This window comes from Dermacentor andersoni, unplaced genomic scaffold (assembly GCF_023375885.2).
Source record: "Dermacentor andersoni unplaced genomic scaffold, qqDerAnde1_hic_scaffold ctg00000039.1, whole genome shotgun sequence".
Lineage (NCBI taxonomy): Eukaryota > Metazoa > Arthropoda > Arachnida > Ixodida > Ixodidae > Dermacentor > Dermacentor andersoni.
Window position 1 is genome coordinate 26,356,495 of NW_027314752.1, and position 72,089 is coordinate 26,428,583.

The 72,089-nt window shown below is 46.9% G+C and overlaps 1 protein-coding gene across 1 annotated transcript; it reads right to left on the reverse strand.

The window, feature by feature from the left end:
- Window positions 1-22,771: 22,771 nt before the first annotated feature.
- LOC140214338 (uncharacterized) lies at window positions 22,772-44,156 on the reverse strand. The gene is made up of 7 exons (XM_072285698.1): window positions 44,015-44,156; window positions 43,168-43,619; window positions 41,970-42,327; window positions 37,625-37,684; window positions 34,978-35,354; window positions 33,779-34,136; window positions 22,772-22,950 (listed from the first exon to the last, which is right to left on the reverse strand). Exons 1-7 carry the CDS (start codon window positions 44,154-44,156, stop codon window positions 22,772-22,774), a joined length of 1,926 nt encoding a protein of 641 aa, XP_072141799.1.
- Window positions 44,157-72,089: the final 27,933 nt, after the last annotated feature.

A 72,089-nucleotide genomic window follows, 5' to 3' on the forward strand; every position in this document is an offset into this window, starting at 1 on the left:
TTATTTGTGGCTTAGAAGTATGGTTCATTGGGCTAGGTGGTTAGACACATCAATCGGGATCATAGCGCTATAGGACAGGGACTAGAGTGAGACAACAGGATAAGCGCTCATGCTATTGCCTCCGTCTTCTCCGTGTCCTATAGCGCAATGATCCCCATGGATTAATGTGGCATCAGCCAGACGATGTACAAATTTATAACTTGCAGAATATACAATTCAGCGGAACCTATCAGTGATGGCAATATGACAGCATGCTATGAAGCCACAGGAACATTAGCATTCCTGAGCCGATTGCCATTTCTATTTTTTTCAGAAGGTACTTGAAAGCCCTCTTTAGGACTAGTGTGTAGGTCAGCAGAAAAGCTAAGTGCTTTTGCCTGTGCATGGAACAGGAGTTTAAGCAGTGCCGCTTGCAATATTGATGCATCTGAGAACCTATGCGGCTGCAATCACAAGCTCAATGGTCTTGGTAAGCCGACAATTCTAGATGCATTGCAAAAAGTGTGGCGAAACTCGCATGTAATTTTAGGTCTTGTTGCCCTCGTTTATGGAGCAAATCGCAATGGTTGCTCTTCGGTGTGGCTTTGGTTGGCGGGGTGCAAAGCGTGGAGTAGGCGTGCTTAGCTCGTAGATCAGAAAGGGCATGCATAGAGGAGCTACTGCCCTACAAGTTGCAGATGCTTCCTGTTCAGGAAAAGCTCGTCTTCACTGTAGAGTGCAGCTCTTAGGCGCTTCTTCTGCGGCGAGTGTCGGCGTTGGCGTAACTGAGCTAATGACCGCAGCGAAGGATGAAAGAGCGAATACGGACTGCAGTAGGGAACGAAATGTGAGGAGGAAGGCTGTGGAAGAGGGTATGGCGAAAGCATGAGAAGAAAAGTGTAGTGTAGCAATGATGGCTGCGAGTCGGTGCCAGAGTAGTGCGCGTCGTCTAGGAGGTCTGCCGGCGGCTGCTGCTGTAAGTAGCAAGCACGCGTAACACACACGCTGGCTCCCGCAATCTCTAAATTAGCGAGGCATTCACGCCATACGACACTCTTTTTGCCGTGGGCTGCGCAAGACTGATTGTCTGTGCCAGCCAATATATTGCGAAATGAAAACACGTATAGAGGTGTGCTCCAATTCTGCATTAGGGAGTATTCAGATCGTTGGGGAATTGGTTTCTTCCTTAATGCATTGCACTTTTTGTTTTCAATGGGCCATGCTGGAATGATCCAGAAGAAGCTTAAAAAAAATAAGCCAATAGATGGTAATGCCAGTAGTTGTGCTGCGATAAGTTATGTTGTTGGGTTGAATGGTCGCTTCCCACTAAAAAAGACCCAGGTATGTTTCTCAGCAGAACATTTATTTTTTTGCTTTATTACCTTATGTTTATATTTTACTTGATATGCTGGTGCCTGATACTCGTTTCCATTGCTACGCAATGTCAAAATAAATGAAGCGGAAATTGCGAAAAAAAAGTGATACATTTTAGTAGCACGAGCACCGAGTGACACTCTTGTTTCTTGCGCAGCAATTGCGGTCACCTCCTGTGATGACCGGGAACGAAATTGAATTTAGAGAAATAGAAAAACATGGTACAGCACAAAATTCATGGGTTCAATTATAGATAAGATATTAAAGCATAAGTTTAGAAACAAGTTGAGTTACTGAAATGTCTGGACCACGCCAAAGTATGCACAAGTTGCCGCATTTACTCCCGTCATGGTTCTATCGATGCCTCCAAAACCAATGCCGGCCCATATGGCTTCCATGACTACCAGCGCACCTAGCCAAACCAGCTATCCGCAGTGGCATCCTCCTCGTCCCATTTGCTACTACTGCGGCTATCGGGGCCACATAGCACGTTTTTCCCGCAAGTGCCAGCAAGACGAGCGTCGCGGATATGACGTATACGAACAGGATGACTTTTCGCCCAATGCTACTTTCCATCGTCTACGGAGCCTCCATGACCAATGCCATCCTTATGCTCTACCGCGCGGCCGCTCTCCATCACCTACTGTAGCATCCAAGACGACTCCGGCGTACCATCTTGCGAGACGCCACTTGCCATCACCCCTTCGCCACTCGTCGTCCCCACTTGGACCTGCTTCTGAATTCGCCGAGCGTCGTCCGGCTTTTGGAGGAAAACCTGCATCGAACGAATGGACATAAATTCCTCCATCGCGTCCGTGCAACATGATATTGGTTGTAGTAGGTGTACAAGTAGAAGCTTTGATAGACACTGGTGCTAGTGTTTCAGTTATTCACCGTGAATTGTGTTCGCGACTTCGGAAAGTTACGACCCCCTATGATGGACCTACACTACTCGCCGCTCAAGGGGCCACCTTTCGACCTACCGCCATGTGCATTGCTCGTATATCCATCGATGGACTTCTGCAATACGTACAATTTGCAGTGCTAAGTTCGTGTGCCCAGCAGCACATATGGGGATGGGATTTTCTTTCTATGGCCTCCGCCTTCATCTGCTGCGGGCAACGCGTTCTCCACATGCCCGACACGACCGATTCAGTTCATGCAGATGATGCTCCACTTCACTTGCTTGCTGCAGAAGATACCGCCCTACCTCCTCGTCATCAAACCATTGTTACTATCATGTCTGATGTCATTGACTGCAGCGACGTGCTCGTATTACCATTTGCAAGTGGTCTCGCAAGAGGGATAGCCTTTGCATCAGGACTGGTTCGGTTTTATCATGGCCCTGCACTTCTCTACGTTACAAACATGACATCCGAAAATATTCTCATCCCTAAAGGCACTACATTGGCTTGCGCCACTGAATTGGAGTCAATCTCTGTTGTTTCCTTTAAAAGCTTTTACTCCAGATTTAGCTGCCACATATAATGCGAATAAAGTGAGACTGCACTGAAAGGTAAAGGTTTTAATGATTTAAATGTAGATGAAAAATAAGTGGTTAATTACTTGGGCATGGAATGGATACAGATACAGTAAAATGTTCCCACATACATATCGCGGCATCTGCCCCTGGTGTGGCGACACACGCCCTAAACTCTTTCACATATCCTGGGGGTGCGGGGGCAAACCTCAACACTTAAAGACACCTAGCACGTCATTTGAGCGGTGGGAGGTACAGCTTACCGGTGATTCCCTGGCGGGACAAGAAGCTCTCGTCAAGCAAGTACGTCGAGCAGCCATGGCCAGTGGAGTCCTGGAATGAGGACACCGCCCACTGCACCTCAAAAGCCACCACCTTGGTGGTTCAAATAAATGTTTTTCTGTCTCTCTCTCTTGGACATAGTAACTATCTTGCCTAAAAAGCGCACATAAAATTAGGTGTGAATGCTTGGCTTTTTGAGCTAGTGTGCTAAACCACTTCTAGAAACATAAAAATCAGTGTGGTTTAAACAGTGGTGGATTAACTGCAGAGTCCATCAAGAATTCATTTAACCCTCTTATTTACATCGCTGGTCATTTTTTCACTGTACTGCTGAAAGCACCATTGCTGCAATACTCTGTGCTGACACCAGTAGTAGTGGTACCACATCACATTATCTGTTTAGGTGGCGTGCTCTGCATGCTTTACCGATTTTGTTAGCGGAAATCCGCATATTTTACCTGGTTTCTTTATGCTATATGGGCAAAGGACGATTGCTGAGTCACCTATTTTGCGGCAATACTTCTTAGTGTATGTGAGTGAAGACTTGCTAAAGCTGAATGCTGATACTGCCATATGATGTAATTCATAGCTTATTCTCATTCGTTCAGGAGATGACCTTTGCATTTGTGCGCCTATATTTGCAGGAACACTGAAGTAGCTGTGCCATGCAGAGCCAGTCCCAGAAAGAAGGCATGAAAGTGTTTTCAAGGTGATGCTTCAAGCTGTACAAAAGAGAACTACAGTCGCCGGTATTAAGGGGCCATCTCCTTTGATGAATCTAAAAAGTCTAGACTTTGTGTGGGGCTTGCCTCCAGACTATATGCATTGTGTTTTAGAAGGTGTAATCAAACAGCTGACTGAGTTGTGGCTTTTATCTGTAGGATGTGCCTACTACATTGGTAGCGAGCTGAAATTGCTGGATGCGAGGTTGTGTAGCATCAAGCCACCAATAACATTCGAGCGAACACCGCGACCCCTCTCGGAGCGTTCTTTTTAGAAGGCTCTTGAATGGCGGCATTGGCTTTTATTTTACAATATTCCATGCCTTTAAGGTGTGCTTGCACAATGTTTCCTGGTCCATTTTTCTCTGATTCGAAAGCGGTTTTTTATTGCTTAAAGATATTGTTACTGCAAGTGGCATAAATGAGGGAGAAGAACTGTTGCTGAGATTTGTTGCTCGCATGTCAAGACTATATGGAGAATCTTCAATGACATTTAACGTCCACCAACTGCTACACTTGCCGAAGGCAACACGCATGTTTGGTCCACTTTGGGCAACATCGACATTTCCCTTTGAAGATGGCAATGGCTTTGTATTGCGTCTTATTTCTGCGGTGAACTTTGTGCCAATGCAGGTAGCTAAGAGGGGCATTATGCGAGAGATCTATCGTAACTTGGAAAGAACAGTGACCATGTCTGCTCCCATAGGATCTGCGAAAGCGAAGATGGAAATAGAGTACAAGGCATGCTTTCAGACATGCGTTCTTGGTGTGCCCCAGCCATTTTCAGGGATGTCAGGAAACTCTGCAGGAATTGTTTATTTCTAAATTTGAGAGAGTGCCTGAAGATTCAAGGTACTTATGAGCAGAGGTTGGCACAGTAGTCGTACATGCTGCAGAATATTTAGTTCCGCGGAAAACCTCGTATATTATGTCAGCATGTAGGATGGCAGGTACGTATATGTCTTGGGAATTTATGCGGACACAAGCTCCATATATTTTCATTGTCAGCACATGCTCATTGGTGCTTATGCTTTTGATCTACCTCACCATATGCCAACACCCACCACCCTCAGAAAATCACTGCATCTACAGCAGTGATGACTTGCAGGCACAGTGTGTATTCTTCACTGTAGGCAGCTCATCCTACATCTGTAATGTTTGGAACTCTGTAGCGAAGTTTTGATTCCACCTGTAGATCTACAAGGCCTACAGGGACTGACTACTGATCTTATAAATGAATCTTTCCTGGTGAAATGGCGAGTTTACGAAATGTGTAAAGATAGCTGAAAGTATTCATGCCTGCAGTAGGTAATCATATGAACTCTCTTGATGTGCATCAACACTAGCAATGTTTGAACTGAGAGAGCAGTGCGGATTTCATTCTGCATAATTTACACCATAGTCTCTTGTATAGTTTCTGTGCCCTCTCGCATTTCAATCCAAGCCTGCAGTGCTCTCTCTGTCGAAGCACCTATGCGGAAAAGTCGCACTGGCAGTGTATGCACTTCTGGAAGTCTTAAAATGAGACAAAACCTGTTTGCCTTAGTAGAACTGTGGCTTGGGACAAATGATATTGTAATAAAGCAGTGACTGCTGTCTGTGTAGTAAAGCACGGGCGTATCCCTCGCAGTAAAGTACACATTAGCTTGTCATAGCAAATTTGTTGTTTTGCATTCAAGAGACCCTTACTTCGCTGTAGAATTTCAGTGGCTTGCTTTTATACAACGAATTAGCTGCATTGGCCGACAGCCCCAGATGTGTGGCACATGCAAAAAAATGTATCAGTTGATGTTCTTATATTGCACATTGTCAACAAGTCGCAAGGTTAATGTGCTTGCGTTTCAACGTGTAATAGAGTCGTCGTCGACTGTGTACCAGGTTTAAAAGCTTAGATTTCTAATTATTCTTGCTGTTAGATGCCATTTTGCGAGCAATGCAATTCGATGCGGCATCATAAGCTTTGGTGCGTGATATTGGCAAAAATGGTGGTGAAGTGCTGCGACAGCATTAAGTCTTAAGTAGTCAGGCCCCAGTGATCACGAGAAGTTGTTCAAGACAACTGTGACTAAGTTTTTACCCTCTATGCTTACTAAGTTTGCCTTGGAGGTCGTAGCGAAGACTGACATTGCCAGAATCTTTGCACAGAAGCTCCTGTCATGAATGGTCTAGAAGCTGTAGATGCAAATGACAGCAGTACTTTTGTTTGTGTCGCACTTTATATTGACTTTTTGCTAGACTAGCTTGTACAACTGCTTCCATGTGAAACTAAAGCACAAGGAACCATCTTATGATAAATGAGGACAATCTCTTACATTTGTTTCTGCACACATGTTTTCTGCAGCAGGTGCAATTTTTATTTGTGGCGATCTGTTTGTTCTTGCCAGTGTGGGCATTACAGGCACGTATATTTAGTGAAGTGAAGCTGCGCAAAAAAAAAAATGCGAGCTATTAGGTGCCTGCTGTACTTCGAGCTTTTATTGCTGAGTGGAATAATCAAAGCATATATTTCTTTTTGACATGGTTGAAAGGTTAACATCGTGACATATGAAAATTTAAAATTGCCTTTATTTTTCCCACGTAACAAAAATCGGGAGAGCACCGCAGACTTAAAGCTGCAAAAGTGTTTTCAGCTTTTGTAAGGAATGTTCTCTGCTGATGATGCACGCATGTTGGCCCCTTATCTGTCAGGGGTTCTGTTTTCTGTCATTGTGGGTGAAAAACAATTTGTTTATTTTGCCTGTCAGTGGCAAGCAGGCAGGCTGTCATGGCTATTGGATAGCGCTATGTGCAGTGCTCAATTGCGCAGTTCTTTAGCACGGCCAAGGTTTGGCCGCACTTTCTAGTTCTAAGGAATCTTTTCTATTTCACCATACAGCCATGGATTACATGAAAACTGTCCCCAGTATACTATGGATGTTGGTGACTCTACAGACAGGCATGTCCTCCTTTTGGCATCTGCACATCCATGTTCCTGTAGGAATCGAATTGCAATGGTTCTGTGCCAAGTCTTGTAGACTGCTCCTGAGAAGGGAGCTGCTTTGTTACGTGCATGTGTTCTGGTCATAAAATTCAGTTTTTCTACCTTATTGAAAGCTTTGAATTGCGGCTTGTTGGTCTGGCCGAAAGCTGAAGTAAAGTGAGGGTATAATTAATTTTTTCCCCTTTCCTGATCACTGATGTGGCGTTTTTTATTTATTTGTATTTTGCATCTGGTCATAAAGATGCTTCGAAACGGATAAACAGTCATGTCGGCGGACATTGTTTGCAATGTGTCTATAGTACAACACTTTGCAGAAAACCATTGGACTGTTTATTTTATTGTGTATTTTTCACTGTTATTGTGGGCGAGTAATGACATGTGAAAGCTGTCGTTAGTGAAGTGTGTCTGTCATGGTATGCTTTGCACAAACTGTTGTAATGCTGTTTTTTCCCAGTGCCTTGCACTGCTGCATTGCTACTTCGTTTCTATGCGGCATTGCACGGTGTGTCCTGAGCTTTTGCAGAATAGCTAGTTTTCCATTGCTGTTTTTTGTTTATTGTATCACTTACTTCTAGCGGTACTTTTATAAAACGAGAATCGATCAATATGTGATTGTTCATATAATTTATTAACCGATATTCCACAAGTTGTGTTTCTTTTTTTGCCCCTGTATAACGAAAGGCTCTTTTCATGCATTGCATTACCTAGATATTTACAGTGCTCACGGATTGAAACATGACACTGTGAGACCGCGGCCGCCAGTAGATGCAGCGCTGCTCGTCGAAGCAAGGTGTTGCATTGTGGTACGTCGCGAAAGAGAGAGTGTTTTGAGCGTATGCTTACTGCTTCTGGCTGCCTATTAATGTAACTGCGGTTCTCTGCAGCGCCAGAGGAGCGCTGCAAGCCTGGTGCACTGGAGCGTGCTTGCCTGCCGACGGCTTCACGACATTATTTGCTCACGCAATCTTTTTATATGTGCCCTTCTTATGCGGCGTACGTGTTGTCCATGTAAGGCACATTTACGTTCATCTCAATAGAACGAACGTCTGCACGAAGGAATAGCAAACTTTATTCCAGAATGCAACCTTCTAGAAAAAAAAAGAATGACATTTGATATTCCTTCATGCAGACATTCATTTTATTAAGAATAACATAATTGTGCCTTACGTGCACAAAATCACTGCCGTATTGGAAGGGCATGTGTAACAAGAGCATGCGAGCAGACAGTCACCAAATTGGCGGCACGCTATAGTGCGCCAGGCATGCAGCCAGTGCTGTGCTGCGAGGAACCCCAGTCTCATTCATTGGCAGCTGGAAGCAGTAAACCTATGCACAAAACGCTCTCACCCTCGCGGTATGCCACACTGCAACACCCTGCTCCCACGCGGCATTGCATATACCGGCGGCCACGCGCTTAGTGTTGCGTTTCAACCTTAGAGCAGCATACATCATGCTTGCCATGTAATAGGGTGTGCAGCCCTCATCAAGCCTTTGTTGCTTTTTGTCTGTGTCCTCGTCAGTGCCTGTTGCTGAAATCACTTTGGAACTTCGAATGGTCGGATAAAAGAAACTTGATGTAAGCATTTCGACAAGAGGACTTTATCGGGGTGGCAAATGTAGCAGCCTATGTTCCAGCACTTTTGACGTAGGTGCAGCAATTTGTAGGAGCGGTGTGCCTCTATTATTATGCGAATTTGTGGTAAGGCGGGCGGGCGCATGCATCCCCATAAGGTTCACTAATGGCTGCTCGGTAGCGATTCCATCAAGTGTGCCATGCCTTTCATTGTGAGCTGTCTAGAATGGCAAGCAGAGCCGGCTTTTATGCCACCACATGTAACAAATGGGACCATGGCAGATCAGAAAACTGGTTGTGGGAATGCCATGAAGGTTATTACTGGTTGTATGAGATTATGAATCACTTATGATGCACGCAACGACTGCAGCCATTCCCTCCTCTTAGGACATGTGGAATAATGCCATAGGCTGTTAATCAAAACAGAGTTGAAAGGCATCTGGAGGCAATTGAGCAGAGGGAGATGCCATGGTCACGGTTCGTTGAAGCCAACCAGCCCTGAAGCTGAGAGCATTTCGCAAGTGCAGCTGCACAAGCCAGTTGTGCTAACATTTTATACATGTACAAATTTGCATACAGCTTTGTTCGTCCTTGGCAATAATGTAGCTGATTGGCGCATTTCTACTAAGGTGCTTTCCCTAGCATGCAGTGCGATTGAATAATATATACAGAAGAAACGCGTAAATAAGAGAGTTCGTACACATGGTGGCAGTTCATAGGGCCGATTGGGCTGTCCTGGTTGGGGTCATGTTGGGGTGAATGGTACATACGGTTCTTTAGAGGTCAAGGCTGAGAGTAGTGCTGGGGATGGGCAGTGTGTTGCATCGATTCAAGAAGTACATGCCGGTGTTAGTTACCTATCTGAAGGTTGTCAGCTGCAGGCCTGCAGGAGGACATAGCCATGGGAAGACCAAGCCTGTGGCCATACATGAAACGTGCAATCTTGCCCACTGACAGTGTTATGTAGAATATGCATCTGTTTTTACAGTGTGAGGGATCTTGGAATCCGGGCCGAGGTGCACCAGGCAGGTGTATGCTGAGGGCAAGGGTCCAGCAAGGGCTGATGTTGAGGACCGTGTCGTCCATTGGTGCTCTGATGGCACTGGCATAGTACAGCAAAAGCTGGTGCCTGCACGATCAGTTGTAGCTGATTCATGCTATTTCACAAGCTTAGGTGCAGGTACAATGCGAAGGGCAGGTGGAGGTCGCTCGTGCGAGAAGCCGTCGAGAGTGGTGTCTTAGTGTGGTAATCTCGGTGTATCTGCAGCATCAATGTCTCATGAGGGATTCCGATAGCTGTCATTGCCTAATTTATCAAGAGCTGGTTTACTTGCTTCTGGAGACATTTTGTATTATCTGCGGTGTTTCTTTGCATAGTGCTTGGTCTGACTGATGTGGATTTTAAATAGGCTATGATACTCATTTTTGAGGTGTTATTAAGAAAATTGCTTTGTCACCTCTAGGCAACTGTTTTGTCAATGTATCTTGTCACCTCATGGCAGTTGTTTAGCCCATGCTTTGTTGATGCACATCTGTGCATAATTTTTATTCACCAATAAAAAGTGAAATTTTCTGAACATATTGTCTTTATTAAAATGAAGCGTGCGAGACACGGACAAATGAGGAAAGACAAACACAGTGCTGTGTCATTCTTCACTTGTCCCTGTCTCTTGTGGTGTTTTTATTTTGAACGTGTACTACCAACATGCCCAAGTCTACCCTTGGTATTTTCTTTTAGCTCTCTGCAAGCCCGTAGCATAGTTGTAAACCTGTCGAGACGAGAGTACCGGTACAACCTTCGGCTGGACGGGCAAGGAACGAAGTGCCTGGTGCTGTTTACTGACACAGTATAGACACGAATTCCCGGAACCACTATAGTGGTGTCTTTTATTAGATGGGTAAGGCGCATTAGTGTTGTCAGTGGTGTTTGTGGCATCCCGTGGATTAAATGGAACGACGTACTAGGTTTTACTTTCCATGATCGGATTTATAAGTTCAGTCTCTTGGGTGGCACCACGCACCTTCCGGACCTTGTATCCTTTTCGGGGATGCTACCCAATATAGACTGAATATTTGGTTTGAGCTGATTCTAACTTGCAGGTGCAAGTTAGAATTAGCTAGCCAAATGCGGGTATTTGGATATAGCAGGGAGAGGCCTTCTTCCTGCAGTGGACGTCAAAATAGGCTGATGATGACGAGAATGAACATATATGCAAAGAATCCACTGTAAGAGCGCAGTCTACTTCCTGTAAGATATTTCACCTAAAGTGTTTAACAAACTGTACAGTTACATGATATTTGTTGTAGGCCATTGTGAATTAGCAGACTATTGGGATAAGCTTCATGTAAGATCAACAGATTTTCAAGTGAGACCATATGTTTTATGAGCTGGTTCAACACGAACGACTACAGACTGTGCTAGCAGAACAGGGATGAACGGGGATTTAAGGATAAATGTGCTAAACTTGCAGCAAGTAGTCTAAAAGAATCGGTAGGACAATTGGTGAAGCATCCTTCATCAACGTGTGACAAGGGAGATGAAAAAAAATGAAAAATAATATTTTTCATGAAGAAACAAAAGCAGCTTGAAGTGATCACGGAAATGAAAGCTGAATCTAAACTAAAAAGAGGGGCAGTTGAATAAGCTGCCAGTACCAAGTGTTTGTGAAATATTTTTGTTCAAACCCTATTGCAAACCCCAGTGCCACTGGGACCCAGTGCGCCGAATTATGGGCCCAGTGCAGCGCGCTGGATGCTGGGGCGCTGGGAAGGCGCAGCGTGCTGGGAGGCACTGGCTACTCGCGCGAAAAACAGCTCTAGCGCGTTAAATATGCGGTGCCTGGATGCCGTATATATTTTTTTGAATACAGAAAGCAACAAGGAGCGTTTTAGTACAATAAAAAAAGAAAAAAAACGTAAAACTGCTTCGACCGGCCGACCTACAGATCCCAAGCCCGGCACCTTACCGTTACGCCACGCCAGCAGACAGAAACATAAGGATAATTTGCCACGTGAAAGCCGAGAAGCAGATTGTTTCGCAAAGCTACGTCTTGTACAGGCATGGTTGATGCGCTATCGCCCGGAAACAAACTCACGCCTGTACCGCAAAGAAAAAGTTTCTGTCCGTATTCAGCAGTATGCTTGGAAGTGCCACAACATCGATTTTCACTTGCGATTGCTATTTTACCTGCGAAAAAAAGTCCTAAATGAACCGCCGACCCGCGACTGTGTATGGGCTGTTACTGCCGATTTTGATAGCCGTTTCTTGTTCTTCACACAAAGGATATGCAACGTTTCCTTAGTTCAGTGATGCCTTTCAGTCAACACGCCTGTCTAGTCATATATCTTCGTCAGAGAAGCGCAGGCTAGTGCTGGGAGCCTTCGGCGATAGCACATATACCTGTGTTTATGACGCGTCACATCAGCGGTCGTCGCTTCTTGTGCTGGCACTGTATAGATGAAAAAATTATTTATTTGAGAACACCGATGCGAAACCTTAAAATAGAGTGATTTATCCTTGTTATAGTTCTTGATTCCTGAGCCTAGACGCGCCGATAGCGTGAGGACGGTCTCGGCCGATGCACTAGGCCTAAGCTTCGGTGGGGACCGATCTCGGAGCGGGTAGCTGGCGAAAGCTAAACTGTGCGTATTTCAGCCTCAGAGCTTTCTTTAGGACAATAAGGAAAGCGGAAGCGCATGAATCACTTCAGCTTTGTTATCGGTGCGATAATATCAGTCAGCGATAGGCTTCGAACTCGGGGTCCGTTCGCGCGCGTCTGAACGACTTCTGCATTTCATGTCCACTCCACAACACTGAGACAACGGCGACAACTCTCAGTCATGCGTTACGTGCGAACTACTAAAAAACGCGGCGTCGTCTGCGTTTACGTGGTTTCGTGCAAGGATTTTGCTATCCGCCCCGTCGAAAGGGAAATAAAAAAAGAACGAAAGTGATTTTCAGTTTGAAATGTTCATGAATATAAATCAGGGCAGCTCACGCACATTTATTCCAAGCTGTGACACGAAATAGGGTTTATAACCCCAAGATATAGCGTTATTTAGGACAAGAGACTAGTATCAAGCGATAAAATTGTATAAAGCATTTAATATTAAGCAGCGCTCGTCCATGCGTACTGGAACCAGCGCGGCACAAACACAACCAGCGCAGTTTCCAGTGCGAACCAGCGAACTGCAGCGAGAACCAGCGCCTGTACAGCACAAACCAGTGCGCCCCAGCGTGATGGAAGTGGAACCAGCGTCTCTTCCAGTGTGACCCAGTTCTTATCCAGCGTTCTCACTGGTGTCCCAGTGAGTCCCAGCGAGTGCCAGCGTACGCAGTGCCACCCAGCGCCAAAAGCGAGCTGGTTTCAAACTGGAAGACGCTGGGAGACGCTGGTTTTTGCAATAGGGAAGACTATCAGGTACAACAAAAGTTCTTGCAGTTAACAAGGAGAAAGACTGATGCAAAGTGAGGCTTGATGCAAATGAGGTGTGCAATGGAATGATTCTAATTTAGCAGAACCACAAATGAATAGAGACACGAGTTTCTTGATAAACACATGGAGGGGGTCGCTTATGCGACCCCCTCCATGTTTATAGTTAATAGTTTATAGTTCTTCAGTAAACATGTCTTGCTTTAGGCTGCCTATAATTTCACTATCTCGATTTAGACAACAATTTATTATTTGGGAAATCTTGCCACCTTTGGATTCCTTCAATATGATGAATATTGCTTTCAATTGCACTTGGCTCTCAATGAGAACTACACACTAATATTTATACATGTATCTGGCATGTGCTGTTCCTTCTTTCTTGACTGCAATGGCACTACATGTATAAAATAATGTGAACAAGCCATTTATGTCTGCGCAGACTTCTTGAAACTTTTAGGTTTTGTTTATATATTGGACCTGTTTGATACTTGAAGGTGGTTTTTTTTTAATATTTGTATCCGATACAATAATAAAGTATTGCTCTTTGTACACTATTATTTAAAATGAAAAGCATGAAGCCAAAGGGAAAGCCCATACAATGTATTGCACATGCTGCAGCGACAGAGCTGAAGCCATGTAGTGTTTGAGGCATGCCTGCCTAATAGCAATCCTGTTTATATATGCTGCTGTATTCAAACATGAGACGTTTTTTTTTTATGCATCAGCGTCCTAAAGTACTGTGGGGCAAAGCTGTTGCTACATTAAGCACTGATTGACATTGAAGCAGCACTTGTAACATCTATATCAAATTTATTAGGAAGCATGAACTGCTGAAATTCGGCAGGCAATCCGATCAGGCAAGTTGGTAAAGTGCCATGGTATCAGGTAGCATGAAATTGATGAGTACACAGGGTAAATGTAGATGCAAGCGAGCACTGACTTCAACCAATTTTAATGCACAATACAAAAATGCTGAAATCTTGTTCACATTACTGATGATCTCTAAACAATTTCTGATATACAACACTGCTACAACTACCAGCAAAAAGAGTTTGTCACAACCTTTGCCTAAACACTGAACACATTTAACACTATGCATTATTGTTTTGGTGCACTTTGTTGGTGGCATTGACATGGTCACCAGGCTGCTTCAATATTATCACTTGATAATAATGAAGCAGCTTGCACAGGTTGCTAAAATTTACCAGATGATATAATTGTGGGCTGAATGCATAGATAACAGCCTTTATCATGGAAAAAAGTAAGTCAGCTAGCTGTTACAGCATTTGCCAGTGTACGTGGCATATGGCATATTTTTCAGGCTCACATAAGCATCTTGGGGCTATAGAGCATATTTTCACCGGCTGGCTGTGTCTTATATGTTCACCTTGCAGTTTAAACATTTTGTGACAGTCGCATTGCATGGGTGTGCTCCATGTCTACCAAGAATCAATTGATGCACTGACTCAAAGCTAGACTTAAACACACAATGTCTGCAGGAACATTGAACCTTCTGCCTGAAGATAGCTCGGTGCACCCACAGCAACGATATAAGAACTGTATCCAATTGCTGTATATTCTAATGAAAATTTGTTAGCTGTTTATATAATTGCAATGCTGGTAAAATTTTTGTTAGCTCACTTCAGAATGAAAGGCGTGCAATGGAAGTCTGTTCATGCAGCATTTAGCGTACGTGCATGCAGAGCTGCCGCATACGCTATAGTAATGATCGGCGATAGAGTATATAGCCCGGCTAAGTACATTCCCGTTTGTAATCCCGCTTGTAATCGAATTGGACCGTACGCAACATACGGTGGTGCGTATAAATTGGGAAAGCTCTTCGTTTTCCTAGCGGACGTATGTTTGGTGCATGAGTTATACATCACAAAACTGCACAATCGCTCGCGCTCAGGGAGGTCGCGTTTCGACCATGATTCTGCTTGTGAACTGTGCGCCGCAGTTTTCGCAGCACTGCATTCAGATGGTGCGTTCATACACTAGATTCGCTGTAAGACGTTGACAGCCGTTTACGCCAGTTCTGGACAGTTTCTTCACTAAATGATGTCTTGCCAATATACCGCTCCTTGCCGTCACGGGAATGTTTTAATCCTTTACTGAAAACGTGTTTCTTTAGCTGCCAAAGCTAGGCACGCGCCGCCGCGGCCTTATTGCACTGTATATACTGCGCAGTGACGTTGTCAGAGCGGGTGGTTCGGAAAGACGCGCACACGGAGAAAACAATTAGGTGAGAAGCGACGCCACAATGCATATGTGCATGGTGTATTGCTCGGCAGCTACAAAAATAGAGAACGAGATCTTAATCACCCGCTGAGCTTATGCGTTGATGACAAGTGACCGAAAAAATTCAGTTTGTAGCGCAGCCTTCATTCTGCTTCTAACTGGCGCAAGTTTGCAGTGTCGCTTATATATACTATATATACTTAATATACTCAAGCGGTAACTGTGCTGAAATAGCGGCAATTAGTTTCTGTTCTCCTCGACACTCTTAAGGTAGCGCCACTCATGTTACTGCAACCGTAATTACCATATGAGGTGAAGAAATCCTTCACCTATGTACTGCGGAAAGCCACTCGGTTGCGAGTTGCCTCACGCATCTGCCGATGTCTGCTGCACAAAGAGTAAATAAAAGTAAAAGCGCTAAACAAAGACTGATCGGTTTTGGTTACTGCAGGTTTTTCACGAGGTTTTACACGTTCAACTCAGTTAAGAGGCTGCGCGGACGTTTTCGTTTCGGACGGTCATGATGAACGTAGAAATCTATCTAACCTTTAAGCGCCCTATTGGTGTACGAAAGCTACATGTAAAGTATGTCCAATACAGGACAAGACTCTTACTGGCATTGGAAGGTTGCCTGTAAGAGTTTTTACATGACTTTTAAGAGCCCTGTTTGTATTTGGAGGGTACATATAGACAATCTTGACTGACCTTTAAGAATCTTATTGGTATTGGGAGAGTGCCTGTAGGAATTCCTGACTGAACGTTAAGACTCCTATTGGTATTGGGAGAGTGCCTGTAGGAGTCCCTGACTGACCTTCAAGAATCCTGTTTGTATTGGGAGAGTGCCTGTAGGAATACCTGACTGACATTTAAGAATCCTATTGGTATTGGGAGAGTGCCTACAAGTCCATCAAGATAGCCCTGGCGGATTTTTTGACCGCGACTAGTGAAAGCAGAGAAAATAATTTATACCACCGGACGAAGTCCACCGGACGAAATTCACTATTTTGTTGCAGGGAAACACGCCATGATTAAAATTATTCTCAAAACAGCTTATTTGTATTTTGTATCCTTTCTCTCAAATCCACGTCGCAAAACAGGTAACGTAAATCATAATAAAAGCTTCAAAGACGCACGACAAAACACCTTTTTATTTAACACACAACGCAACAACAAGAGTAGGTAAAATTTCTTCGGCCTATTTTAGGCTATTGACTTGCACTCTGTAATGGAAACGTGAAAGTACAGTGAAGAGTGTAGTGAAAAAAGAGCGCAGAGTCCGCGGAAAGAAATTATCCTGTTTGTTGCAGGAAAACACGCAAAGACAAAAAAAGATATTGTCAAAAAAGCTTATTTGTATTGTGTATCCTTTCCCTCAAATCCACGTCGCAAAAAAAGATAACGTAATCTTAATAAATTCAACAAGCATGCACGACACAACATCTTTTTATTTAATACCGGGCGCAACTTCAAGAGTAGGTAGAATTTCTGAAGCCTATTTTGGATGGTTCACTTGATCGCTGCGGTGCACACGTGAAAGCACAAATAAGAGTGTATTGAAAAAGAGCGCAGTGTCCGCGGAACGAAATTCTGTTTTTCGTTGCAGGAAAACAAGCCAAGACAAAAAAAAATTACAAAAGAGCTCGTTTGTATTGTGTATACTTTCTCTCGAATTCACGTCGCAAAACAAATAATATAATCATAATAAACGAATCAATGATGCACTACACATTTTTCTTTTAACACCGAACGCAACTACAAGAGTCAGTAGAATTTCTTAAGCCTATTGTGGGCTATTCACTTGCACTCTGTGGTGGAAACGGGAAAGCATAGAAGAGTGTATTGGAAGAAGAGCATAGAGACCGAAGGACAAAATTATCTTTTTTGTAGCAGAAGAACGCGCCAACGAAAAAAATATTTTCGAAACAGCTCATTTGTGTCGTGTATCTTTTCTATCAAATACACGTCGCAAAACAAGTAACGTAATCATAACAAGCGCATCAAGGACGCACGACAAAAGCATCTTTTTATTTAACGCCGAACAAAACTAGAGTAGTTAGAATTTCTTAAACCTTTTTGTAGTGGTTCACTGCCTCTCTTTAGGGGACATGAGAAAGCGCAGAGTAGAGTGTTCAGAAAAAAGAGCGCAGTGTCCGCGGAACATAATTCTATTTCTTGTTGCAGGAAAACGCGCCAAGACAAAAAAAAGATATTCTCAAAAAACCTCATTTGTATTGTGTATCTTTTCCCTCGAATCCACGTCGCAAAAGAAGATAACGTAATCATAATAAACGCAACAAGGACGCACGACACATCTTTTTATTTAATACCGTCGTGGTGGTGGAAAAACTTTATTAATTATTGAGCGGGAAGAGGGGAGTAAGGAAAATGGTGGGCTGGGAGAGAAGCGGTTTGGTGGGACCCTATTCCAGGACACCAGTGACCCTGGCTACTCTCTCCGCCTGGTCAAAAAGGCCCCTTTGGGCCCCCAGCCCCGGCCAGGCAAGGAGGATCTTTCACGACTCCCTATTGTAGGCAAACATCTCAGGCGCGTTCGCTTCTCGTGGTCTTTTTGTACATTCGCACGTCACATGTGGCAGTGACTGCCACGCACCGCACCATGGTCAAGCGCTGGCATGTAGTGTGGGATTTATGTGGTGTGCTCTTCCCAACTGGGGATAGGTGTGTGTCTTTATTCTTCTATATGCGCGGGCTTCTTGTACCCCCAGTTGCCGAAGCGGGGGGGGGGGGGGGGGGGCAGGGCGCTCTCTCTTGTGACGTTGGTGTTCGAGGATATATCGGGCTGTAAGTGGACTATCTTGGAATGGGCTGTGGTTCGCCGCTTGGTTTGTGAGTTCTGGAGCTAGGGAGTGTGCCCTCTCATTGCCAGAGATGCCCTCGTGTCCTCGGCACCATATGATTGCATGTTCTTCTTGGAGCGCGTCGCCTAAGATTCTCAGCGCGATTCATGGCAATCTGCGTTGCACGTACAGTCTGCATGCTGCTTGAGAGTCGGGGATAAGCAGTGCCGAGTGCCCGGCACTGTCGCTGTGTTTGATTGCCATCGCGATTGCTGAAGCTTCAGCAGTGGCTGTGCATGTTGTGTTTATTGAGGCCGTTATTTCGGCTCCTTTCCGCTGTGTGTTGCGAACTGCTACAATGACGTGTCCTCTAGCAGTCCGAGCGGCGTCCGTGTATTGCACTTCTCGATTATTCCCAAAGCTTTTGATAGGTTGCTTGGCTCGGGCCTGTCTTCGGCCTTTGTGGTATTCGGGATTCATGTTCTTTGGTATCGGTGTGGCTTGTATTTGCTTCCTGATGTGGCCTGGTATCTGGTGGATTTGGTCACTGCAATATTGCGGTTTCACCGAATATCTTAGTTCAGTCAGTAGTTGTTGGCTGGCTTGTGTGAGACACAGGCGCTCTGTCTGATTTATCATAACCGCTGCCTTGAGCTCTTCAAAGGTGTTGTAAACTCCTGTGTCGTGTAGTCTTTCATATCCGGTGTTCACCGGTAATCCTAGCGCCACCTTGTACGCGCACCGTATGATCTGGTCCACCATCTTGATTTCTGTGCGATTTAGGTTTTGATAGGGAAGAGCATATGTTATCCGGCTGACGACAAAAGCTTCAACGAGTTGTATCGTTTCGTTTTCGTATAGGCCTCTCCCTTTCTTTGTGATTCTTCCTATTAGAATTGCTATTTGCTTCGTTGTCGCTTTCAGGGTCGCGATAGTGTGATCCGCTCGCCTGTTGCTTTGGATCCAGAGGTCCAAGACACGAAACTTGGTCTTTTCTGGAAGCATTCGGTTCTCTAGTTGGAGGTGTAGGTTTGGCCTAATACGGTAGTTTAGTCCATGGACTCTGACGCATTCTGATTTTCTGGTGCACAGGTCATGCCGTCTTCTGCCACGAAGTGTTGAACGGTGTTGATGGCTTCTTGTAAGGTGCTTTCTTTGTGGCCTAACGATCCTTTGTGTATCTATAAGGCGATATCAACAGCATAGAGCGCGAATTTGAGATCTTGGATTTGATGCCACCTTCTTTCCAAATTGTTCGTGCCAATGTTAAACAATAATGGTGAGAGTATAGCTCCCTGTGGAGTTCCTTTGTTGGGGAGATTGAGCTTGGGTGATCCCATGTATTCTAAACCTATCGTGGCAGTCCTACTAGTTAAGAAAGATTTGACGTAGTAAAAAATTCTCTTTCCGCATCCCATTTTTTCTAGTTCCTCCATGATGAGCTTATGGGACATAGTGTCGAAGGCGCTCTTTACGTCCATCGCCACCACTATGTTTTCTTCACCAGTCACCACGCTGTTTATTACTTCGTCTCTTAGCCTAAGGAAAACATGCTGTGTTGAAAGATGTTTGCGGAAAACATACATGTACACCGATAGGAGGCTGTGACTTTCGATATAATTGGTCAACCTATGAGTATCACTTTTTCCAACAGCTTCCCGAGACATGTCGTTAGTGAGATTGGTCTCAAGTTCTGAATAGTTTTCTGTTTTCCCGGTTTAGGGATAAGGACTATGGTGGCTTCCTTCCACTGCTGTGGAATGGTACCAGTTTCCGCTATACCCTTGTTGAACTAGTCGACCAGTCGTCCGAGTTGCTCATTACTGAGGTTGCGCAGCATTGCATTGGTGATGCCGTCCGCTCCGGGTGCTGTGTTTCGTCTGATGTCCTGCGCCGCTGCATACAATTCGGCAACCGTAACCGGCTCATCTAGAGGTTTGTTTGTCGGCCCTTTGTAGCTGAGAGATTCGACACTATCGCCCCCTGTTTTAATGTATTTTTCCCTGAGCACTTGGATCAGTTTATCGGTGTCACATTTGTATTCGCCTACTAGGGTGCGTATCGTTCTCGCTGTTGCCGTCTTTGTAGTGTCCGGGTCTATCATGCTACGTAAGATAGCCCATGTCTTAGCGGTGGATAGCGTCCCTCTCATTGAATCGCAAAATTGAAGCCAATTTTCCGCTTGCAGCTTTATGGCATACTCATTTGCTTGTTCTGTTAGCGTTGCTATTCTTGCCCTAAAGTTTCTATTCAGTCTTTGAGTTTTCCAGCGCTTGGTTAAGCTGCGCCGGTCCTCCCACAGGTGCAGCAGATGTGGGTCGACTGCAGGTGTTTTCGGGTTATTAGATATGTTTCGTGTTGTGGTTTCGAGCGCGAAATTGAGCTTCTTTGCCTAGTCCTCAGCTGTGTTGGGGTGTGTTGTGGACGTTGGATATTTCCTGTACGCCGTCCAGTTTGTGATTCTGGCCCTTTTTGGTGGAAGTTTGAGCCGGCGAGTGGTCATTGAATAGCTAATAATATAGTGGTCACTTCCCAGATTTTCGTCTAAATTTCTCCATTGCCCATCCGCTATGTTTAGCGTGAAGGTTAGGTCGGGGTAGGTGTCCCCGCACATGCGATTTCCAAATCTAGTGGGTGTTAGTGGGAGAGTTACTAGTTCTGGATCATATTTGTCTGTAAGTTCTACCAGGGTTCTGCTTTTAGGGGTATCTAGTCGGTATCCCCAATGGGTGTGGGGAGTGTTGAAGTCGCCTAGGAGTACAAATTTGTCTTTTCCTCCCAGGTGGCCTAATGCGTCGACGTTTTTTGGGAGGGCTCTATACGTTGCAAATAAAGGTATTTGCTCTCCATTTCTTCGATGTGTGTATTTCAATGATATGGTGCTCGGTTGCGCATTGAGCGATATAGTGTGAGCTCCCCGCTATTCCTTTATGCACTAATGTAGCAACCCGCGGGTACCGCTGATTCGTAACTGTGTATTAATCCCTTATCTTGACTGTACCTTTCCTACTTCTTGGAGGCATATAATATCAGCTTTGCTGATGACCGAATCAATGTAAGTCTGTAGCGCTGCCGCTCTTCTTTGGAAACAGCGGCAGTTCCAATGCCATATCTCATCGGTGTCTACGATTCTGAGCGATTTACTGGCCATTGTTGATCACGCTTTCGACGTCCGTCGAGTCCGAGATTATGGCATTCTTGGCTTTTCTAGCCGACGGTGCGCTGGGGTTGCTATTCGCTCTTTCACGCAGCGGTCTTTGTAGGGCTAGCGTTTCTTCTACGTATCCTTTAAGTCCCTGCAAATCAGCGTGTAGTTGTTCTTGGAAGTTTTGCATGCCGTGCATATGTTGCAGTAGGAGTTGTATTGTTTCGTCCGTAGTGGGTGTCGCTTTCATGTGTTCTTGTTGTGCCACATATGTGTGTTTTGCTTGTTCCGCCTCAGCTGTGAGTTGGCTTGTTAGTGCGGCGATCTCCAGCCTAAGTTTTTCTATGCTTCGCTTGAGTTGCCTATCTTCTAATACACTTTTTGGTATTCTGGGTTCGATGTTATGGGAGCCGTGGTACGAACCATCCCCGCCCAGCTCACCTTGTTGGTGGGTTCCTTCTTCCTTGTTGGAGTGGATGATCTTTGCGTGGACCCTGTAAGAATGGGCTGGCGGTGGGAAGTGGGGTGGTCTGAAGAGTCAGAGTCCTTATGTCGCCTTCGTCGCTCTCTTTATCGGGATCGATGTCCTCGTGGCGACACCGCTGGTAGGTCTTCTTGTCGCTTTAATGGTGGCCATCCGTCGTCGTCCGTTTCATCCGTGTCGTACTACCGTGGCATTGGTACAGATTCCTTGATAGGAGTTTTGAGTAGTCTGGAGGAAGATTTTCTATGCATTTTGTTGTTCTGCCGTAGCTGTTTGTACCGTTTCTTGCAGTCCTTCAAACCGGCAAGATGGGATGGCCTTTCCACAAGTGGAGCAGGTGGGTTTACATTCGTGCTTTGTCTCTGCCTCTTTAGTGCCACATTTGCTGCATACTGAGGTATGGGGTTGAGTTCACACGTTCGTCCTGTGGCCTGTTTGTATGCAGGCGTTGCAGAATTGTACGGTGTTCTTGAATGGGTAACAGGGCATTTCTGCTCCCATGTAGTAGACAAAGCGTGGTATCATGGGGCCATAGAAAGTAATGACCGCTGTCTTTGTTTCCCCAAGCATGCGCGCTCGTAGTATCTCCACTCCTTGCGTTCTGACGCGCAGGTTGGCTTGGAGTGTTTCCGGACTCGTGTGCGGTACAAATCCGTGCACTACACCTTTCTTTGTGTCTTCTCCGGCCGTCACGTAAGCGTTCACTGCGAGTTGTTTGCCGTTGATAACGAGCGTCGTTATCTTCCTGACTATATCTGCTACCTCTTGTTTGGGGGTAGATATGATAAAGATGTTTGATCCTGGCTTTATCCGTAAAAGGAAGTGTTCCCCTCTCACCTTCCTTTGTGTAGCCATGATGACCACTTCGGAAATCCGCGGAGCCGTCAAGACTTTAATTGGTAGCCCTTGGTGTGGTCGACTATTATTTTGAAGTCTTCTTTTGGTAACGGAAGTAGTCTGCTGACTCCTAGCTTTTTCTTGGTCGGCGGCTTCTTGGTTGGGCCGAGGTGCTGGCTCGGCGAATCATGGGCACCCCCTGCTACCATGGTTTTCCTTCCAACTATAGCGAGAGCCTTATTCTGGCGAACAGTTAACACTGTTTGCCAGTCTCCTTGTCCTCCTCCTGCCTGACGCGTGTGACGGGCATATCGGTGTCTTGTAGGATGATACTATCCCCTTCGTCGGTGTCTTGGTACCCCATTTGTTCCCGGTCCAGGTCCGAGAGCGTCGCGCGTACTTTTAGTGGTTCATGCGAGCTTGAAGCTTCAATGTAGTTTGGCTCAGGCGTGCTCGTAGTTGCGTTCGTCGCCCCCGTGGGCGTCGCAGCTCCGGACGCAGCCGGCGTCGCCATCTGTTGCGGCAGCGCGCACGGCGTCTCCCGCGCAGCAGCCGCCAACGCCGTAGTCGGCATAAGTGTTGGCAATCCGCACACGTGGGCTGGGCACGTCCTGGGCACGTCCTGGGCACGTGTGTGCAGAGTCGTTGAATGTTCCCGAATGAAGTATTCCACACGAAATTCAGCACATCGTAGGAAAAACTGGTCAGAAGATAGAAAATCACGGAGCTCCATGCAGAGCCAACCACTCTGCTCGACTCCCTTAATACCGTGCGCAACTACAAGAGTAGGTAAAATTTCCTCAGCCTATTTTAGGCGCTTCACTTGCTCCCTATGCTGGACACGTGAAAGCACAGAGAAGAGGGTGTTGAAAAAGAGCGAAGAGACGCGGAACGAAATTCTCTTTTTCGATGCAGGAAAACATGACAAGACAAAAAATGTTTTCAGAAGAGCTCATTTGTATTGTGTAACATTTCTCTCAAATCCACGTCGCAACACAGATAACGTAATCATAATAAACGCTTGAAGGATGCACGACACATCTTTTTATTTAACACCGAACGTAACTACAAGAGTCAGTAGAGGCAGTGCAGCAGAAAAACACGCAAACGCAAAAATATTTTCGAAACAGCTCATTTGCAAGGTGTATCCTTTCTCTGAAATCCACCTCACAAAACAGATAACTTAATCCTAACAAACGCATCAAGGACGCACGACAGAAGCATCTTCTTATTTAACGCTGAGCACAACTAGAGTAGGCAGAATTTCTTAAGCCTTTTTTTGGCGGTTCGCTTCCTCTTTTTAGGGGACACGAGAAACCGTCGAGACGAGTGTATTGAAAAAAGAGCGCAGTGTCCGCTAAAATGAATTCTCCTGTTTGTTGGAGGAAAACACGCCAAGGCAAAAAAAATATATATTCTCAAAAAAGCTTATTTGTATTGCGTATCCTTTCCCTCAAATCCACGTCGCAAAAAAAGATAACGTAATCATAATAAACGCAACAAGGACGCACGAAACAACATCTTTTTTATTTCATACCGTGTGCAACTTCAAGAGTAGGTAGACTTTCTTAAGCGTATTTTAGGCGGTTCACTTGCTCCCTCTGGTGGACATGTGAAAGCACAGAATAGTGTATTGAAAAAGGAGGGTAGAGTCCGCGGAACAAAATTTTCTTTTTCGTTGTAGGAAAACATGCCAAGACAAAAAAAAATACAAAAGAGCTCGTTTGGATTGTGTATACTTTCTCACAAATCTACGACGCAAAACAAATAATATAATCATAATAAACGAACCAATGACGCACAACACATATTTTTTTTAACACCGAACACAACTACAAGAGTCAGTAGAATTTTTTGAGCCTATTGAAGGCTTAAGGAAGGGAACAGCAGTTTACGATAGGCAGAGAGACACTGGAAGTGGTAAGCGAATACGTCTACTTAAGAAAGGTAGTGACTGCGGATCCGGATCATGAGACTGAAATAATCAGAAGAATAAGAATGGGCTGGTGTGCGTTTGGCAGGCATTCTCAGATCATAAACAGCAGGTTGCCATTATCCCTCAAGAGAAAAGTTTATAACAGCTGGGTCTTACCAGTACTCACTTACGGGGCAGAAACCTGGAGGCTTACGAAAAGGGTTCTAGTTAAATTGAGGACGACGCCATGAGCTATGGGAAGATCAATGAGATGTGTAACGTTAGGGATAAGAAAATGGCAGATTGGGTGAGGGAACGAACGCGAGTTAATGATATCTTAGTTGAAATCAAGAAAAAGAAATGGGCATGGGCAGGACACGTACGAGGAGGGAAGATAACCGATGGACATTAAGGGTTACGGAATGGATTCCAAGGGAAGGGAAGCGTAGCAGAGGGCGGCAGAGAGTTAGGTGGGCGGATGAGATTAAGAAGTTTGCAGGCATGGCATGGCCACAATTAGTACATGAGCGGGGTTGTTGGAGAAGTATGGGAGAGGCCTTTGCCCTGCATTGGGCGTAACCAGGCTGATGATGATGATAACGATGATGATGATGATGATGATGATGATGATGATGATGATGATGACGATGACGACGATGATGATTTAAGGCTATTCACTTGCACTCTATGGTGTGAACGTGAAAGCAGAGAAGAGTGTATTGAAAAAAGTGCGTAGAGTCCTAGGGATAAAATTATCTTTTCTGGAGCAGAAGAACGCGCCAACGCAAAAACACTTTTCGAAACAGCTCATTTGTATTTTGCATCCTTTCCATCAAATACACGTCGCAAAACAAGTAACATAATCATAACAAACGAATCAAGGACGTCATCAAGCATCAATCAAGCATCTTTTTATTTACCGCCGAATGAAACTAGAGTAGGTAGAATTCCTGAAGCCTTTCTTTAGTGGTTCACTGCCTCCCTTTAGGGGACACGAGAAAGCGCAGAATAGAGTGTATTGAAAAAAGAGCGCAGTGGCCGCGGAACGAAATTTCATTTTTTGTTCCAGGAAAACAAGCCAAGACAAAAAAAGAATTTCTCATAAAAGCTCATTTGTATTGTGTATCTTTTCCCTCAAACCCGCGTCGCAAATGAAGATAATGTAATCTCAACAAACACAGCATGTACGTCCGACACATCTTTTTATTTAATACCATGCACAACTACAACAATAGGTAAAACTTCCAAAGCCTATTTTAGGCTCTTCACGTGCTCCCTGTTTTAGACACGTGAAAGCACAGAGAAGTGTCCATTGAAAAAAGAGCGTAGAGTCTGCGGAACGGCATTCTCTTTTTTGTTGCAGGAAAACACACCAAGAGAAAAAAAAGATTTCCAAAAGAGCTCATTTGTATTGTGTAACATTTCTCAAAAATCTACGTCGCAATACAGATAACGTAATCATATTACACGCTTCAAGGACGAGCGACACATTGTTTTAACACCAAATGGAACTACAAGAGCAGGTAGAATTTCTAAAGCCTACATTACACGGTTCACTTGATCTGTTTGGTGGACACATGAAAGCACAGAGAAGAGTGTATTGAAGAAAGAGCGTAGAGTCCCCGGGAGGAAATTCTCATTTTTTGTAACAGGAAAACACGCCAACGCAAAAAATATTTTAAAACAGCTCATTTGTATGGTGTATTCTTTCCATCAATTACACGTCGCAAAACAAGTAACCTAATCATAATAAAGGCATCAAGGACACACTACACATCTCTTTATTTAATACCGAACGACACTACAACAGCAGGTGGAATTTCTTAACCCTATTTTAGGCGGTTCACTTGCTCCCTGTGGTGGATACGTGAAAGCACAGAGAAGAGTGTATTGAAAAAAGAGCGTTCAGTCCGTGGGACCAACTTCTCTTTCCTGTAGCAGAAAAATGCGGAAACGCAAAAAATATTTTCGAAACAGATCATTTCTATGATGTATCCTTTTTCTCAAGTCCATGTCGCAAAAGATATAACTTAATCATAACAAGCGCATCAAGGACGCACGACAAAAGCATCTTTTTATTTACCGCTAAGCGCAACTAAACTACGTAGAGTTTCTTAAGGCTCTTTTTTTTGGTTGTTTACTGCCTCTCTTTAGGGGACACGAGGAAGCGCAGAGTAAAGTGTACTGAAAAAACAGCGCAGTGTCCGAGGATCGCAGTTCTATTTTTTGTTGCAGGAAAACACGCTCAGACAAAAAAAGAGATATCCTCAAAAAAAAAGCTCATTTGTAATGTGTAACATTTCTCTGAAATCCACATCGCAAAATAGATAACGTAATCATAATACACGCTTTAAGGACGGAAAAGAAGACATCTTTTAATTTAACACCAAACGCAACAACAAGAGTAGCTAAAAATTTTTAAGCTGATTTTAGCCTGTTCACTTGCTCTGTGGTGGACATGTGAAACCAGAGAGAAGAATCTATTTAAAAAAGGAGCATATAGTCTGCTGGACGAAATTCACTATTTTGTTGCAGGAAAACACGTCATGCCAAAAAGTATGCTCAAGAAAGCTTCTTTCTTTCTTAAGCTTATTTTTAGGTCTTCAATTCCTTTCTTTAGCGGACACGAGAAGGCACAAAGAGGACTATTGAAAAAATGAGCGTAGAGAACGCGGAACAAAATTATCTTTTTCTTTCAGGCAAAGACGACAAGACAAAAAATATTTTCTAAATGTTCTCATTTGTATTGTGTACACTTTCTCTCAAATCCGCGTCGCAAAACAAATAATATAATCATAATAAACTCATCAAGGACGCACCACACTTCTTTTCATTTAACACCGAGCGCAACTACAGGAGTAGGGAGAATTTCTTAAGCCGATTTTAGGCGCTTCACTTGCTCCCTCTGGTGGACACGTGAAAGCACAGAGAAGAGTGTATTCAAAAAAGAGCCATGAGGTGTGGAACGAAATTCTCTTTTCGTTGCAGGAAAACACGCCATGACAAAAACAAATTTCCCACAGAGCTCGTTTGTATTGTGTATACTTTCTCTCAAATCAATGTCGCAAAACAAATAACACAATCATATTAATGGCAAGAAGAACGCATGACCCATTTTTTTATTTAATACCGTGCGCAACTACAAGAGTGGGTAGAATTTTCTAAACCTATTTTAGGCTTTTCACTTGCACTCTGTGGTGGAAACGTGAAAGCAGAGAAGAGTGTAATTCTTTTTTTTTTTTTTTGTTGCAGCAAAGCGCGCCAAGGCAAAAAAAAATCTCAAAAAAGCTTAGTTGTATTGTGTAGCCTTTTTCTCAAATCCACGTCACAAAATAGATAACGTAATCACAATAAATGTCTCAAGGACGCACGACACAACATCTCTTTATTTTCTACCGTACGCAATTATAGGAGTAGGTTAAATCTCTTAAGCCTATTTTAGGCGGTTAACGTGCTTTCTTTAGTGAAGCACAGAGAAGAGTGTAATAAAAAAAAGAGCATAGAATCAGCGGGACGAAACACTTTTTGTGTAGCAGGAAATTATGCCAAGACTAAAAATATTTTCAGAAGAGTTTATTTGTATGGCGCATCTTTCTCGCTCCTCCACATCGGAAAACAGCTAACAACGTATTCATAATGAACGCCTGAAGCACGCATGTCAGAACTGTCTTTTATTTAAGACCGGACGCAATTACAAGAGAAGGTAGAATTTCTTACGATGCTTTTCGGTGGTTCACGTGCTTTCTGTGGTGGACACGTCTGAGCACGGAGAAGAGTTTATCTAAAAAACAAAATACAGGGAGTGGCAAAAAAGTATCTGTTTACTTGCAATCATGCCAATAAATAGCTGTTTTCAGAATAGTTTATTTGCCTGGTGTATCTTTCTTTCGCATGCACATCGAAAAACACATAACACCGTATTTATAATAAACACCTCAAAGACGCATGTCAGAACTGTCTTTTATTTAAGACCGGGCGCAATTACAAGAGAAGGTAGAATTTCATACGATCTCTTTCGGTGGTTCACACGCCTGATGTGGTGGACGCATGAGAGCACGGATAAGAGTGTACTTAAAAAAACAGAATACAGTCAGTCGGACAACAGTGTCTCGTTACTTCCAGAGAATCATGCTAAGAAAAATAGCTATTTTCAGAAGAGTTTATTTGTATGGTGTATCTTTCTCTCGCCTCCACGTCAATAAACAGATAACAACGTATTCATTATAAACACCTCAAGGACGCTTGTCAGAACTGTCTGTAATATAGGGCCGGACGCAATTACAAGATATGGTAGAATTTCGTATGATTCTATTCGCTGGATAACGTGCTTCCTGTGCTGGACATGTCTAAGCACGGAAAAGCGTTTATTTAAAAACAAAATACAGTCAGTGGCACGAAAGCCTCTGTTTACTTGCAGAGAATATTGCCCAGAAAAATAGCTCTTTTCAGAAGAGTTTATTTGTATGGTGCATCTTTCTATCGCCTGCACATCGAAAAAAGATAACAACGTATTCATAACGAACGCCTCAAGAACGCGTGTCAGAACTGTCTTTTGTTTAAGACCGGACACAATTAGAAGAGAAGGTAGAATTTCGTACGATCCTTTTCGGTTTTTCACGTGCTTTCTGTGGTGGACGCGTGTAAGCACGGAGAAAAGTTTATTTAAAACAAAATACAGTCAGTAGGACGAAAGTCTCTGTTTACTTGCAGAGAATCATGCCAAGAAAAATAGCTAATTTCAGAAGAGTTTGTTTGTATGGTGCATCATTTTCTTGCATCCACACTCAAGAGCAGATAACAACCTATTTATGGTAAACGCCTCAAGGACGCTAGTCAGAACTGTCTCTTATTTAAGACCGGACACAACTACAAGATATGTAGAATTTCTTGAGATCCTTTTCGGTGGTTGAGGTGCTTTCTGTGGTGGACACGTGAAAGCACGGAGAAGAGTTTATTTAAAAAACAGAATACAGTCAGTGGGACGAAAGTCTCTGTTCACTTGCAGAGAATCATGCCAAGAAAAATACCTTTCTTGAGAAGAGTTTATTCGTATAGTGTATTTTTCTCTCACCTCCACATTGAAAAACAGATAACAACGTATTTATAATAAACGCCTAGTAAGAATTCGATGCCAACGATCGATCGATTGGTTCGTTGAAATTCACCCCCACCGTCGGCGTCCGAGACGCACCGTCAGAGACGGTCTGCACAGGTGGCTCAATGGGTGACTTAGGTTCGAAGGACAAAGCCGCTGAAGTAACGAACGAACAACAACTTGTATTTACAGATAAAATTACAAAGTTTGGTAACAAGATTGCATAGTTTCAACATTACATCGGTTACAAATTATTACACTGGTTTGGACCACATAGGGCGACCATAATTCGGCAGAGCCGATGGTGCTTGAACGATGGTTGAAGGAATGAACGACAATCTTGTGGGCATCCTTAAGGAGTGTGCAATGGAAGTCGGTGGTAACTCCGTTAGGCAGGATACCAGCAAACTATCGCAGGAGACGAAAGATCTGATCAAGTACCGCCAATGTATGAAAGCATCTAACCCCACAGCTAGAATAGAACTGGCCGAACTTTCGAAGTTAATCAACAAGCGTAAGACAGCTGACATAAGGAAGTATAATATGGATAGAATTGAACATGCTCTCAGGTACGGAGGAAGCCTAAAAGCTGTGAAGAAAGAACTAGGAATTGGCAAGAATCAGATGTATGCGTTAAGAGACAAAGCCGGCAATATCATTACTAATATGGATGAGATAGTTCAAGTGGCTGAGGAGTTCTATAGAGATTTATACAGTACCAGTGGCACCCACGACGATAATGGAAGAGAGAATAGTCTAGAGGTATTCGAAATCCCAAAGGTAACGCCGGAAGAAGTAAAGAAAGGCTTGGGAGATATGCAAAGGGGGAAGGCAGCTGGGGAGGATCAGGTAACAGCAGATTTGTTGAAGGATGGCTGACAGATTGTTCTAGAGAAACTGTCCACCCTGTATACGCAACGCCTCATGACCTCGAGCGTACCGGAATCTTGGAAGAACGCTAACATAATCCTAATCCATAAGAAAGGGGATGCCAAAGACTTGAAAAATTATGCACCGATCAGCTGACTGTCAGTTGCCTACAAACTATTTACTAAGGTAATGGGAAATAGAATCAGGAACACCTTAGACTTCTGTCAAGCAAAGGACCAGGCAGGATTCCGTAAAGGCTACTAAACAATATATCATATTCACACTATCAATCAGGTGATAGAGAAATGTGCAGAATATAACCAACCTTTATATATAGCTTTCATAGATTACGGGAAAGCGTTTGATTCAGTCGAAACCTCAGCAGTCGTGGAGGCATTACGGAATCAGGGTGTAGATGAGCCATATGTAAAAATACTGGAAGATATCTATAGCGGCTGCACAGCCACCGTAGTCCTCCACAAAAAAGCAACCAAATCCCAATAAAGAAAGGCGTCAGACAGGGAGATACGATCTCTCCAATGCTACTCACCGCATGTTTACAGGAGGTATTAGAGACCTGGAGTGTTAAGAATGGGGGATAAAAGTTGATGGAGAATACTTTAGCAACTTGCGATTCGCTGATGATATTGCCTTGCTTAGTAACTCAGGAGACCAATTGCAATGCATGCTCACTGACCTGGAGAGGCAAAGAAGAAGGGTGGGTCTGAAAATTAATCTGCAGAAAACTAAAGTAATGTTTAACAGTCTCGGAAGAGAACAGCAGTTTACGATAGGCAGCGAGGCACTGGAAGTGGTAAGGGAATACATCTACTTAGGGCAGGTAGTGACCACGGATCCGGATCATGAGACTGAAATAACCAGAAGAATAAGAATGGGCTGGGGTGCGTTTGGCAGGCATTCTCAAATCATGAACAGCAGGTTGCCACTATCCCTCAAAAGGAAAGTGTATAACAGCTGTGTGTTACCAGTACTCACATATGGGGCAGAAACTTGGAGGCTTACGAAAAGGGTTCTGCTGAAATTGAGGGTGACGCAACGAGCTATGGAAAGAAGAATGATCGGTGTAACGTTAAGGGATAAGAAAAGAGCAGATTGGCTGAGGCAACAAACGCGGGTAAATGACATCTTAGTTGAAATAAAGAAAAAGAAATGGGCATGGGCAGGACATGTAATGAGGAGGGAAGATAACCGATGGTCATTAAGGGTTACGGAATGGATTCCAAGGGAAGGGAAGCGTAGCAGAGGGCGGCAGAAAGCTAGGTGTGCGGATGAGATTAAGAAGTTTGTAGGCATGGCATGGCCACAATTAGTACATGAGCGGGGTTGTTGGAGAAGTATGGGAGAGGCCTTTGCCTGTGCATTGGGCGTAACCAGGCTGATGATGATGATGATGATGATGATGATGATTTTAGGGTATTCACTTGCACTCTATGGTGTGAACGTGAAAGCAGAGAAGAGTGTATTGAAAAAAGTGCGTAGAGTCCTAGGGATGAAATTATCTTTTCTGGAGCAGAAGAACGCGCCAACGAAAAAACAATTTTCGAAACAGCTCATTTGTATTTTGCATCCTTTCCATCAAATACACGTCGCAAAACAAGTAACGTAATCATAACAAACGAATCAAGGAAGTCATCAAGCATCAATCAAGCATCTTTTTATTTAACGCCGAATGAAACTAGAGTAGGTAGAATTTCTTAAGCCTTTCTTTGGTGGTTCACTGCCACCCTTTAGGGGACACGAGAAAGCGCAGAATAGAGTGTATTGAAAAAAGAGCGCAGTGGCCGCGGAACGAAATTCTATTTTTCGTTCCAGGAAAACACGCCAAGACAAAAAAAGAATTTCTCATAAAAGCTCATTTGTATTGTGTATCTTTTCCCTCAAACCCACGTCGCAAATGAAGATAATGCAATCATAACAAACACAGCATGGACGTCCGACACATCTTTTTATTTAATACCGTGCACAACTACAACAATAGGTAATACTTGCAAAGCCTATTTTAGGCTCTTCACGTGCTCCCTGTTTTAGACACGTGAAAGCACAGAGAAGTGTCCATTGAAAAAAGAGCGTAGAGTCCGCGGAACGACATTCTCTTTTTTGTTGCAGGAAAACACACCAAGACAAAAAAAGGATTTCTAAAAGAGCTCATTTGTATTGTGTAACATTTCTCAAAAATCTACGCCGCATTGCAGATAACGTAATCATATTACACGCTTCAAGGACGAGCGACACATTTTTTTTTTTAACACCAAATGGAACTACAAGAGCAGGTAGAATTTCTGAAGCCTACATTACACGGTTCACTTGATCTGTTTGGTGGACACATGAAAGCACAGAGAAGAGCGTATTGAAGAAAGAGCGTGGAGTCCCCGGGAAGAAATTCTCATTTTTTGTAACAGGAAAACGCGACAACGCAAAAAATATTTTAAAACAGCTCATTTGTATGGTGTATCCTTTCCATCAATTACACGTCGCAAAACAAGTAACCTAATCATAATAAAGGCATCAAGGACACACTACACATCTCTTTATTTAATACCGAACGCAACTACAACAGCAGGTGGAATTTCTTAACCCTATTTTAGGCGGTTCACTTGCTCCCTGTGGTGGATACGTGAAAGCACAGAGAAGAGTGTATTGAAAAAAGAGCGTTCAGTCCATGGGACCAACTTCTCTTTCCTGTAGCAGAAAAATGCGCAAACGCAAAAGAAACATATCATTTGTATGATGCATCCTTTCTCTCAAGTCCATGTCGCAAAAGAGATAACTTAATCATAACAAGCGCATCAAGGACGCACGACAACAGCATCTTTTTATTTAACGCTAAGCGCAAATAGAATACGTAGAGTTTCTTAAGGCTCTTTTTTTTGGTTATTTACTGCCTCTCTTTAGGGGACACGAGAAAGCGCAGATTAGAGTGTACTGAAAAAACAGCGCAGTGTCCGAGGATCGCAGTTCCATTTTTTGTTGCAGGCAAACACGCCAAGACAAAAAAAGACAAAAAAACATGCTGAAAATGCCACGCAGACAGTCAATGGTAGTCTGCGTTGAGGCATGTGACAAAGGTATTGCTTCGAGCCATTTGGTGTGTGCGTCGACTACTACGAGTATCATTTTTTCCGCAGATCGGACCAGCGCAGTCAATGTGAATACGGGACCACCTTTCGCCTGTTTCAGGCCAGTTAACGACGGGAGCTGCAGTTGGCATCGGCAGATTTTGCACACAGTACTGGCATTGTGCAGACACGTCTTCAATATTTTTGTCGAGGCCTGGCCACCAGAACAAAGAACAAGCGACAGATTTCATTGCCGGTGAACCCTGGTGCGTTTCATGTAGAAGATGCAGCACTCGCTCCCTAGCTTCGGTCAGTATTATGGCCCTATTACCCCAGTACACCAGTTCATGTGCTACGGATAATTCGAGCTTGCGGTCAAAAAACGGCAGTACGGACCGGGCCATTCCGTTTGCGTTTCTGGGCCACCCATGTAATATGTTCCGTTTGATCTCGACCAAGACAGGGTCAAAAGCCGTTAATAATTTCAGCTCACGCGTTGTTATGGTGCCATTGTTCAGCTGGTTTAGCGACAGCACATATTCGGGCGGCTCACCGTCATCGTCAGATTCCGGAGATCTTTGCGGAAGTCGGCCGAAGGCGTCAGCGTTCAGCATCTGTCGTCCTGGTGCATACTGTAGCCGGTAGCGGTAGGCCCCCAATTGGAGTGCCCAACGTTGTATCCGTGTGGCGGCCATTGTGGGCGTCTGCTTGTCCGATTTCAGCAGGCCCAACAATGGCTGGTGGTCAGTCACTAAGGTAAATGCCTGACCTAGAAGGTAGTCATGGAATTTCGTGACGCCGAATACCAGTGCCAGTGCCTCTCGCTCGAGCTGCGAATAGTTGCGCTCCGCCTGCGTTAATGTTCGCGAGCGGAATCCAATGGGCCTGTGAACGTTACCGGTCGTGTGAAACAAGGCAGCTCCCACACCGTACGGAGACGCGTCACACTCAAGTTTGAGTTCCTTCGAAGGGTCGAAATGAGCTAGAACCTTGGCTGTTTTAAGGCTTTGCTTGGCAAGATCAAACGCGCGCTCTTGCGGCTCTTTCCGTGTCCAGCGTGCGTTCTTTTCAAGCAGTTGATACAATGGGATAAGTGTGGTTGACATGTTCGGCAGAAACCGCGCGTAAAAAGTAATCATACCAAAAAATGAACGTAGCTCACTGACGTTACAGGGGCTCGGTGCCTTCATGATAGCGTCAAGGTTTTTTTTCTGTCGGATGAAGCCCATCACGATCGATCCGATGTCCTAGATAAGTTACTGCTGGGCTGCGCAAGTTGCATTGATCGAACCTTAGCTTTACACCACGCTCTCGGAAGCGTTGTGAGACGTTTTTCAGCCTTTCGCCGCCGTCACTCGCTTTTTCGGAAATGAGCACATCGTCAAGATAAGCCTGTGCTCCTGGAAGGCCAGCCAATACCTCATCCATTTTCCTTTGGAATATTGCGGGCGCTGAGGCTATACCGAAAGGAAGTCGATTGTAGCAAAATAGCCCTTTTGGCGTATTAATGACGCAAACTTTCTTCGCGTTATCGTCAAGCGCCACTTGATTGTATGCATCCCGTAAATCCAGAGTGCTGAAATAGTCCCCATCGTGTAATCGGACAAACATATCCTCAATGATTGGCAATGGGTATTGCTCAGTTGCACACGCTGGATTTACTGTGGCCTTGAAATCGCCGCAGATTCTTACTGCGCCGTCTTTCTTAAGCACTACGACTATGGGCGTTGCCCACTCAGAGTGTGCCACCGGCGACAGCATGCCCACAGAAACTAAACGGTCTAGCCCGAGTGACACTCGCTCGCGTAGCGCGTATGGAATGGGTCTGGCCTTGCAGAACTTGGGTACGGCGCCTTCTTTCATGTGCAGGCTGGCTGGAGGATCCTTGATTAACCCCAGTTCCTCGAAGAACACGTCGTTGTTGTCAATGAATATGCTGTTCACGCTGGATTCGCTCGAGTCATTTGTTGCCGCCGAGTTCTCTACAAAACTAACCACTGGAGCACCTGCGCTGTTCAGCCGCTGGATTAAATCGCGACCGCAGAGGCTTGGTCCCGCACAGTCCAAGACTGTCAGCGCACACTCCACTGTCACCCCTTTATGACAAACCCGGAGCGCAAGCTCCCCAAGCACTGGAAGGCGTCCTGTGTAGCAAGATAAATTGAGACTGGACGATTTAAGTTTCGGCCATTGCTCACGGTGCTTATAATATAGTTGACGCGGGATCACACAAACGGGCGACCCGGTATCGACTTCCATGCTCAGCTGCACACCGCACCAAGCAAACGTTCGGCGGATCGGCGGTTCCAGACAGCTTTTTCGTAGGGATACCAAAGTCCAAATGTGGGCGGCTTCGGGTTCCTCGTCGGCTGAGGCTTCCGTCCCCAAGAGGGTGTTAGTTTGGGCCGTCCTTGCTGTGCCTTGTTCTCGAGCCTCGCGACTTCTACATTTCCTTGCAAGGTGACCACGTCGTCCACAGCGGTGACAGCGAGCGTTAGACCAGGGGCAACACGCGTCATTATGTTTTGTACTACCGCACCTTGCGCATTCTTGACGTGCGGCAGACCTCCTCTCATCCACCAGAGTTTATTCTGATACGCCTGTACTTTTAAGACGGGTGTCTTTGCCGGTCCGATCATCTCTTTTACATCACTATCCGCAGCCTCAGCTGCAAGGGCCATCGCTTCAGCGTCTTGTAGAGTTAATTCCCGCTGTGCCAGTAGCTGCTTCTGCAGGGCACCTGACCGTATTCCAGAAACAATGCGATCTCGAAGCATGCGATCTAAAGCACTGCCAAAATTACAATTGTCAGCTATTCGGCGAATGTCTACCAGGAATTCATTAACAGGCTCGCCCTCCGCTTGACAACGACTGAAGAACTTGTAGCTTTCGGTGATTTCGTGTCTCTTGGGACTGTAGTGCTCACTGAAAACTTCGACGACTTCTTCATACGTCAATGCATTTGGCTTGCGTGGAGCCACCTTCCCTGCCAGCACTTGTATCGTATGCGTATTTAACGCAGCAACAAGCAATGCTCTTTTCTTAGTCGAGCCTTCAATCGCATTCGCTTCAACGTATGCTTCTACTTTAATAACGTACAGCTTCCACTTATCTTTGCCTTCTCCGAAGTCGGGAAGTTGGTGAGCCATGATGACCTTGGTTTCTCGGTTCTGCGTGGGTTCCGGTTCAGCGTCGACTTTCACTGCATGGGCGATGTCCATCTTCGTCGCCACTGTAGCATAGCCATGGCGTGCTCGCAATAACGCCAGACCAGTGAAGCATCAGCGTAGTCAGTAGAACAAAATGAACGTTTATTCAAAGGTATAGAGCGTATTTATAAGTAGCCGAGTGGCAGGAAGATAGAAAGGAGCACGTGTTAGTAGTGATAGTTCGAACTCGAAGGATCGCCAGATGAGGCGATAAAAGGTGCGCGCACTTCGAAAATGCGTCAAGTTGCAACAGCTGGATAACGTGCTTCCTGTGGTGGACACGTGTAAGCACGGAAAAAAGTTTATTTAAAAAACAGAATACAGTCAGTGGGACGAAAGTCTCTGTTTACTTGCAGAGAATCATGCCAGGAAAAATAGCTATTTTCAGAAGAGTTTTTTTGTGTGGTGTATCTTTCTATCACCTGCACATCGAAAAAAGATAACAACGTATTTATAAAAAAGGCCTCAAGGCGCGTGTCCGAACTGTCTTTTATTTAAGACCGGACACAATTAGAAGAGAAGGTAGAATTTCGTACGATCCTTTTCGGTTTTTCACGTTCTTTCTGTGGTGGACACGTGTAAGCACGGAGAAAAGTTTATTTAAAAACAAAATACAGTCAGTAGGACGAAAGTCTCTCTTTACTTGAAGAGAATCATGTCAAGAAATATAGCTAATTTCAGAAGAGTTTGTTTGTATGGTGCATCTTTTTCTTGCATCCACACACAAGAGCAGATAACAACCTATTTATGGTAAACGCCTCAAGGACGCTTGTCAGAACTGTCTCTTATTTAAGACCGGACACAATTACAAGATATGTAGAATTTCTTGAGATCCTTTTCGGTGGTTGAGGTGCTTTCTGTGGTGGACACGTGAAAGCACGGAGAAGAGTTTATTTAAAAAACAGAATACAGTCAGTGGGACGAAAGTGTCTGTTCACTTGCAGAGAATCATGCCAAGAAAAATACCTTTCTTCAGAAGAGTTTATTCGTATAGTGTATTTTTCTCTCACCTCCACATTGAAAAACAGATAACAACGTATTTATAATAAACGCCTAGTAAGAATTCGATGCCAACGATCGATCGATTGGTTCGTTGAAATTCACCCCCACCGTCGGCGTCCGAGACGCACCGTCAGAGACGGTCTGCACAGGTGGCTCAATGGGTGACTTAGGTTCGAAGGACAAAGCCGCTGCAGTAACGAACGAACAACAACTTGTATTTACAGATAAAATTACAAAGTTTGGTAACAAGATTGCATAGTTTCAACATTACATCGGTTACAAATTATTACACTGGTTTGGACCACATAGGGCGACCATATTTCGGCAGAGCCGATGGTGCTTGAACGATGGTTGAAGCACTGAACGACAATCTTGTGGGCATCCTTAAGGAGTGTGCAATGGAAGTCGGTGGTAACTCCGTTAGGCAGGATACCAGCAAACTATCGCAGGAGACGAAAGATCTGATCAAGTACCGCGAATGTATGAAAGCATCTAACCCCACAGCTAGAATAGAACTGGCAGAATTTTCGAAGTTAATCAACAAGCGTAAGACAGCTGACATAAGGAAGTATAATATGGTTAGAATTGAACATGCTCTCAGGTACGGAGGAAGCCTAAAAGCTGTGAAGAAAGAACTAGGAATTGGCAAGAATCAGATGTATGCGTTAAGAGACAAAGCCGGCAATATCATTACTAATATGGATGAGATAGTTCAAGTGGCTGAGGAGTTCTATAGAGATTTATACAGTACCAGTGGCACCCACGACGATAATGGAAGAGAGAATAGTCTAGAGGTATTCGAAATCCCAAAGGTAACGCCGGAAGAAGTAAAGAAAGGCTTGGGAGATATAAAGGGGGAAGGCAGCTGCGGAGGATCAGGTAACAGCAGATTTGTTGAAGGATGGCTGACAGATTGTTCTAGAGAAACTGTCCACCCTGTATACGCAACGCCTCATGACCTCGAGCGTACCGGAATCTTGGAAGAACGCTAATATAATCCTAATCCATAGGAAAGGGGATGCCAAATACTTGAAAAATTATACACCGATCAGCTGACTGTCAGTTGCCTACAAACTATTTACTAAGGTAATCGGAAATAGAATCAGGAACACCTTAGACTTCTGTCAAGGAAAGGACCAGGCAGGATTCCGTAAAGGCTACTAAACAATATATCATATTCACACTATCAATCAGGTGATAGAGAAATGTGCAGAATATAACTAACCATTATATATAGCTTTCATTGATTACGAGAAAGCGTTTGATTCAGTCGAAACCTCAGCAGTCGTGGAGGCATTACGGAATCAGGGTGTAGATGAGCCATATGTAAAAATACTGGAAGATATCTATAGCGGCTGCACAGCCACCGTAGTCCTCCACAAAAAAGCAACAAAATCCCAATAAAGAAAGGCGTCAGACAGGGAGATACGATCTCTCCAATGCTACTCACCGCATGTTTACAGGAGGTATTAGAGACCTGGAGTGGGAAGAATGGGGGATAAAAGTTGATGGAGAATACTTTAGCAACTTGCGATTCGCTGATGATATTGCCTTGCTTAGTAACTCAGGAGACCAATTGCAATGCATGCTCACTGACCTGGAGGGGCAAAGAAGAAGGGTGGGTCTGAAAATTAATCTGCAGAAAACTAAAGTAATGTTTAACAGTCTCGGAAGAGAACAGCAGTTTACGATAGGTAGCGAGGCACTGGAAGTGGTAAGGGAATACATCTACTTAGGGCAGGTAGTGACCACGGATCCGGATCATGAGACTGAAATAAATAGAAGAATAAGAATGGGCTGGGGTGCGTTTGGCAGGCATTCTCAAATCATGAACAGCAGGTTGCCACTATCCCTCAAAAGGAAAGTGTATAACAGCTGTGTGTTACCAGTACTCACATATGGGGCAGAAACCTGGAGGCTTACGAAAAGGGTTCTGCTGAAATTGAGGGTGACGCAACGAGCTATGGAAAGAAGAATGATCGGTGTAACGTTAAGGGATAAGAAAAGAGCAGATTGGTTGAGGCAACAAACGCGGGTAAATGACATCTTAGTTGAAATAAAGAAAAAGAAATGGGCATGGGCAGGACATGTAATGAGGAGGGAAGATAACCGATGGTCATTAAGGGTTACCGAATGGATTCCAAGGGAAGGGAAGTGTAGCAGAGGGCGGCAGAAAGTTAGGTGTGCGGATGAGATTAAGAAGTTTGCAGGCATGGCATGGCCACAATTAGTACATGAGCGGGGTTGTTGGAGAAGTATGGGAGAGGCCTTTGCCCTGCATTGGGCGTAACCAGGCTGATGATGATGATGATGAAGATGACGATGATGATGATTTTAGGCTATTCACTTGCACTCTATGGTGTGAACGTGAAAGCAGAGAAGAGTGTATTGAAAAAAGTGCGTAGAGTCCTAGGGATAAAATTATCTTTTCTGGAGCAGAAGAACGCGCCAACGAAAAAACAATTTTCGAAACAGCTCATTTGTATTTTGCATCCTTTCCATCAAATACACGTCGCAAAACAAGTAACGTAATCATAACAAACGAATCAAGGACGTCATCAAGCATCAATCAAGCATCTTTTTATTTAACGCCGAATGAAACTAGAGTAGGAAGAATTTCTTAAGCCTTTCTTTGGTGGTTCACTGCCACCCTTTAGGGGACACGAGGAAGCGCAGAATAGAGTGTATTGAAAAAAGAGTGCAGTGGCCGCGGAACGAAATTCTATTTTTCGTTCCAGGAAAACACGCCAAGACAAAAAAAGAATTTCTCATAAAAGCTCATTTGTATTGTGTATCTTTTCCCTCAAACCCACGTCGCAAATGAAGATAATGCAATCATAACAAACACAGCATGGACGTCCGACACATCTTTTTATTTAATACCGTGCACAACTACAACAATAGGTAATACTTGCAAAGCCTATTTTAGGCTCTTCACGTGCTCCCTGTTTTAGACACGTGAAAGCACAGAGAAGTGTCCATTGAAAAAACAGCGTAGAGTCCGCGGAACGACATTCTCTTTTTTGTTGCAGGAAAACACACCAAGACAAAAAAAAAAGATTTCCAAAAGAGCTCATTTGTATTGTGTAACATTTCTCAAAAATCTACGTCGCATTGCAGATAACGTTATCATATTACACGCTTCAAGGACGAGCGACACATTTTTTGTTAACACCAAATGGAACTGCAAGAGCAGGTAGAATTTCTGAAGCCTACATTACACGGTTCACTTGATCTCTTTGGTGGACACATGAAAGCACAGAGAAGAGTGTATTGAAGAAAGAGCGTGGAGTCCCCGGGAAGAAATTCTCATCTTTTGTAACAGGAAAACACGACAACGCAAAAAATATTTTAAAACTGCTCATTTGTATGGTGTATCCTTTCCATCAATTACACGCCGCAAAACAAGTAACCTAATCATAATAAAGGCATCAAGGACACACTACACATCTCTTTATTTAATACCGAACGCAACTACAACAGCAGGTTGAATTTCTTAACCCTATTTTAGGCGGTTCACTTGCTCCCTGTGGTGGATACGTGAAAGCACAGAGAAGAGAGTATTGAAAAAAGAGCGTTCAGTCCAAGGGACCAACTTCTCTTTCCTGTAGCAGAAAAATGCGCAAACGCAAAAAAACATATCATTTGTATGATGCATCCTTTCTCTCAAGTCCATGTCACAAAAGAGATAACTTAATCATAACAAGCGCATCAAGGACGCACGACAACAGCATCTTTTTATTTAACGCTAAGCGCAAATAGAATACGTAGAGTTTCTTAAGGCTCTTTTTTTGGTTATTTACTGACTCTCTTTAGGGGACACGAGAAAGCGCAGATTAGAGTGTACTGAAAAAACAGCGCAGTGTCCGAGGATCGCAGTTCCATTTTTTGTTGCAGGCAAACACGCCAAGACAAAAAAATGACAAAAAAACCTGCTGATAATGCCACGCAGACAGTCAATGGTAGTCTGCGTTGAGGCATGTGACAAAGGTATTGCTTCGAGCCATTTGGTGTGTGCGTCGACTACTACGAGTATCATTTTTCCGCAGATCGGACAGGCGTAGTCAATGTGAATACGGGACCACCTTTCGCCTGTTTCAGGTCAGTTAACGACGGGAGATGCAGTGGGCATCGGCAGATTTTGCACACAGTACTGGCATTGTGCAGACACGTCTTCAATATTTTTGTCGAGGCCTGGCCACCAGAACAAAGAACAAGCGACAGATTTCATTGCCGGTGAACCCTGGTGCGTTTCATGTAGAAGATGCAGCACTCGCTCCCTAGCTTCGGTCGGTATTATGACCCTATTACCCCAGTACACCAGTTCATGTGCTACGGATAATTCGAGCTTGCGGTCAAAAAACGGCAGTACGGACCGGGTCATTCCGTTTGCGTTTCTGGGCCACCCATGTAATATGTTCCGTTTGATCTCGACCAAGACAGGGTCCAAAGCCGTTAATAATTTCAGCTCACGCGTTGGTATGGTGCCATTGTTCAGCTGCTTTAGCGACAGCACATATTCGGGCGGCTCACCGTCATCGTCAGATTCCAGAGATCTTTGCGGAAGTCGGCTGAGGGCGTCAGCGTTCAGCATCTGTCGTCCTGGTGCGTACTGTAGCCGGTAGCGGTAAGCCCCCAATTGGAGTGCCCAACGTTGTATCCGTGTGGCGGCCATTGTGGGCGTCTGCTTGTCCGATTTCAGCATGCCCAACAATGGCTGGTGGTCAGTCACTAAGGTAAATGCCCGACCTAGAAGGTAGTCACGGAATTTCGTGAGGCCGAATACCAGTGCCAGTGCCTCTCGCTCGAGCTGCGAATAGTTGCGCTCCGCCTGCGTTAATGTTCGCGAGCGGAATCCAATGGGCCTGTGAACGTTACCGGTCGTGTGAAACAAGACAGCTCCCACACCGTACGGAGACGCGTCACACTCAAGTTTGAGTTCCTTCGAAGGGTCGAAATGAACTAGAACCTTGGCTGTTTTAAGGCTTTGCTTGGCAAGATCAAACGCGCGCTCTTGCGGCTCTTTCCGCTGCCAGCGTGCGTTCTTTTGAAGCAGTTGATACAATGGGCCAAGTGTGGTTGACATGTTCGGCAGAAACCGCACGTAAAAAGTAATCATACCCAAAAATGAACGTAGCTCACTGACGTTACAGGGGCTCGGTGCCTTCATGATAGCGTCAAGGTTTTTTTCTGTCGGATGAAGCCCATCACGATCGATCCGATGGCCTAGATAAGTTACTGCTGGGCTGCGCAAGTTGCATTGATCGAACCTTAGCTTTACACCACGCTCTCGGAAGCGTTGTAAGACGTTTTTCAGCCTTTCGCCGCCGTCACTCGCTTTTTCGGAAATGAGCACATCGTCAAGATAAGCCTGTGCTCCTGGAAGGCCAGCCAATACCTCATCCATATTCCTTTGGGATATTGCGGGCGCTGAGGCTATACCGAAAGGAAGTCGATTGTAGCAAAATAGCCCTTTTGGCGTATTAATGACGCAAACTTTTTTCGCGTTATCGTCTAGCGCCACTTGATTGTATGCATCCCGTAAATCCAGAGTGCTGAAATAGTCCCCATCGTGTAATCGGACAAACATATCCTCAATGATTGGCAATGGGTATTGCTCAGTTACACACGCTGGATTTACTGTGGCCTTGAAATCGCCGCAGATTCTTACTGCGCCGTCTTTCTTAAGCACTTCGACTATGGGCGTTGCCCATTCAGAGTGTGCCACCGGCGACAGCATGCCCACAGAAACTAAACGGTCTAGCCCGAGTGACACTCGCTCGCGTAGCGCGTATGGAATGGGTCTGGCCTTGCAGAACTTGGGTACGGCGCCTTCTTTCATGTGCAGGCTGGCTGGAGGACCCTTGATTAACCCCAGTTCCTCGAAGAACACGTCGTTGTAGTCAATGAATATGCTGTTCACGCTGGATTCGCTCGAGTCATTTGTTGCCGCCGAGTTCTCTACAAAACTAACCACTGGAGCACCTGCGCTGTTCAGCCGCTGGTTTAAATCGCGACCGCAGAGGCTTGGTCCCGCACATTCCAAGACTGTCAGCGCACACTCCACTGTCACCCCTTTATGACAAACCTGGAGCGCAAGCTCCCCAAGCACTGGAAGGCGTCCTGTGTAGCAAGATAAATTGAGACTGGACGGTTTAAGTTTCGGCCATTGCTCACGGTGCTTATAATATAGTTGACGCGGGATGACACAAACGGGCGACCCGGTATCGACTTCCATGCTCAGCTGCACACCGCACTAAGCAAACGTTCGGCGGATCGGCGGTTCCAGACAGCTTTTTCGTAGGGATACCAAAGTCCAAATTTGGGCGGCTTCGGGTTCCTCGTCGGCTGCGGCTTCCGTCCCCAAGAGGGTGTTAGTTTGGGCCGTCCTTGCAGTGCCTTGTTCTCGAGCCTCGCGACTTCGACATTTCCTTGCAAGGTGACCACGTCGTCCACAGCGGTGACAGCGAGCGTTAGACCAGGGGCAACACGCGTCATTATGTTTTGTACTACCGCACCTTGCGCATTCTTGACGTGCGGCAGACCTCCTCTCATCCACCAGAGTTTATTCTGATACGCCTGTACTTTTAAGACGGGTGTCTTTGCCGGTCCGATCATCTCTTTTACATCACTATCCGCAGCCTCAGCTGCAAGGGCCATCGCTTCAGCGTCATGTAGCGTTAATTCCCGCTGTGCCAGTAGCTGCTTCTGCAGGGCACCTGACCGTATTCCACAAACAATGCGATCTCGAAGCATGCGATCTAAAGCACTGCCAAAATTGCAATTGTCAGCTATTCGGCGCATGTCTACCAGGAATTCATTAACAGGCTCGCCCTCCGCTTGACAACGACTGAAGAACTTGTAGCTTTCGGTGATTTCGTGTCTCTTGGGACTGTAGTGCTCACTCAAAACTTCGACGACTTCTTCATACGTCAATGCATTTGGCTTGCGTGGAGCCACCTTCCCTGCCAGCACTTGTATCGTATGCGTATTTAACGCAGCAACAAGCAATGCTCTTTTCTTAGTCGAGCCTTCAATCGCATTCGCTTCAACGTATGCTTCTACTTTAATAAGGTACAGCTTCCACTTATCTTTGCCTTCTTCGAAGTCGGGAAGTTGGTGAGCCATGATCACCTTGGTTTCTCGGTTCTGCGTGGGTTCCGGTTCAGCGTCGACTTTCACTGCATGGGCAATGTCCATCTTCGTCGCCACTGTAGCATAGCCATGGCGTGCTCGCAATAACGCCAGACCAGTGAAGCATCAGCGTAGTCAGTAGAACAAAATGAACGTTTATTCAAAGGTATAGAGCGTACTTATAAGCAGCCGAGTGGCAGGAAGATAGAAAGGAGCACGTGTTAGTAGTGATAGTCCGAACTCGAAGGATCGCCAGATGAGGCGATAAAAGGTGCGCGCACTTCGAAAATGCGTCAAGTTGCAACAGCTGGATAACGTGCTTCCTGTGGTGGACACGTGTAAGCACGGAAAAGAGTTTATTTAAAAAACAGAATACAGTCAGTGGGACGAAAGTCTCTGTTTACTTGCAGAGAATCATGCCAGGAAAAATAGCTATTTTCAGAAGAGTTCTTTTGTGTGGTGTATCTTTCTATCACCTGCACATCGAAAAAAGATAACAACGTATTTATAAAAAAGGCCTCAAGGCGCGTGTCCGAACTGTCTTTTATTTAAGACCGGACACAATTAGAAGAGAAGGTAGAATTTCGTACGATCCTTTTCGGTTTTTCACGTTCTTTCTGTGGTGGACACGTGTAAGCACGGAGAAAAGTTTATTTAAAAACAAAATACAGTCAGTAGGACGAAAGTCTCTCTTTACTTGAAGAGAATCATGTCAAGAAATATAGCTAATTTCAGAAGAGTTTGTTTGTATGGTGCATCTTTTTCTTGCATCCACACTCAAGAGCAGATAACAACCTATTTATGGTAAACGCCTCAAGGACGCTTGTCAGAACTGTCTCTTATTTAAGACCGGACACAATTACAAGATATGTAGAATTTCTTGAGATCCTTTTCGGTGGTTGAGGTGCTTTCTGTGGTGGACACGTGAAAGCACGGAGAAGAGTTTATTTAAAAAACAGAATACAGTCAGTGGGACGAAAGTCTCTGTTCACTTGCAGAGAATCATGCCAAGAAAAATACCTTTCTTCAGAAGAGTTTATTCGTATAGTGTATTTTTCTCTCACCTCCACATTGAAAAACAGATAACAACGTTTTTATAATAAACGCCTAGTAAGAATTCGATGCCAACGATCGATCGATTGGTTCGTTGAAATTCACCCCCACCGTCGGGGTCCGAGACGCACCATCAGAGACGGTCTGCACAGGTGGCTCAATGGGTTACTTAGGTTCGAAGGACAAAGCCGCTGCAGTAACGAACGAACAACAACTTGTATTTACAGATAAAATTACAAAGTTTGGTAACAAGATTGCATAGTTTCAACATTACATCGGTTACAAATTATTACACTGGTTTGGACCACATAGGGCGACCATATTTCGGCAGAGCCGATGGTGCTTGAACGATGGTTGAAGCAATGAACGACAATCTTGTGGGCATCCTTAAGGAGTGTGCAATGGAAGTCGGTGGTAACTCCGTTAGGCAGGATACCAGCAAACTATCGCAGGAGACGAAAGATCTGATCAAGTACCGCCAATGTATGAAAGCATCTAACCCCACAGCTAGAATAGAACTGGCCGAACTTTCGAAGTTAATCAACAAGCGTAAGACAGCTGACATAAGGAAGTATAATATGGATAGTATTGAACATGCTCTCAGGTACGGAGGAAGCCTCAAAACAATGAAGAAAGAACTAGGAATTGGCAAGAATCAGATGTATGCGTTAAGAGACAAAGCCGGCAATATCATTACTAATATGGATGAGATAGTTCAAGTGGCTGAGGAGTTCTATAGAGATTTATACAGTACCAGTGGCACCCACGACAATAATGGAAGAGAGAATAGTCTAGAGGTATTCGAAATCCCAAAGGTAACGCCGGAAGAAGTAAAGAAAGGCTTGGGAGATATGCAAAGAGGGAAGGCGTCTGGGGAGGATCAGGTAACAGCAGATTTGTTGAAGAATGGTAGACAGATTGTTCTAGAGAAACTGGCCACCCTGTATACGCAACGCCTCATGACCTCGAGCGTACCGGAATTTTGGAAGAACGCTAACATAATCCTAATCCATAGGAAAGGGGATGCCAAAGACTTGAAAAATTATGCACCGATCAGCTGACTGTCAGTTGCCTACAAACTATTTACTAAGGTAATCGGAAATAGAATCAGGAACACCTTAGTCTTCTGTCAAGCAAAGGACCAGGCAGGATTCCGTAAAGGCTACTAAACAATATATCATATTCACACTATCAATCAGGTGATAGAGAAATGTGCGGAATATAACCAACCCTTATATATAGCTTTCTTTGATTACGAGAAAGCGTTTGATTCAGTCGAAACCTCGGCAGTCATGGAGCCATTACGGAATCAGGGTGTAGATGAGCCATATGTAAAATACTGGAAGATATCTATAGCGGCTCCACAGCCACCGTAGTCCTCCACAAAGAAAGCAACAAAATCCCAATAAAGAAAGGCGTCAGACAGGGAGATACGATCTCTCCAATGCTATTCACAGCGTGTTTACAGGAGGTATTTCGAGACCTGGAGTGGAAAGAATTGGGGATAAAAGTTGATGGAGAATACCTTAGCAACTTCCGATTCGCTGATGATACTGCCTTGCTTAGTAACTCAGGAGACCAACTGCAATGCATGCTCACTGACCTGGAGAGGGAAAGCAGAAGGGTGGGTCTGAAAATTAATCTGCAGAAAACTAAAGTAATGTTTAACAGTCTCGGAAGAGAACAGCAGTTTACGATAGGTAGCGAGGCACTGGAAGTCGTAAGGGAATACATTTACTTAGGGCAGGTAGTGACGGCGGATCCGGATCATGAGATGGAAATAATAAGAGGAATAAGAATGGGCTGGGGTGCGTTTGGCAGGCATTCTCAGATCATGAACAGCAGGTTGCCATTATCCCTCAAGAGAAATGTATATAATAGCTGTGTCTTACCAGTACTCACCTACGGGGCAGAAACCTGGAGGCTTACGAAAAGGGTTCTACTCAAATTGAGGATGACGCAACGAGCTATGGAAAGAAGAATGATAGGTGTAACGTTAAGGGATAAGAAAAGAGGAGATTGGGTGAGGGAACAAACGCGAGGTAATGACATCTTAGTTGAAATCAAGAAAAAGAAATGGGCATGGGCAGGACATGTAATGAGGAGGGAAGATAACCGATGGTCATCAATGGTTACGGAATGGATTGCAAGGGAAGGGAAGCGTAGCAGAGGGCGGCAGAAAGTTAGGTGGGCGGATGAGATTAAGAAGTTTGCAGGCATGGCATGGCGACAATTAGTACATAAGCGGGGTTGTTGAAGTATGGGAGAGGCCTTTGCCCTGCATTGGGCGTAACCAGGCTGATGATGATTATTATTATTATTATTATTATTATTATTATTATTATTATTATTATGATGATGATGATGATGGTGGTGGTGGTGGTGGTGGTGGTGGTGGTGGTGGTGGTGGTGGTGCTTAGCACCGAAGCCAGGTCCAGACCTCCCCTTCGGAGCGCTGCGGCCGCATTTTCTAGACGTCCCGCAACGCTCCGCCCACAATCTTTGCTGTCGAATTGCCGCCGGGTTGCGTCCCAACTGCACAATCCGTTCACCAATCACTGCGTTCAGCAGAACTTGCGTGCGTGATTGGCCAGTCGAACAACCATTAATCTAAGAACATCTTTTTAGTACTGTTCACAGTGTAGAATCCTCACCCGAAATACACAATATACAACAACAAAGGGGTGAGGATCATGCCAGCTGTACACATCGCAAGTTCCGAGCAACGGCTCACGAGCACAGCCGGCGCAACAAGCACTGACCAACAAAATACATTCACTAAACCCAAAAGCCTGGGAACGTCGGGACCATGTTTTCCAGTGCTCGAACACGTGCGCGACGCGACCGGATTACAAGAACCCGCAAGCAATGCGGCGCCATAAACAAGCAATTGTTTGCAAGCCAAACTGTCACAGAGGAGCCCGGCATAATTGTCCACCCGCCGAAATCGGCCTCGTGTCCGGACCGTAAGCCGAAGAAGACGTTACCACGGCGCCTCGGAACCGAGACAAAACCACAGGCTCTTTTGCGGCTCAAGGAATCCGTACGTCCGTCAGCGCGGTGCAAAGCCATAAAAAGTAATGAGGCTGGTGCCCTGCTTGGGGCCGCGCGATCTCCGTTGCGCGCGGCCAGACCCGAACCAAGCATTCGTAAAGGGCACCCATCAGAGCACCGCGGAAGTCAGACGCGCCCGCCCGTTACGGCGTTTGACGCCCAGTCGGGGAGACCCCAGCTGGGAAGGAGTTTACCCCCGCCAGCCGGCCGCACGCAAGGAAAACGCCTGCGGGAATTCCCAGGAAGCGGAATGCGACGGGGGTCCGAAGCTCCCTTTTTTACTGTGATGCGCGACCGCTAATGTGGCGCTGGTGGTCCTCTGCTCTCCCCGAACTGTGCGGCAGCCATGGGTGCCGACAGCACGGTTACTCTGCTTGCCTGCAAGGCCCCGCTGTGGGTCAACCGTTGACAGCCATTACTCAAGTGTGGAGACAAACTCGTCGAGACGCATGCCCCCTGCCCAGATTCGCCCGCGCCGTCCGTTTGGGTTTGTTTTGCAGCCGCACGTAGCGGGGCTTACACCCCCCACCCAAGACGAGACAACAACTCGCTTACAGTGATGTCGAAGCATTAACCAAAACAAAAGCATGCTGCGTGTAAACTTGTACATACGCCGCATCTGGACATGACAAATAAAAGTTACCAGCCAAGCTTAGGCACCACGTTTTAATGATGGTCTGAGTTCGCACACGTAGCAAATGCGTGAGCCGCGCCTTGCTCATCACAGTAAGCCACGAAGAACAAGGTACAGCGCTGGCTCGCTTACTGAAACAACACAAATAAATGCCAGCCCTTTATGAGGAGCGCTGTACGCGGCACATTCCGTAGAAAGTGTGAACACATGAATAAGTTTCACACTAAAATAGGTACAACCAAGACATACACAAAGCAAATACACAAACGAAACAAATAGTAAGGCTTCCCTGACGCAACAGGGCTCGCGTCATGAAACTATAATATGCAGTATCGTACTAATATGAGCCGGAAGGTCACTGTCAGCCTCTAGTTTGGGAGGAAAACATACAAACATACATCATTGAGCTTAGACGACGACACTCGCCAAAACAAACACACTAATAGAACAAGGTACACACAGAAATGCGGAAGCACGAGTTCATCGTCCAAGGTCGTCTGTGTGGTTACCGCAGTCATATCACATTACACCACACTTGTTCCCTTGTCTCCACTGTTCGTCTCTGCGGGTTCCCTGTCTTCTACATCCTTTTCCCAGCAATGGTTCGTCAGACGCGAAAGTGCATCTCCGTTAGTATGTGCGATTCGCGTTCTGTGTCGCACCGCTACATCATAGCGCTGTAGCGCTAAAGCCCAAAGCGTCAGCTTTGCTCCCTGAGGCGTGGACTGAGTGAGCTACGCAAGAGGGTTATGGTCGGATACTACAAATATTTTCCTGCCAAACACCCACGTGTCAAATTTTTTGAGACCCCAAATGACGCGGAAGAAGAAGACGCAAAGTGCGGATCTGTGTCGCGTCGGCTCCGCAGATTTTGAATTATTCTCGGCATACATTCGAAGAATTCACCGACGCCTTATTATCGAGAAGGAAGTGCAAGTTCCACGGACCACCCTGATATCATTCTCAAGTAGGTGGACCGTTTATTTTCGGCACATCGACCACTTTATATAGCGCCACGCCGACACGGCCGCTAAGCCTGACCCAACGAAGCTGGTGGCTGGAGCCCTGGTGGCTGGAGCCACGCCTCTTTTCGGGTTAGAGCTGCAAGATGGCAACGGTGAGCGTCGAAGGGGATGATATACCGAGAGAAGAGTATGAGGACGAAGCAGGTTGGCGTGTTGTGAAGAGAGGAGGATGTGCCAGTGAGCGGACAAAATCTCACGGAACCAAGGATCAGGCAGCGCGCTTCTCCAGCGAGAACGCATTCAATAATAGGTGGAACAAGGGACAAAAAGCAAGACAAATCATGGCGGCAAGCAGGATGCCCAGTTTGCCGAAGGCGGAGTACAAGATAATAGTGCACCCACGTGACAGCTTCAAGGTCACCGACTATGGGATCAATCGCCTAGAATGCTGTGTCGCCAACGCCGCGGGAATCCCCAGGAAGGAATCGGAAGATGACATGGTGTGTGCCAACTACAAACAGAACATTCTAGTGATCAGCACGCCATCGGAGGAGCGCGCCGAAAAATACAGGACTATCACTCGACTGAGGATGGGAGACAAGGAGTTCGAAGCCAACGCGTACGAGTCGGCTCCGGAGGATACATCTAAGGGAGTGATAAGAGGAGTAACGCACGAGGTGTCTCCTAGAGAAATAGTGGAGATGCTTGTAACACCAAGGAATCCGACGGTCCTCATGGCCAAAAGGGTGGGAAACACCACGAATGTCATCATCCTTTTCGACGGGCATCACGTCCCAAACTACGTGAGATACGGAAGGGCATTGGTCAAGTGTTCACTATACCGGAAGCAAATAGACATATGCTACCAGTGCGGACGCCTTGGACACAGAGCCGATGTCTGCCCGAACCCGAACAGCACGATATGCAGAGGCTGCGGCATGGAGAACCCGCAACAGGACCACGAGTGCGAAGCGAAGTGCCAGCTCTGCGGCAAAGACCATCCTACGGCGGATCGCCGATGTAATGCCAGATACAAGATACCGTATTTGGTAAAGAGGCGCCGCTGGGAGCGAGTCCGACGAGAGGAAGAAGAAACGATGTACCACGAAAGGGAAGCTGCAAGACTGTACAGGCCAGGACGGGAAGATTGGAGACAGCGGTCGGAATATCGGACAAAGGACGGATCTGGACTAGAAGATTTCCCCAAGCTCCAGGCAAGGGAAAGGGGCCGCTCGACGTCGAATAGAACCAGATCGAGATCGCGGTCCTGATCGAGATCCAGACCCAAGACCAGTAATACCGAATCTACCAGAGCACAGGGGGGAGGAAGATCGCAGAGCCCAAAAGGAAAGAGCAACGTCAACGACGCCGCGGGACCCTTACAGGTGAGCTGGGCGGACGCGGCTTCCGGGGCGCGTGCGAAGGCAGAGGCTGCTTTTCAAAATAGAGTTAAGACGCTAGAGAAAGAATTGGCGCAAATCAGGCAGAGCAATGTGGCGTTCATGGATGAAATTAAAAAACTCAGGCAAGAGAACGACCGTTTGAGGAACGGGAAACGCAACGAGGAAAGCTCGCGTGTTATAAGGGAGGAAAAAGAGACAGCAATGGAAGAGGACGTAGCCCTCACCGCCATTAAACGTAAGACCGAGAACGCTCCGATTAAAACCGGAGTAAAGAAACCCAAGCCAGCCACGACGCTCCAAGGAAGACAGGAGGAATTTGAACAGAAAATCGAAACCAGCATCAAACAGAACGAAACGAAATTGAAAACTAAACTAGAACAACTGGAAGTGAGGCTTGAGGCGAAGATAGAGGCAAAGATGGAGGCGCTAGGAAAGGCGATACTACAGCAATTGCAACAAATGATGGCTGACTTCGAAGCCAAACTAGCAATATGGGGACCGCAAACAAGTAGGGGGGGATCGGTTAAGACGGCCATTAAGCCGTACACTAGGCCCCCCGTACCCGGCGAGGGATTGGAGAACCTGTAACGCCGCCATGGACAGATGAATTAGATACACGATTTGGCAATGGAATTGTAGAGGATACGATCGAAAACGTTACATTCTGCAACAACACCTTGAAGACAAAGAAAACCCGGATATTATAATGATGCAGGAAACAAATGGGCTGGCAAAATTGTCGGGTTACAAGTCCTTTGGTAGAGCCGAAGGGGAGACGAAGGCGCTAACGACGTTGGTAAAGCGAAATCACTCGGTAGTTCAACACGACACGGAAGTTAAGTCAATCGATCACATTCTTTTAAAACTCATACCCATGCGGAAAACGAAGGACAGCCTCTTTGTATTAAATATTTATAGCAGTCCAAAGTGCAGACACCATAAATTTCGATCGCTCTTTAAAAAAACTCTAGCCATAGCGGACAACCGAGCGGTAGTGATCGGAGGCGATTTTAACGCCCAACACGCGGCATGGGGTTACAAAATCGAAACTCAAAAAGGCAGGAACCTATGGCTAGACGCGCAGCAGGAAGGCCTGACCCTCGTGACCGCCCCATCTGTTCCCACGAGAATAGGTACCAGCGTTTGCGCGGATACTGCGCCAGATCTAACATTCACCAAGAACATACGGGACGCGCAGTGGACAAATACGCAACACGACTTTGGGAGCGATCACAATATACTAGAAATAACGGTAAGGGCAGGACCGCGCAAGACAAAGGGTAGACCACTTAAGATTGTCGACTGGGACAAATTCAGGAAAATAAGGGAGGAGGCCGACGACACGACACAAGATATTGAGGAATGGACCGAAAAACTAAAGGGAGATGTGGCGGCATTACGAAAACGGTCCCGCCGGAGGCGCATCTAGAGAACGTAGACAGTAAGCTTCTACACATGTGGGAAGCTAAGGCCGGGTTGCAACGGAGATGGAAAAAACAAAAACACAACCGGACGCTTCGTAGAAAGATAGCCAAATTGAACAGGGACATAGAAAAATACTCCCAGCAGCTATGCAAACAACAGTGGGATGAAAAATGCAACAACATGGACAGTCAGATAGGAATGGCAAAAACGTGGAACATCCTTCGATATTTGTTAGACCCGGACGGGACAAAGTCGGCACATAGGCAAAATATAAATCGGCTAATACAAACGTACCGAGGGACAGAGCAGGACTTCCTCAAGGAAATCGAGAAAAGATACATCTCGCAAGTGCTGCCCGTCGTACACCCTGACTACACAGGGCAGGTAAATGACTAACTAAACAGCAAAATCGGCGAGTCAGAGGTCAGGGCAGCCCTGCAGAAACTCAATACCAAGTCGGCACCCGGACTAGACGGTGTAACGAATAAAACGCTAAGGAACTTGGACGATGAGTCTATAGCTAAGTTAACCGAATATATTAACGAATGCTGGGAGGCAGGGCAGATTCCGCAGCAATGGAAGACGGCACAAATCGTGTTAATACCTAAACCGGGCAAGCGACTGCAAATTGAGAACTTGAGACCCATATCTCTCACTTCTTGCGTGGGGAAACTCATGGAGCACGTGGTCCTAGCTAGGATGACCACCTACCTCGAAGACTGCGACGCGCTCCCGCCCACGATGATAGGATTCAGGAGAAACCTCTCAGCGCAGGACGCTCTGTTACAACTAAAGCATCAGATCATAGATGATTCGGGCAGATCGACAAAGGCAATTCTCGGGTTGGACCTAAAAAAGGCCTTCGATAACGTAACACATGCAACGATACTGGATAGAGTAGGCGAACTAGGACTGGGAAAACGCACGTACGATTATGTACGCAATTTTCTAACGGGCAGAAAGGCAAAGATCACGATAGCGGACCTAGTTTCAGAGGATATCAAGATAGGCAGCGCAGGTACGCCACAGGGCTCGGTCTTATCCCCGATGCTATTCAATCTGGCGCTTATCGGGCTGCCAGCCAAGCTACAAGAAATCGAGGGTCTAAATCATACCTTATACGCAGACGATATCACCCTATGGGTGAGGAACGGAAGTGACGGGCAGATAGAACAAACGCTTCAAACAGCGGTCGAAACAATCGAAAAATATCTAGAGGGGACAGGGCTAACATGCTCGGCAGAGAAATCGGAGCTGTTACTGCACAGACCGACTCGCAGAGGTCGCAAACCAGGCAACTACAGGGAAGAGCTCACCCATAGAGAGAAGATACAGTTAAAGGCGGCCGATGGGAAACCCATACCCAAGGTCGATAGGATCAGGGTATTGGGGCTCCTCATTGAAGCCAAGGGCAACAACGGAGAAACCCTCAGAAGACTGGAGGGAACTGTAGCGCAAATCATGAGGCTAATCAGAAGGATAACAAATAAACATAGCGGGATGAAAGAGGAAAACACGATCAGGTTAATACAGGCCTTCGTAATAAGTAGAGTAGTGTACGTAGCGCCGTACTTAAAATGGCAGGTCGCGGAAAAGATCAAACTAGAATGCCTCATTCGGAAAATATACAAACTAGCCATAGGACTACCGATCAGCACCAGCACGGACAAGTTGCTGCAATTAGGCCTAGACAACACTATAGACGAGCTCATTGAAGCGCAATGTACGGCACAATATGAACGCCTCTCTAAGACTAGAGCAGGCAGACACATCCTAGAGAGATTAGACATAGGTTACCACACACAGCATGGTGTCAAGGTGGACATCCCGAGAGCTACGAAGGAAAGATTGGTAATACCTCCCTTACCAAAGAACATGCACCCAGAACACAACGAGGACAGAAGAAAGAACAGAGCGAAGCAAATACAGAAGAAATTCGGCAGCGACAAGGACGCAGTGTCCGTAGACGCGGCTCGATACAGTCGCAGACGGGGATTTACAGCATCCGTAATCGATAGAGATAAACGGTGCAAGACATGCGCGACGATACGCACCACAAGTAACGAGATAGCTGAAGAAGTAGCCATAGCGCTCGCAGCAGCTCAGACTAACGCAACTGTGATAGTCAGCGACTCTCAGACGTCAATAAGAAACTTTGCCAAGGGCCGAATCTCCCCGGAGGCACTACGAATTCTTCTTGCAGGAGGGCAAAATTACAAAAGAAACAAATACATCACCTGGACACCCGCTCACACCCTCGCGGAGGACGGCAACAACGAGGCGGCACATGACGCGGCTCGAGGGCTTACGGACCGAGTCGCAGTCGCAAGTGACGCCCCGACACCCTCCGGACGTGACGGTGCGGTAAATGAGTGGGAGTGGGAGGACAGGATGACAACATATAATGACATTACGAAACATTATAGGTTACAGAGGTACATATTCCCGCGACCTCACGCAAAATTGACAAAAAAGCAGTCTGTCGCATGGCGGCAGTTACGAACTAGGACGTATCCGAATCCTGCGCTCTCGCACATCATATATCCGGATGTATATCCTACGGACAAATGCAAAACATGTGAATCCAGAGACACTCTGGAGCATATATTATGGGAATGCCGAGGGCTAAATAGCAATAAAGAAAACGCGGCCTCTAGCAACAGCCTTCGCACGCACTGGGAAGCCGCGCTGCTCAGCCCCGCCCTCGAAGATCAATTATGGGCCGTCCAGCGGGCCGAGGATGCCGCCAGGACCCAAGAACTCCTGGCCGTCACCTAGGCGGGCCTTTGGCCCTCCCCACCAACTCGCAGGGCACACAATAAAGTTCTTTCCTCCTCCTCCTCCCCAAATGACGCCAAATGGCTCGCGTTCAATCGTAGACCACCGCATCTGAGCGGGCGTGAAGCGGTGACTGGCAAAAGCAATGGGGCACTCTGTGCCATTGTCGGTCATCTGAGCTAGGCATGCCCCCACGGCAATTGCAGAGGCATCGGTGAACAGCCAAAATGGCATGCTTGAGTCTGAAGTCGCCAGCTCTACGGCACTGCAGAGAGCACCTTTGAGACTTTCGAAAGCCTCGTTGGCCTCAGGAGACCACGGAATGCGATTGGGAATGTGTTTAGCAGTCATTTGCGTGAGCGGCTTCGCTATGGCCGCGAAATTTGAAATGTGTCCCCTGTAATAACCACATAGGCCAAGGACGCTTCTCAATTCCTTTTTAGTACGCGGCACCTGCAGTCCCTTGATGGCTGCGAGCTTAGTAGGGTCCGGGCCATGCTTGCCGGAGCCTACCACATGCCCAAGATAGCGGATAGATCCATGGGCCACCTGACATTTTTCGAGGTTCGCTCCCAATCCCACTGGTGTAAGAGCTGAGAAAACAGCGATAAGGTGTCGGATATGTTCCTGTATCGACCTGCTGAAAACAGCGATGTCGTCCAAATATGCGCAGGCGTAGTCCTCGCGCTGTGCAAACAGCTGATTCATGCTCCTCTGAAAGTTAGCTGCAGCGTTCCTGAGACCGAATGGCATCACCCTCCAAGCGAATTGGCCCAAGTGTGACACGAACGCCGCAGCCCGCTGCCAGTCGTCCGCTAAGGGCACCTGCCAATAACCACGACGGAGATCAACAAGGGTAATATGGCTGGCCTGCCCGACGTTCATTATTAAATCCTGTGGGAATCCCATAGGAAATGCGTCTGGCTCGGTCATCGCGTTTAAGCTTCTATAATCAACACAAAGTCTCACTGTGCCGTCTTTCTTCGGGACGTACACCAACGGATGTGCAAAGGGGCTTTCACACCTATAGATTAGCCCTAATTCTAGTAGTTCCGATATTTGTTTGGAGACTTCGCTCTTCAGGGCTACCGGAATGCGATAGGGGTGGCAACGCTTTGGCGCGGCTCCTTCCATCAGTTTTATGCGGTGCTCGTTCACCCGCGCTATCCCAATTTCTGCCGTAAACAAGGCGGCGTGTGTCTGAAACACCTCATTCACTAACGCTCGCTCCGGCGGTTCCAAATGTGATATACAGTGTGCGGGTAAGAGGGCCGTAGTGCCGAGAACCCTACCCGGACGCGGCGTGTACTCCACCTCTCCAAACTCACGGTCGTCGTCGAATATAACGCCTATGCTAGCTACACGAGACGTATACGGTCTCAAGTGGTTCGCGTGAACGAGCATGCGCCTTCCTTCCGGGATTTCGATGTAATAAGTGTGCTGCCTGTACTTCTCCTTGACCGTGCAAGGTCCTAGCCACTTTGGGTACATCTTACCAAGGCGGTTACTATCGAACGCAAGCACCTGGTCCCCTACCTGAAATGCCTTTTCTTTCGTGCGGAGATTGTACTGAGTGGCATATGCGCTCTGCTGGTTGGTCGTAGTCAAGTCGGCCGGCTCAGCTGCTATCTGTAGCTGCTTTTTCAATTTCTGCATGTACTGCGAGGGTCTATCTGCGACCAAAGCGGGCACCTCCTGCTCCCCTGACCACGTTCGTTTTAATATGGCGAGTGGGCCGACTGGTTCTCTCCCATACATCATACGGAATGGCGACACGCCCGTAGTATCATGCGGGACTTCTCTGTAGGCCCACAACAGGAAGGGGACAAATTCATACCACTCTCTCCCCTGTTTGCTGATTACGTGAAACAGCATGTTTTTCAACATTCGGTTCCACCGCTCCACCGCTCCGTTGCTTTCCGGGTGGTCAGGTGTGGAAAAGCGAGGTGAACAGCCGAGACGCGAGGGAAACTAATTGGTGACAGAGGCGGTAAAATTCGTTCCGCAATCGGAAGAAACTACCTCTGGTATACCGGTTCTGCAAAAAAACTCCTAACATCGCGTCGCAGGTTGCCTTAGCTGTTAATGATGTGAGGCACACGACCTCAGGCCAGCGGGAGCAAAGATCTATAATGCACAAGGCGTTGCGATGGCCGTGACTGCTAGGCGGATCGATCCGCCCTATACAGCTAGGTTTACCTTCTGAAAAGGGTACTGCAGCCTTACTAGAGGCGTGATGGGCACTCGATGTGATTGACTTTTGTCTGCTCTGATTTGACACCCGTGGCAACTGTTGCAGAATGCCTGAACCTCTTTTTCGACACCTGGCCAAAAGAAACTAAGCTTAATCCTCGCTCTCGTCTTGCGACAGCCAAGGTGGCCGCCCCAGCATGACTCGTGGGCGAGACTAAGTACCTCAGCGCGCCGCGTCGTAGGTGAAACTAGCTGTTTTACCGGCTGTCCCAATACGTGGTCGCGGTGGTAAAGCAGACCATCAATCACGATCATGCCACCCCTTCCTTCTTCCGCATTTTTCCAGGCCCTGCTGAGAGTGGCGTCACTCTTTTGTTCCTCACGTAACGTCACGGCATCACCCTTCACTGTATCGGAGCTACTATTGGATTGTTCTTGTGCCCCTTCCTCGTTCGGATGCAGCGCATTGGCCTCGCTCGCACCGGTAACCGGGTTTTCGGGATCAACCTGTCCCCCATCCGGTCCTATGGCTGTAACCAGCTCTTCGCTGCTGCTCGGCGGGAGTTTTTTGGTGGGCAGCTCGCAAGCCTCGTCCCGACCCTGCTGGAGCGCGCTCCAGTCCTCTGCTGAGAGCAGGCAATCCGCGCTCACGCTCAGTCTATCCGTGAGTGCGCACAATACTGGCGTCGCCTCCTCCACTTTGGAAAACACGGGTTGGCCCTGTTTTAGTGTCAGTGGTAGCGCCACGAGTTTCGCTTCAACTCGTTCGCCAAAGGCTGCGCGGATATTTACACTGCCATGCGACTGTGCTAATTCCGGTAGTGCGGCACTTTCGCAAACTACAGTTATCTCGGCACCCGCATCCTCTATTGCCTTCATTGTTCGGCCCCTACAATAGAGAGCTACACACAACAAGTGGTCACCCGCAGCTGGGTCCTCTAGCGCGACCCGAGCGGTGAGCCTCTCTGGCTGTTCCTGCTCGGCGGCCGTCTGCGCCAGCCTTTTGCGGATGCGCGGACAATTTGGTCTAATGTGCCCGGCCGACCCGCACTCAAAGCAAATTGTTGGCCTCCGCTGTCCTGCGGATGGACACGGGGATTTTGGTTTTGTCCTCAAACCAAACCACTGCTGCTGCGGTTCTCAATTGCGATTTCTGGGTCCTTACTGCTGGCACCCCGGGGTTGCCCCTTAGGTAGGTCCACGCGGCCGTGAGCGTCCTCAAAAGTTTGCAAAAGTCTAGCAATTTCGGACGCCTTGTACCACCCTGCACCTTCTTGCAGCCTGACGTACCTGAGCGCCTCTTCCGACAAAACTGTCTTCAGCTCGTCAGCCACCAAGAGTTCTAGCAGCTCCGCGAAATTTGGCACGTCCCTAGATGCCACATAAAAATTTAGGTAACTGGCAAGATGAGTCGTGAAACTCTTCCACGTCTCGGTCTTCCGCTTCCGTACCCCGAAAAACCTTTTTTTGATATTCAAGGGGAGACAACTGCAGCTCATCAAGGACGACTTCCTTTAAAGCTTAATAATCATGGTGCTGTGCGGGAGTCAGACGTGTTGACAGGTACTCAATGCGCTCCGCTAGGAGCGGAAAAACTATCTGACCCCAACAGCTTCGCGGCACCTCGTAGGCCTCCAAGGTGTGCTCTACAGATTCGAACCAAATGGGGACCTCGGCGTCTGTGGGAAATTTGGGGAAAGCAAGAACTAATAATTTTGAATATTTACGCCATTCCGTGTTTCTGTCATTCTCAAGCGCTCTGACACTGCCGTCTCGACCACTCGACGGTGATGCTGTACGTGCCCTGGCGAGCTCCACTTCAAGGGCGAGGCTCCGGCGACGTTCCTGAGCCATCTTTGGTCTAAACTCCATCTCCCGCTCAGACAGAAAGGGTTCGCTTCCGCCATCACTGCTAGCCCTCTCCCTCTGACCATCCTCATCGTCCCGGTGGTTCTGCATGATGATTAACTTCGAAGCCCCGCAGTGACTGAACAGTAAGAGGAAAGGAAACTCACGTTTCAGACTGGGATCACTGGTGGACGAGGGTCGAGGTTTTCCTGCGTCGCTCTCGCTCGGGCTGCTTCCTTGCTGTGGTTCAGTCGGCGCCTCGACATCTTACTCGCTGAGGTGCGTCGCCTAGCGATGTCTCGCTGTTGGGCTTCCTCCTCCAAGGCTTGAGCCAATTGCAGACACCGGAGGTGAAGCTAGCTGTTGGGATGCCACTCTGGCAGATGTACCGCTTTCTTCATAGCGTTTAGCTGGTCTTCCGAACCTATCCTGCCGGCTGCGCCAGTAAGAATTCGATGCCAACGATCGATCGATTGGTTCGTTGAAATTCACCCCCACCGTCGGCGTCCGAGACGCACCATCAGAGACGGTCTGCACAGGTGGCTCAATGGGTGACTTAGGTTCGAAGGACAAAGCCGCTGCAGTAACGAACGAACAACAACTTGTATTTACAGATAAAATTGCAAAGTTCGGTTACAAGTTTGAATAGTTTCAACATTACATCGGTTACAAATTTTTACACTGGTTTGGACAACATAGGGCGACCCTATTTCGGCAGAGCCGATGGTGCTTAGCACCGAAGCCAGGTCCAGACCTCCCCTTCGGAGCGCTGCGGCCGCATTTTCTAGACGCAACGCTCCGCCCACAATGTTTGCTGGCGAATTGCCGCCGGGTTCCGTCTGAACTGGACAATCCGTTCACCAATCACTGCGTTCAGCAGAACTTGCGTGCGTGATTGGCCAGTCGAACAACCAGTAATCTAAGAACGTCTTTTTTAGTACAGTTCGCAGTGTAGAATCCTCACCCGAAATACACAATATACAAGAACAAAGGGGTGAGGGTCATGCCAGCTGTACACATCGCAAGTTCCGAGCAACGGCTCACGAGCACAGCCGGCGCAACAAGCACTGACGAACAAAATACGTTCACAAAACCGAAAAGCTTGGGAATGACGGGACAATGTTTTCTAGTGCTCGAACACGTGCGCGACGCGACCGGATTACAAGAACCCGCAGGCCATGCGGCGCCATAAACAAGCAATTGTTTGCAAGCCAAACTGTCACAGAGGAGCCTGGGATAATTGTCCACTCGCCGAGGTCGGCCTCGTGTCCGGGCCGTAAGCCGAAGAAGACGTTCCCACGGCGCCTCGGAAGCGAGACAAAACCTCAGGCTCTTTTGCGGCTCAAAGAATCCCTACGCCGGTCAGCGCGCGGTGCAAAGCCATAAAAAGTAATGAGGCTGGCACCCTGCTTGGGGCAGCGTGACCTCCGTTGCATGCGGCCAGACCCGAACCAAGCATTCTTCAAGGGCACCCATCAGAGCACCGCGGAAGTCAGACGCGCCCGCCCGTTACGGCGTTTGACGCCCAGTCGGGGAGACCCCAGCTGGGAAGGAGTTTACCCCCGCCAGCCAGCCGCGTGCAAGGAAAACGCCTGCGGGGATTCCCAGGAAGCGCAATGCGACGGGGGTCCGAAGCTCCCTTTTTTACTGTGATACGCGACCGCTAATGTGCCGCTGGTGGTCCTCTCCGCTCCCCGAACTGTGCGGCAGCCATGGGTGCCGACAGCGTGGTCACTCTGCTTGCCTGCAAGGCCCCGCTGTGGGTCAACCGTTGACAGTCATTACTCAAGTGTGGAAACAATCTCGTCGAGACGCATGCCCCCTGCCCAGATGGCCCGCGCCGTACGCTTGGGTTTGTTTTGCAGCCGCCCGTAGCGAGGCTTACACGCCTCAAGGTCGTTTGTCGGAACTGTCTCTTATTCAAGACCGGGCGCAATTACAAGATATGTTGAATTTCTTCAGATCCTTTTCGGTGGTTCAGGTGCTTTCTGTGGTGGACACGTGTAAGCACGGAGAACAGTTTATTTAAAAAACAATATACACTCAGTGCGATGAAAGTCTCTGTTTACTTGCATAGAGTTCTATACCAGTAAGCTATCGCAGGAGACAAAACATCTGATCGAAAAACGCAAATTTATGAATGCCTCTAACCCTGCAGCTAGAATAGAACTGCCAGAACTTTCGAAGTTAATCAACAAGCGTAAGACAGCTGACATAAGGAAGTATAATATGGATAGAATTGAACATGCCCTCAGGAACGGAGGAAGCCTAAAAGCCGTGAAGAAGAAACTAGGAATTGGCAAAAATCAGATGTATGCGTTAAGAGACAAAGCAGGCAATATTATTACTAATAAGGACGAGATAGTTCAAGTGGCTGAGGAGTTCTATAGAGATTTACACAGTACCAGTGACACCCACGAAGATAATGGAAGAGAGAATAGTCTAGAGGAAATTAAAATACCGCAGGTAACACCGGAAGAAGTAAAGAAAGCCTTGGGAGCTACGCGAAGGGGGAAGGCAGCTGTGGAGGATCACGTAACCGCAGATTTGTTGAAGGATGGTGGGCAGATTGTTCTAGAGAAACTGGCCACCATGTATGCGCAATGCCTCATGACTTCGAGCTTACCGGAATCTTGGAAAAACGCTAACATAATCCTAATCCATAGGAGAGGGGACGCCAAACACCTGAAAAATTATAGACTGATCAGTTTACTGTCCGTTGCCTACAAAAGATTTACTAATGTAATCGCAAATAGAATCCGGAACACCTTAGACTTCCGGCACCAAAGGACCAGGCAGGATTCCGTAAAGGCTACTCAACAATAGACCATATTCACACTATCAATCAGGTGATGAAAAAATGTGCGGAATATAACCAACCATTATATATAGCTTTCATTGATTACGAGAAAGCGTTTGATTCAGTCAAATCCTCAGCAGTCATGTAGGCATTGCGAAATCAGGATGTAGATGAGCCGTATGTAAAATTACTGAAAGGCATCTATAGCGGATCCAGAGCGACCGTAGTCCTCTATAAAAAAGCAACCAAATCCCAATAAGGAAAGGCGTCAGGCAGGGAGATGCTCTTCAATGCTATTCACAGCGTGTTTACAGGAGGTATTCAGAGACCTGGATTGGGAAGAATTCGGTATGAGAGGTATTGGAGAATACCTTAGTAACCTGCGATTCGCTGATGATATTGCCTTGCTTAGTAATTCAGGGGAACAACTGCAATGCATGCTCACTGACCTGGAGGGGCAAAGCTTAAGGGTGGTTCTAAAATTAATCAGCAGAAAACTAAAGTAATGCTTAACAGTCTCGGAAGAGAACAGCAATTTACAATAGGCAGCGAGGCACTGGAAATCGTAAGGGAATACACATACTTGGGGCAGGTAGTGACGGCGGATCCGGATCGTGAGACTGAAATAATCAGAAGAATAAGAATGGGCTGGGGTGCGTTTGGCAGGCATTCTCAGATCATGAACAGCAGGTTACCATTATCCCTCAAGAGAAAAGTTTACAACAGCTGTGTCTTACCAGTACTCACGTACGGGGCAGAAACCTGGAGGCTTACCAAAAGGGTTCTACTTAAATTGAGGACGACACAACAAGCTATGGAAAGAAGAATGATAGGTGTAACGTTAAGGGATAAGAAAAGAGCAGATTGCGTGAGGGAACAAGTGCGAGTTAATGATATCTTAGTTAAAATCAAGAAAAAGAAATTGACATGGGCAGGACACGTTATGAGGAGGGAATATAACCGATGGTCATTAAGAGTTACGGAATTGATTCCAAGGGAAGGAAAGCGTAGCAGAGGGCGGCAGAAAGTCATGTGGGAGGATGAGATTAAGAAGTTTGCAGGGACAACATGGCCACAATTAGCACATGACCGGGGTAGTTGGAGAAGTATGGGAGAGGTCTTTACCCTGCAGAGGGCATAACCAGGCTGATGATGATGATAATAATCATGAGCCTGGTTATGCGAAACAGATAACAACTTATTTAGAGTAAACGCCTCAAGGACGCGTGTCCGAACGGTCTTTTATTTAAGACCGGACGCAATTACCAGAGAAGGTAGAATTTCTTACGATTCTTTCCGGTGGTTCACGTGCTTTCTTTAGTGGACACGAGAGAGCACGGAGAAGAGTTTATTTAAAAAAAGAACAGAATACAGTCAGTAAGACGTTAAGTTGCAGAGAAGCATGCAAGAAAAAGAGCTTTCTTCAGAAGAGTTTATATGTATTCTGTATCATTCTCTCGCCTCCACATCGCAAAACAGGTAACAACGTATTTATAATAAACGCCTCAAGGATGCTTGTCAGAACTGTCTTTTATATAAGACCGGACGCAAGTACAAGAGAAGGTAGAAGTTTTTACGATTCCTTTCGGTGGTTCACGTGCTTGCTGTGGTGGACACATAAGAGCACGGATAAGAGTTTGTATAAAAAATAGAATACCGTAGTGAGAGGAAAGTCTCTGTTTTCTTGCGCAGAGTTTCACATTGCAACCATACGCGCAAACGCTTCCAAATCTCTTGGGTATATTCGCCGCAACTTGCGTAATTGCCCGTCTAACATCGGTAAATTACAATTCGTATCATTTGTACGCCCTCAGCTCGAGTTCGCGTCCCCTATATGGTCTCCCTACCATGAATACCTAATCCACATGTTAGAAGCCATGCAAAACCGAGCTAGTCGATTTAATTCCCGAAATTACAGCAACCAGTCAAGCATTACTCAAATAAAACTTGACCTTTCCCTTCAATCACTGAGTAGCCGACGTGACATAGCACTCCTGTCCTTGCTCCATAGATATGTTCACCAAATCAAGCCACCAAACGTGCCACTGCAACGCGCGTCTTGCACATCACAATGACTTTATAATGATTTAAGCCTCACTCGCATTTCTGTCAACACTAACGCATTTAACTTCTCGGCTTTACCACGAGCAATTCGGTTATGGAATTCGCTTCCTAACAGCACTGTCGCTCAAATGAGCAATGATAAATTCAGACAACTACTGAACCTACAGTCTTCATCATAACAAATATATTCATCTGTGCATATGTCATGTCATATAATACGTGACTTTCTTGTTAGTGTGGTTTTAATTTTGCTTGCTTTATGTACACGCGCTATGTACGTTATTTTGCGCAATTGTTTCATCGCCTTTTATCTTAGGGTGAATTGCACTCTTCATTCCTTTCCCGATAACTCTTTGTATTGATTTAGCGTTTTTTTAACACTGTTTTGGAAGCATGTGATCATTATAAACATTTTTAAGTCTCACATTTTTTAGCGCTCATATGTCTGTTTTCTCTTGTCATTTGTTCAATGACGCCCCCTTTACTCAATGCTCCCCTTAGGGCCTGTAACGTACTTTGAAATAAATAAATTAATTAATCATGTCAAGAAAAATAGCAATTTTCAGAAGAGTGTTTTTGTATAGTGTATCTTTCTCTCGCCTCCACATCGAAAAACAGATAACAAAGTATTTATAATCAACGCCTCAAGGACGCTTGTCAGAACTGTCTTTTATATAAGACCGGACGCAATGACAAAAGAAGGTAGAATTTCGTACGATTCGTTTGTGTGGGTCACGTGCTTGAATTGGTGGACACGTGACAGCACGGAGAAGAGTTTGTTTTAAAAATAGAATACAGTAGTGAGAGGAAAGTCTCTGTTTTCTTGCGCAGAATTTCACATTGCAACCATATGCGCAAACGCTTCCAAATCTCTTGGGTATATTCGCCGCAACTTGCGTAATTGCCCGTCTAACTTCCGTAATTTACCATTCGTATCATTTGTACGCCCTCAGCTCGAGTTCGCTTCCCCTATGTGGTTTCCCTATCATGAATACCTAATCCACATGTTAGAAGCCATGCAAAACCGAGCTAGTCAATTTAATCCCCGAAATTACAGCAACCAGTCAAGCATTAATCAAATAAAACTTGACCTTTCCCTTCAATCACTGAGTAGCCGACGTGACATAGCACTCCTGTCCTTGCTCCATAGATATTGTCACGTGGTCGTGACGTCAAAGAACACAGTAGCGATACTGTGAAAGGCAAAAACTAGCTTTTATTGGGCGAACCTGTGGCCACAAAACAGGTTACACTTAAAGCACACCGAGAGCGGCGAACACAGTCGGCGATCGTCGTAAATCTGATCAGCGGGTCAAGCGCGTCGGCTTATATAGAGCAGTCGTCGAATGTTCCAGACTAATCGTTCGGACCCGCGTTCCTTACACAAAGTTCTACACCATTCGCGTTACGCGATGAAATCAGATAACACAAGGTTCGGCGACAGCAGACAGCCGGGTAGAAGCATCGATAACTTTCCAGAAACGTCGGATACATGCAGGCGCGTCCCTCGCTGTGCGATTACAGTTGTTAAGCGGCGAAACGTGGTCGCCCGATGAAGATAAGTACACGTGTCACTACCCCCCTCCTAAAAAGCATCGACCCGATGCTGCAAACAAACGAAGGTAATAAACAAAAGCACTCGTAGCAAAGAAAAGAACAAAAATGGCGAAGTTCGTCAGCGTCCGTAAAAGGGTTCAGGGCGCACCACGTGGACCACTTCAGATCGTGCGCGGCGCCGCTGTGAATGCGAAATGCCGTCTGGCACGACCTCATAGTCCAGAGCGCCAATACGTCGGATGACCTTGTAGGCTCCGAAATAGCGTCGGAGTAGTTTCTCACTGTGTCCTCGTCGGCGTATCGGGGTCCAGACCCAAACACGGTCGCCAGGATGGTACTCGACGAATCGTCGTCGGAGGTTGTAGTGTCGGCTGTCGGTCCTCTGCTGGCTCTTGGTTTGCAGGCGGGCGAGCTGTCGGGCTTCTTCGGCGCGCTGGAGATAGCTAGCGACATCAACATGCTCTTCGTCAGTTACGTGCGGCAGCATCTCGTCAATCGTCGTCGTCGGGTTCCTGCCGTAAACCAGCTCAAACGGCGTGATCTGTGTTGTTTCTTGCACCGCCGTGTTGTACGCAAAGGTTACGTACGGCAGGACGGCGTCCCACGTCTTGTGTTCGACGTCGGCGTACATCGCTAGCATATCGGCGAGGGTCTTGTTCTCGTGCTCCGTGAGACCATTCGTCTGCGGATGGTAGGCAGTTGTCCTCCTGTGGCTTGTCTGGCTGTACTACAGAATGGCTTGGGTGAGCTCTGCTGTAAAAGCCGTTCCTCTGTCGGTGATGAGGACTTCTGGGGCACCATGTCGCAGCAGGATGTTCTCCACGAAAAATATCACCACGTCGGCTGCGCTGCCTTTTGGTAGAGCTTTAGTTTCAGCATAACAGGTGAGATAGCCCGTCGCCATGACGATCCACTTATTCCCGGATGTTGATATCGGAAATGGCCCCAACAAATCCATCCCAATCTGCTGGAATGGTCGGCGAGGAGGTTCGATCGGCTGTAGCAATCCTGCTGGCCTTGTCGGTGGTGTCTTGCGTCGTTGACAGTCTCGGCATGTCTTGGCGTAACGGGCGACGTCGGCGGTCAGACGCGGCCAGTAATACCTTTCCTGTATTCTCGACAGCGTCCGGGAGAATCCGAGGTGCCCAGCGGTTGGATCCTCGTGTAGGGCGTGCAGTATTTCTGGACGCAGCCCTGACGGTACAACAAGAAGGTAGCTGGCGCGGACTGGTGAGAAGTTCTTCTTCACGAGCAGGTTGTTTTGTAGCTTGAACGAAGACAACGCGCGCTTAAATGCCCTAGGGACAACGTCGGTGTTCCCTTCCAAATACTCGAGGCCTTTTAGCTCCGGGTCGGCTCGTTGCGGTTTAGTGAAGTCTTCCGCGCTTATTATCCCAAGGAAGGCGTCGTCGTCCTCGTCATCTTGCGGCGCGGGATCGATGGGGGCGCGCGATAAGCAGTCGGCGTCGTTGTGTTTTCTTCCGGACTTGTATATTACCGTGACGTCATATTCTTGTAGTCTTAGGCTCCACCGCGCCAGCCGTCCTGAAGGGTCCTTTAAGTTACCTAGCCAACACAATGCGTGATGGTCACTGACGACTTTGAATGGCCTGCCATAGAGGTAAGGGCGGAATTTAGCTGTAGCCCAAATTATGGCGAGGCATTCCTTTTCAGTCGTAGAATAGTTGCTTTCCGCTTTTGACAGCGAGCGGCTAGCATACGATATCACCCTTTCAAGTCCTTCTTTCCTCTGGACTAGGACGGCACCGACGCCTAGGCTACTGGTGTCAGTGTGGATTTCGGCATCGGCGTCCTCGTCGCAGTGTGCGAGTACCGGCGGCGACTGCATACGTCGTTTGAGTTCTTGAAACGCATTGGCCTGCGGCGTTTCCCACTTGAACGCGACATTGCGTGAGGGAACAAGCGCGAGTTAATGATATCTTAGTTAAAATCAAGAAAAAGAAATTGACATGGGCAGGACACGTTATGAGGAGGGAAGATAACCGATGGTCATTAAGAGTTACGGAATGGATTCCAAGGGAAGGAAAGCGTAGCAGAGGGCGGCAGAAAGTCAGGTGTGCCTACTATAGGCGACAAAGCGCCTATAGGAGGCACACATGCCAAGGAATCTGTGCACTGCCTTTTTGTCGGTTGGCTGCGGGAACTTTTCGATGGCAGCTGTCTTCTGTGGGTCGAGGCGTACTCCTGATTTGCTGATCACGTGGCCTAGGAACAAAAGCTCACCGTAAGCGAAACGGCACTTTTCCAGCTTCAGAGTGAGCCCTGATGACTTGATGGCTCCTAACACTGTCGCAAGCCGCCTAAGTTGACCCTCGAAATTTCCGGCGAAGACAACGACGTCATGCAGGTAAACAAGGTACGTCTGCCACTTCACTCCGGCTAACACCGTGTGCATGACGCGCTGAAACGTTGCAGGCGCCGAGCAAAGTCCGAATGGCATGACCTTGAACACGTAGAGGCCGTCTGGCATGATGAAGGCAGTCTTTTCGCGATCTCTCTCGTGGACTTCTATTTGCCAGTAGCCAGACTTGAGGTCCATCGACGAGAAGTATTTAGCGCTGCAGAGCCGATCCAATGCGTCGTATATCCGTGGAAGGGGGTACACATCCTTCTTCGTGATCTTGTGCAGTCGACGATAATCGACGCAGAAGCGTAGGGTTCCATCCTTTTTCTTTACCAGGACTACAGGAGAGGCCCATGGGCTTTTTGATGGCTGGATGATGTCGTCGCGCAGCATTTCGTCGACTTGTTGCCTAATAGCTTCACGTTCTCGCGGCGAAACTCGGTAAGGGCTCTGGCGAAGTGGTCGAGCGTACTCCTCGGTGATTATGCGATGCTTGGCGACTGGTGTTTGTCGAATCCTCGATGACGTCCAAAAGCAGTCTTTGTATCGTCGGAGAAGACTTCTGATCTGTTGCTGCTTACTCATAGGAAGACTTGGATTCACGTCGAAGTCTGGTTCGGGGACAATTCTCATCGGGGTAGATGCGGCTGAATCCGAGAGGACAAAGGCATTGCTGGTTTCCACAATTTCCTCGATGTATGCGATTGTCGTGCCCTTGTTGATGTGCTTGAACTCTTGTCTGAAGTTGGTTCGCATAACTCCCGCTTGCCCTCCGTGGAGTCGAGCGATCCCTCTTGCGACGCAAATTTCACGGTCGAGCAGCAGATGTTGGTCGCCCTCGATGATGCCTTCTACGTCAGCGGGTGTTTCAGTGCCGACGGAAATAATAATGCTGGAGCGCGGCGGGATGCTCACTTGATCTTCAAGCACACTCAAGGCGTGGTGACTACGACAGCACTCCGGCGGTATTGCTTGATCTTGTGACAGCGTTATCAATTTCGACTTCAGGTCGATGACTGCGCCATGTTGATTCAGGAAGTCCATGCCGAGAATGACGTCTCGTGAACACTGTTGGAGGACAACGAAGGTGGCAGGGTAAGTCCAGTCATGAACGGTAATTCTTGCCGTGCAGATTCCAGTCGGCGTAATGAGGTGTCCTCCAGCGGTCCGAATTTGGGGGCCCTGCCATGCAGTCTTAACCTTCTTGAACTGGGCGGCGATGTGTCCACTCATTACGGAGTAATCGGCCCCTGTGTCGACTAAGGCAGTGACTGCGTGGCCGTCGAGAAGTACGTCGAGGTCGGTGGTTCTTTGTGTGGCGTTGCAGTTAGGTATTGGCGTCGGGTCACGGCTGCGTCGCGTTGAACTGAAGCTGGAACGTCGCGTCCTCAAGTCGTCTTTCATCGGTGTAGTCTTGGATTCCTGATTTCGTCGGGACGGCGGCGTGTCGTTATGTCGTCGAGGTTGTTTCCTCGGTGTCTTCGTCGGCGGCGGAGAATCTTCGTCAGTTCAACGAACAGCAACCGCACCTCCATCGGTTGCTGCTTTTAGTTTTCCGGTTATGGGCTCGCTGACCGGCCCCGGGCTGGGCCAGTGTATGGTCGGCGCTGCGGCGACAGGTAGCGGCCTGGTGATGGCGAACGCGACGGGCGTCGAGAGCTCCACTGAGTAGCGGCGATGTAATCGGCGATATCGCGGGGGCGTTCACCTTGCTGCGGGCGCGGAGCGTTCACGGCGAAACCTCGCAGTCCCATCTCGCGGTATGGACATCGTCGGTAAACGTGACCCGCTTCTCCGCAGTGGTAGCAGTGCGGGCGGTGGTCAGGAGCGCGCCAAATGTCCGTCTTCCTCGCGCAGGTGCGCTGGGCGACGGGTGGTCGTGCTGGCGGTGGCGGCGGCGGACGACGGAACTGCGGCGTGACAGGGCCCTGGCGCGGTCGCGGAGGGGGACCTTGACGGTGTGCGACGGCGGCGTAGGTCATCGCTTGCGGCTCAGGCTGGGGCGATACAGGGGATACTCCAAGTTGTTGTTGGAGCTCCTCACGCACGGCGTCGGCAATCGAAGCCACTTGGGGCTGTGATGGTGGGAACAGCTTTTGTAGCTCCTCCCGCACGACCACTCGGATAGTCTCGCACAGGTCGTTGGTGGCCAGTGATTGAACTCCGGCGTAGTTTGTCGAGTTCGTGCTGCTTTCGAATTGCCGGTTTCGCATCTCGAGTATCTTCTCGATGCTGGTGGCCTCGCGAAGAAACTCGTCGACGGTCTTTGGTGGGCTTCGAACCATTCCTGCAAAAAGTTCTTCCTTCACACCGCGCATCAGCAGGCGGACTTTCTTCTCCTCGGGCATTTCAGGGTCGGCGTGGCGGAAGAGTCGGCTCATTTCTTCCGTGTAGATCGCGGTCGTCTCATTAGGTAGCTGCACCCGGGTCTCTTATAGCGCTTGGGCTCGTTCTCGGCGTACGACGCTTGCGAATGTCTGCAGGAAGCCGCTTCGGAAAACTTCCCAGGTCGTTAAGGTGGCTTCTCGGTTCTCGAACCACGTCCTGGCCGCGTCTTCTAATGCGAAGAAGACATGTCGCAGTTTGTCGTCGCTGTTCCAGTTGTTAAACGGAGCGACTCTCTCGTACGTCTCAAGCCAGCTTTCCGGGTCCTCGATAGTTGAACCGCGGAACGTCGGACGCTCCCTGGGCTGCTGCAGCACGACGGGTGACGCTGGGGCTGCCATTGGGGTGGACTTGGTGGCCATCATCCTGGTCGTCTCAGGCAAACGTCCGTGCTCCGGGGGCAGTTGTTGAAGACGGCGGCTTGTTCGATGGTCCGGGACTACGTTGGTGTTGTCTTTGCGTTCCGGGCTTGGATCACGGCTTGTCGGGGGCGTCCGGTACATGAACCAAAAGCACCTCTACCAGATGTCACGAGGTCGTGACGTCAAATAACACAGTAGCAATACTGTGAAAGGCAAAAACTTGCTTTTATTGGGCGAACCTGTGCCCACAAAACAGGCTACACTCAAAGCACAACGAGTGCAGCGAACACAGTCGGCGTTCGTCATAAATCTGATCAGCGGGTCAAGCGCGTCGGCTTTTATAGAGCAGTCGTTGAATGTTCCAGACTAATCGTTCGGACCCGCGTGCCTTCCACAAAGTTCTACACCATTCGCGTTACGCGATGAAATCAGATAACACAAGATTCGGCGACAGCAGACAGCCGGGTAGAAGCATCGATAACTTTCCAGAAACGTCGGATGCATGCATGTGCGTCCCTCGCTGTGCGATTACAGTTGTTAAGTGGCGAAATGTGGTCGCTCGATGAAGATAAG

Excerpts from the sequence above, each read along its gene's own strand:
- LOC140214338 (XM_072285698.1), bottom strand. The coding sequence starts at position 44,156 with ATGGCCCTTGCAGCTGAGGCTGCGGATAGTGATGTAAAAGAGATGATC. Across the intron at positions 42,328-43,167 it reads TGCTTAAGAAAGACGGCGCA|GCGGAGCGCAACTATTCGCA; the intron begins GTAAGAATCTGC and ends ACATTAACGCAG. Across the intron at positions 35,355-37,624 it reads TGTGCAGACCGTCTCTGACG|TCTTGGACTGTGCGGGACCA; the intron begins GTGCGTCTCGGA and ends GTGCGCTGACAG.